At 39.3% G+C, this 72,089-nt stretch overlaps 2 protein-coding genes across 2 annotated transcripts; both read right to left on the reverse strand.

Moving 5' to 3' along the window:
- Nucleotides 1-1,488: 1,488 nt before the first annotated feature.
- On the reverse strand, nucleotides 1,489-2,430 carry LOC122728760 (olfactory receptor 6V1-like). Its single transcript, XM_043967543.1, has one exon. It carries the CDS (start codon nucleotides 2,428-2,430, stop codon nucleotides 1,489-1,491), a length of 942 nt encoding a protein of 313 aa, XP_043823478.1.
- Nucleotides 2,431-33,395: 30,965 nt separating this feature from the next.
- LOC122727756 (prolactin-inducible protein homolog) lies at nucleotides 33,396-41,666 on the reverse strand. Its single transcript, XM_043965531.1, has 4 exons — nucleotides 41,575-41,666; nucleotides 39,492-39,597; nucleotides 33,873-33,990; nucleotides 33,396-33,592 (listed from the first exon to the last, which is right to left on the reverse strand). Exons 1-4 carry the CDS (start codon nucleotides 41,664-41,666, stop codon nucleotides 33,462-33,464), a joined length of 447 nt encoding a protein of 148 aa, XP_043821466.1. The 3' UTR covers nucleotides 33,396-33,461.
- Between the last annotated feature and the right edge of the window lie 30,423 nt (nucleotides 41,667-72,089).

The raw sequence follows: 72,089 nt of genomic DNA on the forward strand, positions 1-72,089 counted from the left end.
ATAATCTTACCATGAACATATAAGACAACATCTTGGAAGATAGCCTTAGGGCTGCATTTTGTTCTTCCATGTGAAATGTTTTAAAACAAATCAATAAATAATAGACAGTAAGATCTTACATTTTCTACACATTTCAATTAACTGTGTGATCGTGAAGATTTTTGCTATAAAATCATTTCTAAAAAAAAATCTTTTCTTTGTTCAAATTTCCATCAAATATGACCTTAATATGCCTTTTATTATTTTTATTTTTTAGTGAGGCAGTTGGGGTTAAGTGACTTGCCCAAGGTCACACAGCTAGTAAGTGATAAGTGTCTGAGGCCGGATTTGAACTCAGGTACTCCTGACTCCAGGGCCAGTGCTCTATCCACTGAACCACCTAGCAGCCCCCTTAATATGCCTTTAGAGTATTCTCACAAAGATTTTATAGAAAACAGAAACAAGGCACGTGGGTTGGTATTTACTGTCTCTTACTCCCCTTTTCTCAACCTATGATTTTTAAAATTCTTTTATATCTCCCCCTCTTTAAGATATTTTGAAAAATTGTATGGATGCTTTAAAAATTATGTTGCTTTCTACATAGATTTTTTTTTCTGTGTGTACTTGACCTGGTGCTGGTACTGTCCTTGTTTTCTTCTTTGTTCTCATATAGAACATTAGTGTCTAAGGAATAGAGTACAAATGTGAATACATTGTCATTCATAGTAGATTAATGGATGAGTATAAAAAGCTGATATATCTGTTCATATATATATATATGTGTGTGTGTATATGCTTAATAGATGACTATTGAATGAAGGTAGAAAAGAGAGCTCTATTCTTGAGAACAAGGTTTCTAGGAATCATTTTTTCATTATCTCCCCAGCCCTGAGCCCACCTGACACAAACACACATTTAATGTGAGCTCCTCAAGGGCAGGGATTGGCTTTTGCCTTTCTTTGTATCTCTAACACTTAGCACAATGCTCATAGCTAACACTTAGTAAATGCTCGTTGATTGACACACTTAGGTATACAAACACCTGTAAGAGACATACACATACATAATACACACTAACAGTATATACAGTAACTCTGCTACAAGCACACATCTACTGTGTGTAAAAAGATATTAGGCATACCCCATGCACATAGACAGGTTGTCCTACCTCCAAATCAAGTGCTTTTCCCACTGTACCACATTGTACTTCCGTTTGCTGCCTGCCCTATCCTGTCCATTTACAGGGCACAATCAGGTCCTACAGGTAGCCTCAATAGCAGGTGAGAAGTATGATCTAGGGTAGTAGAGAGCTCATGGAAAGCACTGGAAGAGGAAAAGTAGAAGCCCACGATTTCATTTAGTGGTCCTGTCCCCCAGGCAGGTATATTGCCCTTCTATTATACTATGTAGAATAGTCCTTCCCTTTACAGTTACTTTTTAATGTTTTATGCCTCAAAATGCTTCTATCCCTTGCCTCAATCCACTTAACTTTGGCTCTTTCCCTTTAACTCATGCTGAATTCTTTAGGTCTTTTAGTCTTTGCACCTGTCCTCGGATAATAGTCTTCACTGTCTCATTGTGGAGAGTAAAAATAAAGGGATTGAGGACAGGGGTCAGGATAGAAGTGACTAAGACCACAAACTTGTTGAGTTCCACAGAATGTGCCTTCCCAGGTTGAACATAGACAAAGATTGTGCTGCTATAGCCAATAAAGACCAGAGTTAGGTGGGAGCCACATGTAGAGAACGCCTTTTGGCGGCCACTGGCAGAGGGAATACGTAACACGGTGGTCACGATATAGCCATAGGAGACAAGTGTTACCAGGAAGGAGCTGAGGACAAAAGCCAATGCCATCATAAAGTCCCAGAGCTCCAACAGGGATGTATTTGAGCAGGCTAGTTGCAGTAGTGGGGCATTGTCACAGAAGAAGTGGTTAATGATGTTGCCATGACAATAGGAGAGCTGCACCCGAGAAAGAACAGTGGGCACCATGGCCAGGAAGGGTGCTGCCCAGGCTGCCCCTGCCAGACGGACACATACTACCCAGCTCATAAGGGTGCCATAGCGAAGTGGGTGGCAAATAGCCATGAAACGGTCTAGGGCCATGTCTGCCAGGATCAGGAAGGTGGTAGAACCAAAAGAGAAGTAGAAATAGAATTGGACCATGCAGCCAGCAAAGGAAATCGTCTTGGTGGAGACACGGAGGTCTGAAAGCATCTTGGGCACTACAGTCATGGTGACTAAAGTCTCTAGTAGGGCAAAATTTCCTAGGAAGAAGTACATGGGTGTGTGTAGTTGGGCACTGGCCAAGACCATGGCAATAATTATTATGTTTCCTGTGAAGGCCAGAAGATAAAGTACCAAGAAGGGCCCATACAGTGCCACCTGCAGGTCCCCAAAGGCTGAAAAACCCCAAAGTATAAATTCAGATGGGTGACTCAGATTTGCCATATTCTTATGCCAGCATCACCTGGAAGGAAAGAGAAAAATGGAGGATTAAAAAGGGAGACAGAGAAAGAAAAAGACAGACAGGGAGAGAGACAGCAAGAGAAAGTGACAGAGGAAAAAAGAGAGGAAGAGGAAAGAGAGAGCAGACAGAGAAAAAGAGGCAGAGAAAGTGAAAAAGAGAGATGAAGAAAGAGAAAAAGAGAAGGAAGGAGAGAGAAGAGAGAGGCATAAAGAGATGAGACAGAGACAGAGTCAGCGATATAGCCAGAGAAACAGAGACAGAAAAAGAGAAACAGGGACATATAGAAAGAAAAAGAAACACAGAAATAGAGAAGTAGAGAAAGATAATGAGAAAAAAGAGAAACATGGGTAAAGAGAGGAGAGAAGACAGTAAGGGGAACACAGGGAGGTTTTCAAGTACACTGTGTGTTTGAATTAAGGTATTATTGTTAACCTGTTATGCTCCTGCAAGCACGTATCTCTGATATGTCTTTGTTTTTGTGTTGGGAAACTTATTCTTGCTTCTTCTCAGTCAACCCCCAAATTCACTACATTTGCTGAGTTAGGGGTAACTGGACCCACTGCCATCTGTTTCTAGAAGGTGAGGGCAGAAAGAACATTCAAGGTTATTTGGTCCAGCCTTTTCCTGGATTATAGGGAGGATTCCATCCAGCACAGGCCAGATAGTGCATGGGATTGTCATTCTTTGACGACTTCTGAGATACATATTATACCATATATTTTGGTAGCTCTAATCAATAGTACAACTACTCTGTCAGTGACACTAGGCTGCCTTGACAGAAGGTGAATGATAATAATTGAATTGAACTGAATCCTTGGAGACTGAGTTCCCTGCTGATCTAATTTATGATGAAGCAATTTCTTTCTGTCTTATATCAAAATTGAAAGTAATAGTAAGCTGTCTATTAAATTGAACTCAATTGAATTGTGCTGATGTCATCTGGGAAAACCTCAGTCTGAGCTTTTTGGTCTTTAAAACAATTATATAAGTGCTTGTGACATTGACAAGGGAATGTGTATGATGCTTAGAAAGTCATCAACAGTCTTGATAATGTAGGGACTTTTCTTGCTGACTGTAAGAATTCAACAAAGAAGCAAGTGTGCTAGCAAGAATGCATTTGATTGAGAAAAGACTACCAATGAAAGACTCTCTGACAGACCAAAAGACACACAGACATGCACAGACACAGACATGCACACACACGCAAACACATGCACATGCATGCATACATGCACAGATGCTTTAAAGAGACAGCAATGTGTAGTGGAAAGAGTAATAAAAGCCACAGGCATAATTCATAGCACACTCATCTCAGAAACAGAAAAGCTTGAGCTCGAATCTTGTTTCTGTCACTTACTAGATGTATGACTCTGAGCAAGTCATTTAACCTCTGTCTCCCTCAGTTTCCTCAACTATAAAATGAGAACGATAATAGCATCTATCTCCTAGGGTGTTGGGAGGATGAAACGAAATCCTATTTGCAAAGTGATTAAGTACAGTGCCTTGAACATAGTGGGTGCTTAATAAATGCTTGTTTCCTTCCTTGCTTCCTCTCCCAGGCCCAGTTTTCTCATCTGAAAATGAGATTATGGTGGTGCCTACCTTGTAGAGTTGTTATTGGAATCAAATGAGATAACACACGTTAAGAATTGTGCAAACCTTAAAGTGTTGTAGAAATACTAGTTATAGTTGTTATGAATATGGTGCCTTAAAGAGAGCAAGATACTCTATGTACTACATTTTTCTCTGATCCTCACAATAACCTTGATAAGTAGATACTAAAAGTATTATTCTCCCTACTTTACATAAGGAAATTGAGGCTTAGAAAGGTTTAGTAATTTGCCTCTGATGACAGGGCTAGTAATTGTCAGAAACAGGGCTTGAATCTTATTCTTCCTTACTCCCTTCAGAATGATAGTCACGAATCTGCATGAAAGTTCTGCCTCTGACAATTATTCTGTTACTTTGGGCTAGTCACTTTGCCATTTCAGCCTCTGTTTTCCTATCACTAAAATTAAGGTATTGAACTAGAATTTCTGCAAAGTTCCTTCTGGCCTCAGAAGTCTATAAGCATGAACCTCAGTTGTCATGAGGTTCAGATGAGATAATGTATGTGAAAATGCTTTGCTTTGTCAACCATAAGGTGCTATACAAATAGAAGATATTTTTAGGATTATCTGTCATATATAAGACAATTCCTGCTATAAGAAAAGAGGTTCCAGAGTCCTGGGATAAAACCCACCAGCTTGAAGACAAAGTCCTTAGGTTGAGTGGAATAATGAAAACTGAATTGATCTGTTTCATTTAACATTCTACAGAGGTAGACCCTTGACCTTGCCATTAAGTCCTACATGAAATTCCTATACAATATAGTCTTGGCTTCATGGGTAAATGAATTTAGGGGAAAAGACAAAGCTCCATTGAAGTAGATGGATTCCCCCAAGGCTTAGACCCCAAATGGTCCATAGACCTGGCCAGATCTCTTTCTATCCCTCAGCTGAGTGCCTTCTCTATGAGAAGCTTTTAGAAAAAATACTTACCTTTGATGCCACTGGGGTGACTCACTGTGGTTACCTGCCTTGGGTTGGGAGGTTCATTGCTCTGGGTCTACGCCTTCATCCTCAGCAGGGCAGGGATCAGAGAATGACTGCTTCTCACAGACCTAGGCAAACGGGAAGGAGTAGAATCCCCCATAGAGCTAAGAATCTGACTCCTTAGCCTGACTTCTGGTTAAAATGTTTCAAATCCTAACAGTGGATGCCATGAGGAAAGGGTCACTCCTTCTCCCATCAATCTCCAGGTAGCATTCATGGGCTACTGGAGAAGGGAATGCAGTCCTATAGGAGGAAAGATGTGGATGGCTCCTCCTGAGAGGGATTCATCTTCTCTTTGATTTCAGATTTTCTCTCTTCTTCTGGCCACAATTGCTCCTCCTTTACCCTGGAACGCTTTGTGTCTGGTTCTTTATCTTCTCAGTTGTGTTTGGGAACTCCTGAATACTTACCACTCATTAGCACAGAGTTGAATAGAACTATATTGACTTTCTAAATGACTTCTCTTTGGGGCTGGGAGGCAGAAGCTGGGGACCCCCTTGGGGTTTGGAGAAAGCTGTTTGCCTACCACCTAAACTAACAGAAAGGTCAAATGTTTAAAAGATTGACTTGGGAGTCAGGGAGGAGTGGGGAAAAAGCTAGCCTGCTCTAAGTCTCAGCATTGCCTGCTTCTTTAGGTACACTAGGGAAAGACCCCACTGGGGCTATGTTCTCAGTTGAGCATGATTGAGAGTGTGTAGGAACTGCTTTTCTCCTCTCCCCAAGTCCACTAGGCAGATGTACAATGGTGAGTAGAGGTTGGTACATCAGGTGGTAGTATATGTTTCTATATGCCTATGTAGCTATACATATGTGTTTATATTATGTATACCATAGGCAGGACAAGATGGTTTATCTCCTTTCATTCTCAGTTAAGCTAAATGGATATGCCTCAGGATGAATTTTAGCCTCCAAAGTGTTGGGCCATACTTTTGTACTTGTGTAGATTATCTTTTACGTGAACCCATCTTTCTTACTCACCATCCACCCAGCCCCATCCCTCTGGGGGGAAGAACAGAATGGAACTCCAGGATTTTAACTACAGGGGGATTCCCAGAATGACTTGATCTCAGGGGGTTAATTACTTGAACAACTTCTTAAGAGTTGTTAATAATTGTCACACAAAAGGACATGGAGGACAAAAGAGGCAATAGACCTATCTCTTTCTGCCCTTAATGGCTGGAGTTCTTGACAAGTTGATGCCATCTTTTCACGTACCCTCTCCTTAACCTATCCTCATGACTCTACCCAAACTACTCTTTCAAATGTGACCAATGACATCCTAATTTACAAATTTAATGACCCTTTTCCATTCTTATCCTTCTGGATCTCTCTGCAGTATTTGATACCGCTGAGCACATTGTCATAGTAGACACTATTCTCCTTTGCTTTTATAGCTATCAGCTCCTTCCTGGTTCTCCTTCTAGCTCTCTAACTTCACCTCTTTTTCCTAATTTGCCAAGTTTGTTAATAGTTTCTCCCTTTACAAAGTATAAAATTCTTTATTGCATGTCTTTTATATGCTGTTCATGTTTTATTTTATTATTATTTGTTCACGTTTCTCTGCAGATAAGAACTGTGAGCTGGTAGCTGAATTTGAAAAGTTAGGTACAGTGAAGTCCCATCTTATCACGAGATTAGGTTCTAAAGTCAGCCAATAAAAAGAATTCTCAAAATTACTCTTGAAAATGGCTCATTAAGTACAATAAAATGTCTTTTAAAATTGTAGCTAGAAAGGGGCTAGGTGTCTCTAAAAGGTGTCCACCTTAGATAAAGAATAGATGAATCTAGGTGGTTGCTATGAAAACAATTTCATATATTTTTCATAATCTGGCAAAGACATTAATCAAGAGACAGTGAATATGTGTGGCTGGGATAGTGAGGCAGTGGGAGGACTTTTATTCAAATAGATGACAAAAACTATGTTTATCTGGCAAGGACAAATTAAGAAAAATTTTCAATAAATTTGATGGACTGGTAAAAATGAAAGTACAGTTGAGGTACCGGTAAAGATAAAAATGTAAATGTAAAAATAAAAATGTAATATGTAGGAAAATATTTTTAAATCTATACTGACACAGCTCAATTGATGTTAGGATGAAATTCAGGTCCACAAGCACTATTATAAATATTGTTCCTCTTGCAATTTGGATTAATTGAATGCTTCACATTAAACCACTTGTATCAAGAATTATGAGTGATGGGTGGGTGAACTACATGTAGTTAATCAAATTGTTAAAAGATTAGTCAACATTGTAAAAACCAATCTATTAAAACAGGATTCTTTGCAAAATAGTATGAGGGAAGCAGACCATTAGACACATTTTATTGTGAATTATGCCATGTTTCTTGTGCCAAAACACTTTAAAGATGTTTTATTTAAAAGAAGTAATTCACATATTATTCAGTGATAATTCAATTTAAAAATTCATTTATGACAAAACATAAATTTGATGAATATTTTTTGAATTGAATAATCTAAATAAGTCACTACATGGTATTTACATTAATATTTTGATTCAGAAAGATAAAGTAACTGCATTTGTGAAAAAGAGCTATAGATAAATTCACCACATATATGTACATGTGTTTTGTATATATGTATACACACATGTACGCACATATACAAATACATATAAATATACACATATGCATAATATACATATATGCACATATATATTTATGGTAACCTATACACAGATGTGTCCTCCCAATTTAAAATGTAGCACCCTCTGAAGGAATAACTTAGTCCTTGTAGCTTGCAGGTCAATTTTCCATGAGGATAAATGCCTCTAAGGCTCAAGGTATTCTGTGGGTCTTTTCTCCTAAAACTGTAACTCATGAACCCCCACTGGCTTTCTTATCTTTAAGAGTCAGTCAGTAGACACAATTAGCTAAAAGCAAAAAAAAAAATATTGGTTAGTAAGGTCAGTAGCTATACAAAATTCTTCCAGTAACCCTGAGGAATAATTTCCCACATGTAGGGAATACCTGTGGCTGAAGTAGTCTTTTGAATTCTTGAATAGTTGACTCTTTTGTGGCTCCTGAGGGTCGCTGTTCTCAGAGTTACCTCCACTGGCTGTCTTCTTGAATCCATGGGTCTTCTGGGTGCAATGTCTTCTACTAGGAAAGTAACTCCAGTGATGATGCCATGATCAATGAGGGTTGAAGGTGGAGGGAGAAATTCCCTTTCTCCCACTTCCCTCTGATCAAGCTGTAAAAGAAAAGACAGAGCATGATCCTCTCTCAAGAACTGGGTTCTTTGGATCCAACCATTCTGGAGAGTAGTTTGGAACTATGCCCAAAGGGCTATAAAACTGTTCATGCCCTTTGATCCAGCAATACCAATACTAGGTTTATATCCCTGACATCCCCCAAAAGAGAAAAAGACCTATTTGTATAAAAATATTTATTGTAGTTCTTTTTGTGGTGGCTAAGAATTAGAAATCAAAGGAATGCCCATCGATTGGGGAATGGCTAAATAAGCTGTGAATATGGTTGTGATGAAGTATTATTGTGTTATAAGAAATGACAAACAGGACAATTTCAGAAAGGCCTAGAAATACTTATATGAACTGATGTATAGTGAAGTAAGCAGAACTAGGAGAATATTATGCACAGTGACAGCAATATTGTTTGATGAAGAACTGAGAATGACAACTATTTTCAGCAATACAATCTCAAAGGACTAATGATGAAGCATACTATTGTAACGACTGGAATGACACCACCTGCTGGAGACTTACTGTAGAAAAGTTCCGCCGTGAAAGGAAGGTCTTTGAGGGCAAGAACATGCGTCTTTTCTTTGGTGTCAGGAAGTGACGTTTGCTAGTGGGAGGAAGAAGGAGGAACCTGGCACTCTGTCTCACGCTCTTTCCTGAGGACGCTGGTGGAGAAGGGAGCTAGAAATGCGCTCTCCCTTTAATAGATAGGAATCTAGGCCTTTCTCTCTCTCTTTACCAAATTCTTATTCTCCTTAATAAATGCTTAAAAGTCTAACTCTTGCTAAAGCTTATAATTTATTGGCAACCACTCATTAGATATTTTAGACAGACTAGCTAGAATTTTAGCCCTTAACACTATCCACCTGCAAAGAAAGAACTGATATTGATTGAACACAGACTGAAGCATGGTATTTTCACTTTCATTTTTTTATTCAAGTTTTCTTATACAAAATGTCCAATATTGTAATGTTTTACATAATTGCACATGCATAACCTATATCTAATTGCTTACTACCTCAGGGAGGGGGTAGGGAGGGAAGGAGGGATAGAATTTGGAACTCAAAACTTTAAATAAAAATGTTCATTATTATTTTATAAAAGAACTGGGTTGTTTTTCTCATACATAACTCTCCTCTATGCCAGCAAAAAATTCTTCTGCTTTGATTGTCTCTCAACTCTTGCAAACTTTCAGCCTGCAACTGATTTTGGGAGAAGCTATTAACTCTCAAGGTATCTCATTCTACTTTTGATCAGCTCTGTTAGGGAGTTTTTCCCTAGCATTAAGCCTAAATTCTCCTCTTTGCAACTTCCACATTTGCTGCTTCTAGTTTTGCCCTCTGGGGCAAAAGAGAACAAGCCTAGTCTCATTTAATATTAATGTACATTTTAGATGTATTCGTGTGAGTCTAGAAAATTGCAATAAATTCTTAGTTTAATTTGAATAAAATATGAGTTAAGAAAATTATTTTTTAAAAATTGTTTCAGGTGGAGTGTTGCAAAGAAAAGTTGTGGAATAATTACCATGAGAGAATTGAAGACTTATCAGGATAAAAATGCAGAAGTCAAAGAAATGTACACTCTAATTTTGGGGTTAGGGTTGGGATGGGAGGATAGAACTGTGAAGACCTTGGTGAGGAATTTCCTCTATCAAAGCACATTAGCAATTTATACTTTGGGAACTGTCTGAAGTACTCAGAAGGTAACTTATGTGCTTGGAATTCCAGAGTCAGAGGTAAGACACAAATTGTTGATCTCTTCTGAAGCCATTTCTTCATCCTCTACTCAGTGCCTTCTTATGGTTACACTTATATAAAGAGCAACAGCAGCAATGACATCAAGAAAAGTTCACTGAAGACAGAAAGACCAGAAGAGACTATAGAAACAGACAAGATACTTTTTTGTAATTGTTGTTTAGTCGTTTCAGTCATGTCTGACTCTTTGTGACTCCATTTGGGGTTTTCTTTTCTTTTTGAGGCAACTGAAGTTCTGATTTTCCTAGGGTCACACAACTAGGCTGGATTTGAACTCAAGTCCTCCTGACTCCAAGACTGGTGCTCAATACACTGTGCCCCACTTAGCTGTCACCATTTGGGGTTTTCTTGGTAAAGATACTGGAGTGATTTGCCATTTCCTTTCTCCAGCTCATTTGACATATGAGGAACTGAGGCAAACAGGGTTGAGTGACTTGCCCAGGATCACACAGTTGTCTGAGACTAAATTTGAACTCAGGAAGATAAGGCTTTCTGACTCTAGGCCTGATACTCTATCCACTGTGCCACCTCGTTGCTTCAAGATACTTGTAACTAAAATGTTAAAGTTAATACAAAGTTTTAAAATAGGCTATCAATTAAGTTTTTGTGTATATTTCATATTTTTGTATTATGTGTTATGTTTTTATATTTTGTACTGCTTTATGTTTGTGTTTTAATTTTTATGATTTCTATATTAATAAAATAAGAAAAATAAAGTCAATTTGATAGGAAATCATTTAAAAGGAGCAACATACAAGAAGAATGGAGGGAAAAAAGGCACTTTGAGGGAGGGACAGAAGGCAGTATGTGCCAGCAAGCCAAGCAATTGCTGCTATGTTGACCATCATCTCCTCTCAGACACTAACGGGAATTCTAGGCCATGCTATCAGATGCCATCCTTTATTAAGTGCCTATGTGTCAGGCTTTGTGCTAAGCATTGGAGATACAATTAATAAAAAGAAACAGTCTTCACCTTCAAGAAGTCTACGATTGAATGTGGAAAGACAAGAGCAAGGGGAGAAGGCCAGTAGGTATCTGGCACAGGGGCATCTTGTTGCATGTAGTTGAAATCAGGAAGAGCAGCAAATGCAGAATGGAGTGAGCTGAGTCCTGTTACTGGCCTTTAAAGGAAGGCATTGGGAGGAATTTGGTATCCCACCCTCCAGGCCTCCAGTCAGAGGGGAGAGGATCCTGAGGGAGGTGGTGACAATCACAGTATGAGTTTGCAGTGGGTAGTGAGTTTAGAAGTGATGAACTTATCCTGGGAGGGGCATCTTGTGCCCTGAAGTTGAGATAGGCAGAGCAGTGTGAGATTTAAAATTGGATATAAGAGCATTAAACTCCCCTTTGGACTTTTCCCTTATATCTCTATCGCTATCGCTATCGCTATCGCTATCGCTATCGCTATCACTATCATCTCTCTCTCTCTCTCTCTCTCTCTCTCTCTCTCTCTCTCCCAGACCAGTAAGAAAAAGAAGCCTCTGAGCTTTAATCAGAGAGGGATTAGCTTTTATTGTTTAGACAACAAACAAGTGATACCAATTAGGGAAATAGGAAAGTAGAAATACAAATGAATAAACTTAGATCTAAGCTTAGTCTATATTCTTTTATAAAACTCACTGAATCCCAAGACTGCCTCTCAGACTGAGAGCCAGAGTCAAACGCGTGCTGCCACCAAGAACCAGAGCCGATCACCAGAACGCGCCGTCACCGCTAAACTCAGAAGCCAGAGTGTGTGAGCCAAGCAAGCGAGAAATTCCATTCTACTACTCAGGTTTTTTTTATTTTTATTTTTTTTAGTGAGGCAATTGGGGTTAAGTGACTTGCCCAGGGTCACACAGCTAGTAAGTGTTAAGTGTCTGAGGCCAGATTTGAACTCAGGTACTCCTGACTCCAGGGCCGGTGCTCTATCCACTGCTCCATCTAGCTGCCCTACTACTCAGTTTTAAGTTGGCATCCTGGAAGTTTGGTGTGCTTGACCACACTCTCCCAGTCAGCAGTAGGCTCATGGCTGTTTATCACAGTCTTCTCCACAAAAGGGTGGTCCTTCAAAAACCTTTTCAGTAGTATGCATTCAACACTTAAATTTCATTTAAAACTTCCATTTTTTTAAAACCACATTCGCCCCTTTGTTTCATTTGAAAAACGAATGAGTTTGCTTAATGAAACAGCCAAAAATAATATTCTATGCTATCTAATAATATGATAATATCAATATAGAAAAGGAGAGAGAAAAGTTTTGTCCAGAGGGGCAGTCCCTCATGAACGTGACACTTTAACATTGGTCTTGCAGAGGGAGGGCCTCTGCAGAGAGTACATGTTACAGATGGTATATAATAACAGAAGGAGATAGTAAAAAACTAACAAAACAAAACTGTTCATATAAAATCTCTGAGTTCTATTGTCTTCTTGAAGTGGTAAGATGTCATCAGGAGGAAGCTGGATTCTGGTCTGGAAAAACTGGGTTCTGGACATGCAAAGTGGAGATTAGAATGAACAGAATAATCAATGTTTTTAAAAGCACAAAACAAAATACTTAAGATACCAAGGAATTCAACTATGTTGAAATAGTTTATCTATCCATCTATCTATCTATCTATCTATCTATCTATCTATCTATCTATCTATCTATCTATCTATCTATCTTTCTCTCCATCTATCTATCAACAAATTCATGGAATCCAGCTTGCCTTAGAAAAAAGAATATGCTTATCAGATTTGCAGAAGACACAAAGTTTAGCAAACACAGTGGATGACAGAAACTGGTTATGAAAGAATCTCTAAAGGCAAGATAAATTCAATAGTAATAAATATAAAATCTTGCACATAGGTACAAAAAAATCAACTTCATGAGTGTAAGATGGGGTAAGCATAGATAGGCAATGGTTCTACTTAAAAAGATCTAGGAGTTTTGGTTGACTACAAACTCAGTATGAGCCAGCAGTGTGGTGTGGCAGCCAAGAAAAATTAATGAAGCCTTGGCCTACATTGGAAGAGGTGTAGCTTCCAAGAATAGGGAGATGATAATTTGTGCGGGTAAGTGTTTAACAGTTATTTTGGGGGGGAGGAAAATGCATATATGACAGACTTTTAAATTTGATCTGGATTATTAACATTTTCTCTATTGCTTTTTAAAGTTTAGACCAAAAAAACCCAACAACAACAAACAACCCCCCCACCGAAAACCCGACAATGTTAAGCCACGCTTCATAGCATTTTCTGATTTCCCAGGTGTAGATGTTCATACTAAACATTTAGCAATTGGCTTCCATAAGCAGGTTTTAGCTGGCTCCAGCACCCCTCTGACTGTCCTCTACCCTAATCAAACCTCATCTGGAGTATCGTGTTTGCTACTGTTTAAAAAGGCCACTGGTAAATTGGAGGGTCTCTAGAGAAGGGCAATTAGAATGGTGAGTGACCTTCCCTCTCCCCACCCTAGAGATGGCTACAAGTAGACACAAAAATGTATGTATGTATGTATATATATGTGTATATATGTATATATATGTATATGTATGTGTAAAAGCATTCTATACATACTTCTATTTATCACTCCTTTCTCTGGATACAGATAGCATCTTCCTTCATATTGGTCACATGTGATATCAAGGTTAGAGATGCCCAAGAGAGCATCTCGGGAAATAGGAAATGTCATACAATGTCCAGTTTCTGGATCTTTTTCTGTTGTGAGGTACCTCTGATTTATTACATTCTCACACTCTGCCTCCAAACCAGCCTGCCTTCCACTGGAATTTTTGAGGAGTTTAATAGAGTAGAAAGATGACCAGCTTTGGAGATAGAGACCTGGGGACTGGTTTGGCTGTTTACTACCTATTTGACTTTGAGCAAGTCACTTAACTGGTCTGGCCCTCAGTTTCCACATATGTAAAATGAAAGAGTCAGATTATATAACTTTTAGTGACATTTCTAGGTCTAAATCAATTATACTAAGACATCCAAACTGTATTTCATAGCATTAATTACTCAATGTGACAAAATGTGTGAGTTTACAAAACACTTTCTTCACAAAAATCCTATGAAATAAATAATATCATTATGCCCATTTCACAGATGAAGAAATTGATACTTAAAGAGCTTAAGTTTATGTGATTAGTGAGTCTGATATAGTCAGATCAAAGTCTGACTCTTAAGCCCAACACTCTTACTATGATATATTGTGTTGCCTCTCATTTGACAACCAATTGAGGGCAAGGGAGAGTGATGTGTCAAGAATGACTTAAAGGTGGAGAAATTGTATAAATGAAAGGGTAGTGTTGACCTCAACAGAAATAGGGACATTTTAGGGAAGATAACATTTAGGGAGAAAGGCAATAATTTCCAGTTTTGAATTTGAGATACTTATAGAACAGTTAGGTGGAGATATCCAGCAGGGAATTGGTGATGTGGAATTGGAGGCCCAGTTCATGATTAAGGCTAGAAATATTGATTTGGGAGTCACCTGCAGAGAGATAGTAATTAAACCTAAGGGAATTAATGAGATTCCCAAGAGAGAAAGTGAAAAGAAAAAGGAAATGAGAATCCTGGGGCAGAACCTTAGGGACCACCCTTGTTAAGGATGTCGGAAGACAGATTATGTTCCAGCCAAGAGACTGAGAATGAGTGGTCAGACAAATAGGAAGTGAATCATCATAGAATCATGAAAACCAAAGGGGAAGGGAGGATACAGGAAAAAAGGGATGATCAACAATCTCAAAAGCTGCAGAGAGGTCAAGAAGTATGATGACTTTAAAAAGACCATCAAGGTTAATAATTAAGAGATCCTTGTTGAGTTGGGAATTTGGTTAAGTGGTGCATTTAGAAGTCAGATTGAAAAATTTTAAAAGTGAGCAGTAGGCAAGGAAATCGAAGCAATGAATTTTAACATTATGAGAAAAGATTTATCTATAGTCTATAGTTCTTTTCCCTTTGACTCTATTTGCCACCCAAATCCAATCTACTCCCAGCTCAGGTCTCTCTGTTGACAAAATAAAACTTAGATCCTCTGTTTTTCAGAGCTAAAGCCCAGCAATCAAGCTATGCCCTGAGCTTGGCAGGATAATACTACTTTGCAATCATCCTCTGGATGATCTCACCTCAGGGCCAGTCACATAACTCACCAGGCATTCTATGATCAAAGACAAATACTGGCCAAACTCAGAAAGTCCTTCAGTGAATCAAACTTGTCACATGCTTGCTGCTCCCTCATTGTCAGAGCTATAGCTCACTGGACAGCCACTAGTATCAGTATTGAGATCTCCCTATACTGCCCCCCCCCACTAGAGGTGGGGCCCCTACACAAGTGTCTATACCTCCTCCTCCTTGCTTGCAAACCTTTTTCTTCACTCTGAAGATAAAACTTTATCTAATTCCTGACTCTCCTTTCTCTGGGCTGCTCTGTTTGGCTCCTGCCACACATAGGTTAGAGACCTGTTTTGATCTGGTTGACTCACTCCTTGGCTTTATATTCTCTTTTTATTTCCACTCTCTCCCTAGTAAGTGCTAGCTGATTTTTCATGAACTTCTCTGGTTACTGAGAAAACTATGGGCATATCTGGTTCTTTCTGTCCAGCTCAGGTATAGCCATTTTCTGAGCTTTATTATAGTAATTGTTCTTATTGTACTAGATGTTTATTTGTTCTAACCAAGCCACTATTAATGGCTGAGCTGTGGCAATTAGCATATTTAAAATATTCATTTCATATATAGTGAATGGAAAGCAACATTTTCCTACTATATACCAAAGAGTTTATCCAAGAAGGCTAATGGAAATATGAAGGGGGTAGATGAATCATATCCCAATTATCCATGGATCTGGGATTTCAGTGTAAGGTATGCTGTCCCTTTAAGACCCTTTTCATAGGGAGCAGTGTAGTAATGAAAAGGTCAACAGAATATTTCTGTTTCAAGGAAAAAGATTTGCATTCATTTTCAAAGGGTGTAAACTACTGCCATTGTCACAGTGGAATATTTTGATAACTAAAAGGAGTAGAACAAGAGCTTTGTTTTAATTTATTTTTTGATTGAATAGAATTTTATTTTCCAAAATATATGTAAAAACAGATTTTAACATCAATTTTTTTAAAAAAAGGCTAATATATGTACATGACAAAACACAGCTTTTGGAATTTTTGGACAGAAAATTACCTGTGGTATAAATATAAAGACTCAAAACTCCTTATGAACATTGTAGAGTGATATCTTGCTCATGTGAACACACTTTAGTATTTTAAGGAGCAGAGAAAGCTCTTTTATTTATTAAAAATGGAGAAAGAGTGGTATAAAGAAGCAGTTTCAAGGACAACAAAGATAAACTGGACTGTGTTGAGGTCTTCAGAGCCACAAAGCATTATGATATCTCAACTAATTTACATATGGATGATTTATGGCTACAGAAGGTAAGACTAAAACATTAGAATATATAAACATTTGGAGACAAAGGTATGATTCAGAACTCTAGTTTTGCCTTCCAGTGAAAGATGGGATGACACTGAGAGTTAGGAGGTTCTCATTTAAGCCATCTAGGAACCTCAGGAGAAGACTGGAAGGGAGTGGGAAGATTGAAAAGTTTCTCTTTTGGAGCCATGACAATTACAGGCATGTCTTGGAGATATTGCAGGTTTGGTTCCAGACAACTGCACTAAAGCAAATATTGCAATAAAGTGAGTCATGTATTTTTTTGGTCTCCCAGTGCATATAAAAGTTGTGTTTACACTATATTGTAGTCTATTAAGTATGCAATAGCATTGTCTAAAAATATACATACCTTAATTAAAAATACTTTATTGCTAAAAATTGCTAATCATCATCTGAGCCTTCATCGAGTCACAATCTCTTTGCTGGTGGAGGGTATTGCTTTGATGTTGATGGCTGCTGACTGATTGGGGTGGTGGTTGCTGAAAGCTGGGGTGGTTTTGGCAATTTCTTAAAATAAGACAACAATGAAATTTGCCACATTGATGACTCTTCTTTTCGCTTTAACACTTAGAGTTCACTGTAGGGTTATTAATTGGCTTAATTCCAATATTGTTGTGTCCCAGGGAATAGGGAGGCCCAAGGAGAGAGAGAGAGGGATGGAGGAATGGCCAGTTGGTGTAGTCAGAACACACATGTTCATCGATTATGTTCACCATCTTATATGGGCATGGTTTGTGGTACTCTAAAATAATTATAATAGTAACATCAAAGATCACTGATCACAGATCACCATAATAGATATAATAATAATTTAAAAGTTTGAAATATTGTGCGAATTACCAAACTGTGATTAGTAAACACACACTGGTGGAAAAACGATGCCATGCAGGGTTGCCACAAACCTTCAATTTGTAAAAAATGCAATATCTGTAAATTGCAATAAAGCAAAGTGTAACCGCCCCCCACACACATAAACAAACTGTACAAACAAACAAAAAAAAATCCCACCTTGGTATGCCTGTATTCTTACCTGACAGGAGTCAGCTGAGGGTTTCCTGATTGGTGGAGAGATAATTGACTTCATTAAGCAAGAGCTTCAGTACCACCTTCAGCACCACCTAGATTAGGAGAGAGGCAAAGCTTCTTATAAGGGCCTGTACTCTTTTGGTTCAAACCTGAGAAGGAAAAGCAGAGGACACTTTGCAGCTACTTCAGTGTCCTTAAGAGCTGGTTTAAAGATGAAACCTTAGGTGTGTTGCTGCGTACTCTGTTGTGATCGGATGATGCAGGAATTGGCTGGATTGGTCTGTATGGCCCAGAGAGAATCTAGTTTGGTAAACTTTGCTGTTGTCTACTTTAAAGCAGACTGATAATCACATTAAGAGCTAACACTTTCTAAATGTTCTTTTAAGTATGATGATAAATTGAAAGAGCTTATAAATGCTGTGTTCAGGTAAAGAAAAAGTAATAGTCAAGGAGGGAGCGGTGTAACTTGTAGATGTTTCTGAATGGGGAGGGTAAGGGAAATGAATAAGTATTTATAGAGTGCCTGTTGTGTGCCAGGCACTATGCTAAGTGCTTTTTACAAATATTACCTCATTTGATCCTCACAGTAACACTTAGGTAGGTGCTATTATTGTGTCCATTTTTACAGTTTAGGAAACTGAGGCTGAGAGAAGTTAAATAACTTGCCCAGGGTCACACAACTAGTAAGTGTCTAAGACTGGAGCAGAACTCAGGTCTTCCTGACTCCTGGTCTAGTGCTCTATCCAATATGCAGCCATCTCTTTTTGAGTAGTGAATGGTCTATAGCAGTTTCTTATTATGTAGATATTCCTGAATGGAATAATGGCATTGAAGTCAATAGTCAGAGTTATGAGTTACCCTGAATCCCTTCCTCATGTACTTCCATGCCAGGTTCCTATAAGTGTGTATCTACTCTTCACAAAAGATATTGAAGGCATTGGTGGGAGATTGTGATTCAGATTGTGAGGAAATGGGTCATGGTCTCTTCTCTATAAGGATATAACCATCACCATTCAAACCATTCAAATTACGCTCCTTTGGACCTATTTGAGGACAGAGGTCTCAGTCCCCCTTCCCTCCCCTCCAGCAAACAGATCACATGGGTCAAGTAGCCCTGAGCTGGTCTCAATGAGGTCCTCTTCTGGGCTGTGTCCATATAAGAGAAGAGTGAAGAAATGTCCCTCTGTCACCTCCCCCACTGGCTGAGAACCCAAAGAATAATTATGGAAATTAGGGTTAAGAATACTGCCCTTTGGAGTGAGCTCCGGGACTCATGACACAATCACTCCAAATAACATCCAAATAACGCCATAGGGAAATGCCTGGAGCAGCAAAACTCACAGAAGAAAGTGCTGAAATCATCTTCTAACCAACAAGGGTTTGAAAGGTCAGAAGGAGGGAGCTACTGTGTTAATACAGGAGTCGAGCCCAACCCCACAGTCACCCTGGCACAGATCCAGTCCCAGGAAGTCCTCACCAGAGAAGGAGACCCCCAGAGCCTCTGAATCAGCTGAAGCACCAGTATTGTCTGGAACTAAGCTCACAGTCTGGTGAGTGGGCTGAGCTCTGGGCAGGGGGGAGACTACAGGGGTCTATGCTGGTGCTAAGGCAGAACTTGGATTTTACACCCCTGCTGAGAACCAGGAGGTAGACTCGAGTAGCAGAAGCCCAGGTCGGGGAGGGGCTCAGGCTTATCAGAGCTAACAACCACAACACACAAAGCTGGTTAATTAGCAAATTGGTCTGGGGTCATCTAAGGACCATGGAACAGGCCAGGCACGTGAAGAACCTGATTCTCCTTAAATCATACCACCTAGGACTACTTAAGCTTGGGATACTGCAGCCTGGAAACAGTGCCCCACTTTAAGGAGCTAAAAGTCAAGTAAAAGAAAGGCCAGATGAGCAGACAGAGAAAGGTGAGGACCATAGAAAGTTTCTTCAGTAAAAAGGAAGACCGAGGTGCAACCTCAGAGGAAGATGTCAACATCAGGGCCCCTATATCTAAAGCTTCCAAGAAAAATATGAATTGGTCTCAGGCCATAGAGGTGCTCAAAAAGGACTTTGAAGATAAAGTTAGAGAGGTAGAGGAAAAAATGGAAAGAGAAATGAGGGTGATGCAGGAAAGACATGAGAAAAAAGTCAACAGCTTGAAAAGTCAAATTGGCCAAATGGAAAAGGAGGTACAAAAGCTCTCTGATGAAAATAATTGACTAAGAATTAGGATTGAACAAATGGAAGCCAGTGACTTTATGAGAAACCAAGACACAATAAAGCAAATCCCCAAATGAATAAAAAAAGAATAGAGGGCAATGTGAAATATCTTCTGGGAAAAACTGCTGACCTAGAAAATAGGTCCAGGAGAGATAATTTGAAAATTATTGGTCTACCTGAAAACCATGATCAAGGAAAGAGTTTAGACATCGTCTTCCAAGATATTCTGAGGGAAAATTGCCCTGAAATTCTAGAAGAAGAAGCTAAAATAGAAATTGAAAGAATCCACTGATTACCTCCAGAAAGAGATCCCAAAAGGAAAACTCCTAGGAATATTATAGCCCAATTCCAGAGCTCTCAGGTCAAGGAGAAAATATTGCAAGCTGCCAAAAAGAAAGAATTCAAGTACTGTGGAGCCTCAGTCAGGATAGCATAAGATCTAGCAGTTTCTACATTACAGGACCGGACGGCATGGGATATGATATTCCAGAGGGCAAAGAAAATGGGATTACAACCAAGAATCATCTACCCAGCAAAACTCAGCATTATCTTTCATGGAAAAAATGGGACTTTAATGAAAAAGAAGACCTGTAGATATTTGTGATGAAAAGACCTGAACTGAATGGCACATTTGACTTTCAAATACAAGACCCTAGAGAACCATAAAAAAATTGGATCTGGGGGACATACCTGGGGTTGTACAGTGGGCGACTGTCTTGTGCCTGAGGCTGGGTTTTGGCTGGGATCCCCCTGGGTCCAGGGGTCACTTAGCTAGGTGATAACATCTTTAGGGTTAAATTGAGGGGTGAAGGGAATTCACTGGAGGAGGGGGAAGGGCAGAGGTGAAATCCTACATGAAAGAAACAGGAAAAGGCTTATGGAGGGGGGGAAGAGATGGGAGAGGAGCAGGGCAGTAAATGAATTTTACACTCATCAGAAAAGGCTCAAAGACCTTAAAGTCATCAGAGCTGTCTCAAGGAGGGACTAAGAGACACACCCAACTGGGTGGAGTAATCTGTTTAATCTGGGCTGTAAATGAGCCCAACACTCTTCAGAATTGGCTCAAAGACCTCAATCTCATTAGAATTGGCTCAAAGAGGGAATAATGTACACACTCAATTGGGTGGAGTAATCTCTATAACCCTGCAGGAAAATAGGAGGGGAAGGGGATAAAGAGAGAGGGGCAAAAGAAGGAAGGGCAGAGTGGGGGAGGGAACAGACAGAAGCAAATCCCTTTTGAAGAGTGATAGGATGAAAGAAGATGGATAATAGAATAAATATCATGGGGAAGGGAATAGGATGGAAGGGAAACAGTTAACAACAGTAATCATGAAAAAGAGAAAAGGGGGAAAAATTGTACAAAAACTATTTACAGCAATTCTTGGTGGAGGCTAAGAATTGAGAATCAAGGGAATGTCCCTCAATTGAGGAATGATGGAAAAAGCTGTGCTATATGATTGTAGTGGAATGGTCTTGTGCTACAGGAAATGACAAACAGGATGATCCCTGAAAAAACCTGGAAAGACTAATGAACATCGATGTATAGTGAAGTGAGCAGAGCTGGGAGGACATTGTGTGTAGTGACAGCAGTATTGTTCAATGAGCAGTTGTGAATGACTTAACTACTCTCAGCAGTGCAATGATCCCAGACAATCCCAAGGAACTAATGAGGAAGCTTACTATGCACCCCTATAGAAAGAACTGATTAAAAGAACACTTGTGGATTGTACATATATAACCTGCTTGTGATCTTGTGGAGGGGATAAGAAAGGGAGGGAGGGGGGAGAAAAATTTGGAACTCTAAATCTTATGAAAATGAATGTTGAAAAGTACCCTTACATGTAACTGGAAAATAAAATAAAATGTTTGTTTCAAAAAAAAAAAAGAATACTGCCTTTTGGTTAGCTAGCTTTTGCGCATAGATTGTAATCCTTAAGTATTCGGCCAGTGATGAACAAGGGGAGGGTCCATTTTGAATTAGGTACTAGGGATTAAAATGGGACCTTCAACCCTATGCTTTGCACTTGCTTGCTGTAGGTCTTATTTGCAAGTGTCCATTCTCGCAAGAATGAAAATAAATGAGTCTTTGACATATCACTGCTGAGTTCCACAGAATTATTGAGCAGGTGTCATTTTCTTCTTAAGATTTACATATGTATTGTTATATATTTTGTTATTTATGCATTGACTTTAATGCATTTGTATATATGAGTATTATTTCTTTTGCTTTTTTATTTAGTAAATGATTATGTTTAATATTTTAAAGTGTCACTAGTATGAGTTACTTTTTTGTGTAAATGAGTGCTTACCTTGTGTGTTTCTGGTTGGGTAGGTAGAAAATACGTGAGATGGGGGCTCAAGAGCTGTAATAATGAATGGGGGGATGTATTTTCTCTCAAAAGAGTTATCCTTAGACCCCAGAGACAGTTGTAATGTAACTCCGTGTAGGTGGTATATTCCTGGAAATGTAGACTTGCTAGAGTTTTACTGTGAGACTAAGTTGTAGTGAACAAGCCAAACCAGAGAGAGAATGGGTATCACTCCACACCATAAGAGAGGTGTTTATTGATATATTCTATGATGTTGTTGTGGTTTCCATCAAAGTGTACCACACACTTCACAAAGTTGTCATGTCTCGTCATCAAAATGGGCATTCTCTCTAGTGATGCAGATTGCAATTACATCCATGCCTGCCACAGAGGAAAAGTTCAGAAAAAAGACCCTGTATATATAAAAGAGGCAACGTGGTATGGTGAGAAAAAAAAAAAAGATTGAACTAGGCATTAAGGAGATACTAGTTCTTGTAACACTTACTACTATGAGACCTTGGGCTCTTGACTTCTTTTTTGACCACCAGTTTTTAAATCTGTAAATGAGTGGATTAAATTAGATGATCCCTAAGGTCTCTGAAGAGGTAGCTACATGGATCAGTGGATAGAGCACTGGACCTGGAGTCAGGAAGACCTAGTTCAAATCTGATCTCAGACACTTACTAGCTGCATGATCTTGGGCATGTCACTTAATCTCTTTTTGCCTTAATCACTGGAGAAGGAAATAGCAAACTGCTCTGGTACCTTTGCCAAGAAAACCCCATGAATAGTAGATGTATGGGGTCATAAAGAGCTGGATAAGACTGACTAAACAAGGTCCCTAAAAGTTTCTAAGTAGTTCTTTGTCATAATCATTGTAACCATCAAATACTATTGAGTTCTCATTATCTTAGAAATGTCGAAGGTAAGCTTAATGGGCAGGTTCCCTGGTCTTTGTAGTTCTGCTTTTCTTTTTGGCTCCAGTGCCATCAATTTTGTTTGTTGAAATGCCACTTAGATTCCAAGGAGCTCAATGTGTGTGGGAGAACTTTGAATGAATTTTGAACTGGAGAAGAGCATGTCATGAGTTCCTGGTATTAACTGAAACTGGTCTGTTTGATGTACTTATCCCTTCAATTGATTTCCTGAGCTGGGCTTTGGCAATCTGAACCCAGAGGTATTGAACCATTTCCTTCCTTCTTAATCTCGAATCCTGTACCAGGCTTGGGGAAGCTCTTGATAAGTGGATGAAAATTTGCATGAATTCATGTACAGTGATGGAAGAACCAGGAAAACAACATGTACAATGATTATAATGATGTAAAGGAAAACAACGCCAAAACACAGGTGAACTCAGATGAAAGGCATTGACCAATTCTATTTTTAAAGGGCAAATGCTGAACCATGCATGCTTCTCTCATTTGAGGGATTATGTGTGCTGACTTTGCATATTCTGACAAATAAGTTCTTAGTTTTTTTTTTTAAATATATTTTTCTTTGAAACAAGGGAAGTGTGTGTGTGTGTGTGTGTGTTTTGGGGGGATACTAAGAACAAATGTGTGATATAAGAAACAAAGTTCATAAATTGTTGTTCAATCATTTCCACTCATGCCTGATTCTTTGTGGCCCCATTTGTGGTTTTCTTGGAAAAAATACTGGAGTGGTTTGCCATTTCCTTCTCCAGCTCATTTTACAGATGGAGAAACTGAGAAAACAGGGTGAGATGACTTTTCCAGGGTGACACAGCTAATAAGTGTCTGACATGAGATTTGAATTTAGGAAGAGGAGTCTTCCTGACTCCAGATTCAGCATTCCATCCACTGTGCCACCTAGCTCCCCAAGGACATCAATAAAGCAGCAACAGCAGCAGCAACAACAACAACAACAACAAAATGGTGGTCTTAAACATCTGATTTGATTTCTTTTCTCTCACTGACTACATGCTTATAACTTAATTCCCTTTCCTGTCATTCATTTTGAGTAGTAGTTCCTGCTTGGCTGTGTATCTTATAGATATAGTGAAAGCAATCCAGAACATATCATCCATTGGAATGCTAGTCTTTTCTTCTGAGGCAAGTTGGTGGCACAATGGATAGAGCTCAGTCTCTGGAGTCAGGAAGACCTGAATTCAAATCCACCCTCAGACATTTACTAACTTGTGATTTGGGGCAAGTCACTTACACTCTGTTTGCCTCAGTTACTTTAACTGCAAAACTGGAAAAAATAGCACTACCTACCTTGAAGGGTTGCTGTGAAGATCAAACAAAATAATGTTTGTAAAGTGCTTATTGTAAAGTACCTGGTACATAGCAGTTACTACATAAATATTTGTTCCTTTTCTCTTTTCCCCATTCCTTACAACTCCTGGAAGTAATTGGTCATGAATTGAAAAGGATATTTAAATGGTGGAATTTCAAGTAGTAGGTGACAGACATTTGGGGTGGGGCAAAAAGCCCATAATCCAAAGGGGAAGACAGCAAGCAAACAAATATGTACAAATATGTACAAACAAGTTATATACAGGATAAATAGGAAATAATTAAGAGAGGGAAGCCAATAGAATTTTAAAAAAAATGTTTGATAAAGACTTCTTGTAGAAGATGGGATTTTAGTTGGAACTTGAAAGAAGCCAGAGAAGCCTGGAGGTGGAGATGAGGAGAGAGCACAGCCTAGGCACAGGGGACAGCCAGAGAAAATGCCCAAAACTGAAAGAGGAAGAGTCTTGTTTGAGAAGCAGGAAGGAGGCTAGTGTCAGTGGATCCAAGAGTACATGGTGAAGATTAAGGTCTAAGAAGACTGGAAAGGTAAAAGGGGTCCAGATTATGAAGAGCTTTGAATAACAAGGAAGATTTTGTATATGATCCTGGAGGTAAGTGGAGTTTATTGAGTAAAGAAGTGACATAGTTGGACCTATGCTTTAGGAAAATTATTTTGGTGGATGAATAGAGGATGGATTGGGGTGGGAGAAAATAGGAGCTTGACAGTCATATTTTGGAAGGCTCTGAATATTAGATTAAGAAGTTGAAACTTCATCCTCTAGGGCAATAAGAAGGTATTGAAAGATTTGGGGCAGTCTTCCTTCAAAGCTCGACTCACATGTCACATCCTACAGGAAACCTCCCCCTGCCACTATGGTTCTCCCAACCCCATAAATCACTTTTCTAAATATTATATTTAATTTAATGTGGCTGTGTTGTTTTCTTCCAATGAAATGTAAATTCCTTTAGGACAAGACTGTTTCATCTTTGCTTTATACCCTCACTGCCCAGTACAGTGCTTAGTATGTAATAAATGCTTAATGTATGCTTATTGAATGACATAGATCACCTGTATCCAGGTCAGCACTTACAGTACACCTAGTTTTAAAAGGATAACAGAAATGTATGTTCCCAATATATCCCACAAAAAGCTCCTTCAGGACACCAGAGCCTTATACATAACTGGCTGAACTGAATTGATTAACTAAATTAAAGGACTGATGTTACCAGGAGGGAAATCTCTGCTGGGAGATTTAATTTATCAATATTTGACCCCATCATGTCTCACATTATTTATCAGTATTTTGGATAAACATGGAGATAAATGGCTTATCAAATTTGTAGATGACAGATGCTAGAGGGTATAGTTATATAACAATAGATGACAGAATCAAAATTAAAAAATAATACAACAAGCTAAAACAATGAGCCAAAGCCAATAAGATGAAATTTAGAAGAGGAAAATATAAAACCCAATATTTGGGTTAAAAAAAAAGTCAAGGATGGGGACACAGAGCTTGATAAGTAAAAACAACTAGGAGTTTTAGGGAACATCAAGAGCAATAGACTCAATAGTGTGAAAGCCAAGGAAGACCAATTTGATCTAATGCTAATAAATGGAGAATGTTCAGAATAAAGGGGCTGATAAATTTATTATATTCTGTTCTGAATAGGTTACATTGAGAATACTGTGTTCACTTTTGTGTATCATAATTTAGAGATTTAATTGCAAGTGGGAATGTATGAAGAGGGAGGTAATCATGATGGCAATGTGATTTAACACCCTGAAATGTAATGATCAGTTAAAGTCATTAAAAACATGTAGAATTTTTTGGGGGAGGAGGGGACTGTTGGGCATGAGAAATGTCTTATACTAACTGAAGGGCTGTCACATGGAAGAGAGATTGTATTTGTTTTTGTTTGACTCTAAAGAACCAAACTAGAAGCAGTATGTGGAAGTCATAAAGAGGAAGATTTTGGCTAAATAAAAAGCAAAAGTTCCAAATTATTAAAGATACTGAAAGTGGAGGGAGTGCCTTAAAATATCAGTTGAGTTCCTTCTCATCAAAGGTCTTCAAGGAGAGACTGTTACTTGTTAGATATGTCATAGAGAGGATTTTATTGCTCTGTGTAGCGTAAGACCACATGAACTGTTCTTGTATCATCATCACCTTGTTGAGTCATATTGGGTTTGCTGTCAACTAACCCCCACCAAGGTGCAGTTAGGTAATATAGAGGATAGAGTGCTGGGTCTGGTGTCAGGAAGAAATAACTTCCTGAGTTAATATTTGGCTTCAGACACTTAGTAGCTATGAGATCCTGGGCAAGTCACTTAACCCTGTTTCCTCATCTGTAAAATGAGCTAGAGAAGGAAATGGAAAATACTCTATTATCCTTGCCAGTAAAACTCCAAATGGGGTCACAAAGAATCAGATACAACTGAAAAAAATGACTGAATAACCCCCCCCCCACCAAAAATCTAGGTCTTTTATTCACAAGAATAACTATCTAGACACATCTTTTCCATCATGTACTCATGCAGTAGACTGATGTCCAGGACATTGCAAGACCAGTATGAAGTTTTGCTCAACAGCAAAAGAGGAGGTCATGGGAAGTATGGGGGGATGTTTTGAATATTGTACTGAGATACCTTGGAGGTGTTGAGCCCGTATTCCAAGAAGGTCAAAGACAAAAAGATCCTATATATACACTAAAATGGATAGTAGTACTTTTGGGGGTAACCCATGGATTAAGGAATGATTATATAATTTGTGGCATATAAATATAATTGGATATTATTTCAACAAAGGTGATAAAAAAATTTAGAGAATTGTGGGAAGGTGTTTAAACGGATACAGAGTGCACATAGCAGAACCAGGAGAAAAATATATGTAGTGACTACTGAATTCACCTGAGGAACTTCATAGAATGGTCAGACAACAATAGTCCTAATTGTTTTTTTAAGTGACATTATCAGAAGCAATAAGACCAATAGCAAATACAGGGTATAAACTAAAAGTCCCCTTGGATAGGCCTTCCTAGTTTCTCACAAAGATGATGTTTTCAATCCCAGGTCAGGGAACAATTATCCTTTCCAAGAGATTTCTTTTATCCCCCAAATTCTGGATGTGATGTCAACTTAGGGGTCTGATAGGCAGTTGTCAAAACAGGGTCTATGTGTCTTGGGACAACATAGCTTTATGCTCCATGGCCCTATATTTTCCTACTCATAAATTTTATGACCACATTTTCCTAGACTTCTCTTCTGTCCTGTTTTCCTGCTACTATATTACCCAGTTAAATTCTTATTGTGCTTGCAGTCCTTGGGGTGCTTTTTTCAATCTAGTTCTACGAATAGCAATTGGGATTCAGTGGAGATCACAGAAGCCTAGCTGAAGCCCACGATGATTTCAATAATGCAAATAGGAAAACACACACATGCATTAATTAGAAATGAGTTCAAATCAACTCAATGATCAATCTTATCCCCAGAAACTCAATAAGGAGGTGAGGGACTACAGGTGTGGAATGTTACATATGCTCTCAGATTGGGTCATTTTACTGGTCAGTTTTATTTAATTGTATTTCTTTGTGACAAAGGAAATCTCAGTGATGGTGAGGGGGCATATGTAAGGAAATTTCTGTGGTGTAAAAACCAAAAGACATCAACAAGTATATATACGTGTGTATATACATGCATGCACACATATATAAATTCTCTTTAATATCTCACTTGTGTTACATATTATGTTTTTGAAAAATTCTTAGTGGTTGTGACTGCTGCCTATATCTAGCATATTAAGTGTTTCCTGATAAATATTGATCATAGGGGCAGCTAGATGGCACAGTGGATAGAGCACCGGCCCTAGAGTCAGGAGGACCTGAGTTCAAATCCGGCCTCAGACACTTAGCACTTACTAGCTGTGTGACCCTGGGCAAGTCACTTAACCCCAATTGCCTCACTAAAAAAAAAAAAAATATTGATCATTAGTATTAAGGAAGTTAACACCAGATAACTGAAGAAAGTTTAAGAGGATGTTTAATTTCATTTTTTTAACAAAAGATAAGAAAAGGATCAATCAGAGAGCAATCTATTAAGCATCTGCTATGTGCCAAGTACTGCGCTCACCACTAGAAAGAAAAAAAAATGCCAAAAGCAGTTCTTGCTCTCAAGGAGCTTGCATTCTAAAGGAGGGGACCACAGATACATAAATACAGACAGATAAATACAGAGTAAATGGAAGGTGGCCTTTGAAGGGAAGACACTAGCAATTGCTGGGGTTAGGAAAAGACTCCTGCAGGACAGTGGCACTTGAGGTAAGTCAAAAAAGGAACCAGAGAAAATAAAGAGATGGAGATTGGGGCAGCTAGGTGGTATAGTAGATAAAGCACCAGCCCTGGATTCAGGAGTACCTGAGTTCAAATCCAGCCTCAGACACTTGACACTTACTAGCTGTGTGACCTGGGGCAAGTCACTTAACCCTCATTGCCGAGAGAGAGAGAGAGAGAGAGAGAGAGAGAGAGAGAGAGAGAGAGAGAGAGAGAGAGAGAGAGAGAGAGAGAGAGAGAGAGAGGGAGGGAGGGAGAGGGAGAGAGAGAGAGAGGGAGAGAGAGAGAGAGAGAGGGAGGGAGGAGGGGGAGAGAGAGGGAGGGAGAGGGAGAGAGAGGGAGGGAGAGGGAGAGAGAGGGAGGGAGAGGGAGATGAAGAGGGAGAGAGAGGGAGATGAAGAGGGAGTAATAAGGGAGAGCCAGTATAAAGGCCTAGAGATGAGCTGAAATGTCTTGTGGGAAGAACAGTAAGTAGTTGAATATGACTGTACTGACTTTTGTGTGTGGAGGGCGGGGCGGGTGTGTTAAGAGACTAGGAAGACAGGAAGGTGCTTCTATGTGAAGAACTTTAAAAGCTAGGCAAAGGAATTTATTTTTGACCCAAGAAGTAATAGGGAGTCATTTAAGTTTATATGTGAAATAATCACACCTGAGCCTTAGGAAAATCATTTTGGCAGCTGAGTGGAGGATAAACTGAAGTTGAGAATGAATCTAATCAGAAGTCTCTTGCAATTTGCTATTGTTATTTTGTGTCCGACTCTTTGTGAACCCATTTGAGTCTTGGCTAAGATCCTGGAGTGGTTTGCTGTTTCCTTCTCCAGCTCATTTTACAGATGAGAAAATGAGGCAAACAGAGTTAAGTGACTTGTCCAGGATCACACATCTACTAAGTGTCTTGAGGTCAGATTTGAACTCAGGAAGAGGAGTCTTGCTGACTCTAGGCCTAGAGTTCTATATCCATTGTACTACCCAACTGCCCCAGGTTATTGGAATAGTGGCAGAAAATAGTGATGTCTGTGCATTTACCATCCTCTAGTGGTAACTAAAAATATTACAGAGAGCCTCCCTGTTATTAAATTGTCCCAGTATTTCATCAGCAATCTACCAACTGGCAAACTGTAGCAGATGACAAAAGATATGATTCTAGAATATAAGAACAGTAGAAAGTGAAATAATATAAACAAAATATCCCTGATGATACTTATTCAGCTATAGCTGGGATACCTCCAGTTATATTGTCTAAAGGGATAACAGATTCCATTTTTGACCCACTATGAGTAGTTCTCTCTTATATTGAGCCCAAATCTATGTCCCTCCAATTTGTACCCACTGATCATGGTGTTGTCACCTGGAGCCACAAAAAATATCTTATTCATCTCCCCCATCTATAATAACCCTTCAAATATTTTGACAACTGTTATATCCCCCCAGAAGTCTTTTCTGTATGAGTGCATCAGTTGATAGTTTTTCTCTTTGTCAATGGCTTCTAATATCAAAGGGAAAGTTTCCTGTACTTGGTAGGAAAAGAATCTACTGAAGAAATAAGAACTTGAGGAATAATTTGTTTCAGGTTGGAAGCAAGATAGAAAGTAGCAGTGAAGAAAGGATGAAGAAGGCTTGGCCTTTAAGGTTCAACAAAGTGCATTTTTCTTTTAACCACTAGGTCACCATTGACCCAGATCCTATCAACTTACTCAGGGCCAAATGCTGTCCGTCACTTGTTGACCTCAGAAGTTATGTGTTCCATCCAACAACAGAGGGCATTCTGGGATATATTCACACTCTATATAGCTCTCAGAAAGGTCATACTTCTTACTACTTGCTAGGCCTCTTTTATGGACAATGATGCTAACCTTTTTGGTTTGGAGTGTGAGCATAAAGAGAATAAAAGCTCCTTAGGGACAGGGACTGTTTCATTTTAGCCTTTGTATCTCCCCAGAATCTAGCCTTATAGCTTGTATGCAGCAGGTATTTAATAAATGCTTGTTTAAAGTCATTCCCCAATTGAGAAATGGTCAAAGGATATGAACAGACAGTTTTCAGATGAAGAAATTAAAACTATCTATAGTCATATAAAAAAATGCTCTAAATCACTATTGATTAGAGAGATGCAAATTAAAACAACTCCGAGGGACTACCTCACACCTATTATATTGACTAATATGACAAAAAAAGGAAAATGATAAATATTGGAGAAGATGTGGGAAAATTGGATACAATAATACATTATTGGTGGAGTTGTGAACTGATCTAATCATTCTGGAGAGCAATTTGGAACTATGCTCCAAAGGGCTATAAAACTGTGTATACCCTTTGACCCAGTAACACCACTACTAAGTCTGTATCCCAAAGAGATCATAAAAAAGGAAAAGGACCCACATGTACAAAAATATTTATAGTAGCTCTTTTTGTGACAGCAAAGAATTGGAAATTGAGGGGATGCCCATCAATTGGGGAATGGCTAGAAAAGTTATGGTATGTGAGTTTAGTGGAGTACTATTGTGCTATAAGAAACGATAAGCAGATAGATTTCAGAAAAACCTGGAAAGACTTACATGAACTAATTTTGAGTGAAGTCAGCAGAACCAGGAGAATGTTGTACATGGTAACAGCAACATTATGTGATGATCAACTGTGAAAGACTTAGATTTTCTCAGAAATACAGTGATCTATGGTAATTCCAAAAGACTTGTGATGAAAAATGCTCTCCACATACAGAAAAAGAACTATGGAGTCAATGAAGATCAAAGTATATTATTTTCACTTTATTTGTGGTTGTATTTTTTTGTTTCCTGTGGTTTTCCTCTTTTGTTCTGATTCTTCTTTTATAACATGACTAATATGGAAATATGTATCATGTGATTGTGTACGTGTGTGTAGATAGATGATAAAGATGTATAGATATATTACATATATCTAATTGCTTGCTGTCTTGGGGAGGAGGAGGGAAGGGAGGGAGGGAAAAATTTGGAAGTCAAAATCTTAGAAAAATGAATGCTGAAAACAATCTTTACATGTCATTGAAAAATGAAATACTGCTAACACAAAATAAATAAGCAAAAACTTGCTTAGAAATCTAATAACTGCATCCCACACCCAAGCATACTTAATTAGGTCAAGTTGGGGTATTTCTGGGAGGAATGTTGAAGGATTAAGAATATCCTTAAGGTTGGGATGAGGTTTTTAGTCACCCTAACTGTGAAGAGAGTTAGTCCTACTTGGCTTTCACATAGAGAGGGAGTGGGGTGTGGGGAGCCACTTGGACCAAGTATCAATGAAAGGAGTGTTTGTTGCTAAAGCCTTTCTCCTTGTACCTATGCAGAGGCACTTACATTCCAAGCCAAGAGAGAGAGGCCTCTATACAAGAAAATCCCTGTTCTGCAATCTTATCCTCAGAGCTAAAAGTCTAGGAAGAAAGTTGCAACTTCTGGCTGAATTAGATGGGGAACATTTAGGCTCTCTCTTTTTTGTCAACAGCACCTTGGACATTTGGACTGAGAGAAGAAGCCAGCTGAGGATAGTACAAAAGAAAAAGGAGAAAGTAATAATAAAGAACAGCAGCTAACATTTGTATACTACTTTAAGGCTTACAAAGTGCTTTACAAATATTTCTTTTGATCATTACAATAATCCTGGGAGGTAAGTGTTATTATTATCCCGGCTTTACCACTGAGGAACCTGTTTTTCCCAGTGTCACACAGCTAGTAAGCATCTCAGGTCAGATTCGAAAGCAAGCCTTCCTGACTAGTGCTTTATCCACTGTGTCACCTAGAGAGCAGCAGTTTCACAATAGACTTTGTAGGACTAATAGAGTGGAATAGATTTGGGGAAAACAGATCTTGTGGGAGCAGTTTTTCTGAGAGCAATTCAGAGAAGATTCCTCCAGCCGAGACTATGTAACACTGAGAAATAATGTTTTAGACTCTTCCTTTTATTTTTTCCTTTCATATCATTTATAAATTTATTTTATTGGTGAAATAGATAGAGCACTGGACCCGGAATCAGGAAGATTAGTTCAAATCTGGCCTTAGACACTTAGTATTTGTATGACCCTGGGAAAATAACTTAATTTCTTTCTGCTTCAGTTTCCTCATCTATAAAGTTGGGATAATAATAACACCTACATACAGCTCAGGATTGTTGTGAAGATCAAATGAGACATTTGTAAAATGTTATATACACTTTAAAGTGCTATATAAATGCCAGCAATATTGTTATTGTTATTATTAATAATAATACTTTTGAGGAATTTAAAAAATCATTGTTATTTTGCAGCAACCTTTCCTCCTTGTCGATAGAACTCTTCTTTGTAACAACAGAAAAAAAGTCAAGCAAAACAATCTGATGTGTTGAGCATCTCCAACAATGTATCCCCCTTTCCAAACCCATAGTTCCCCACATCTCTAAGGAAATGAATGACATGCACATCATCATTATTCTCTAGAGGAAGCTGTATTTCATTTTTTTTAAGGCCCTGTGCCCTCTGTTTGCTTTTATGGCTAGGGACTCAGTTTAGGGGAATCTCATTTGCAAGTTAAGACACACGATTCTCATCTTGGTTCTATTAACTCACTAAGTGACTTTGGGTAAGTAATTTAATCTTTCTTGTGCCTTCATTTCTTCATTTGTCAAATATAAGAATGACCTCTGCAACCATTCCTTCATAAGACCTCCTATGCAAAAGTGCTTTGAAAGAAGAATAATCTAGAAAGTCACAATATCACAGGCATTTGCAAAGTGTAGGTATTCGAGGGGGAAAAAACTTAAATGGGACACAGGCAGGCAGAGAAATGCAATATGTTTATTCTACATTTGAAACTGGTCTCAGATGCTTAGGGCCAGAAGTAACAGGATGACTAAATGGTAGGGGGGAGAAGGAGAAAGCATAGGGCTTATAGCTCATTTGATTATTTTCAAGGTCTTCATATTAACATCATATCTTCTTTTGTTCCGGGGAGGAATTGAATTCTGGCCTTCAGGGCAAACATCATCCAGTTGGAAAACAGCTCTACATCCTACATTCACAGTCTCTGGAAGAGAGAGGGGGTAGTTCGATGTCCTTCCATAACCTCTCAGTCCTCGTGGGCAGATTCCTCCAACTCCATCCACAACATTGCTTCTATCCTCCAGACTCAGCCCCCGCCCACCGCTTTTCCCTTCTTTCATTTCAGCCCACCTCATACCATGCACAACTTCTCTTTCCTGCTGGTCATCTGTTGCCTTTGATCTTCTCGTTTTCATTCAGCACTTTTCCCATAGACACCCTCTCTATATCCCATCCATGACCAGCCCTGGTGGCCCTCTACTTACTGTTGCTTTGGATGGTCCAGTAGAAGGTCCTAGTTTCCTCAGGACAAGCACAATAAGTATAATTCAGATTCCCCAAAGGGAAGTCAATGGGTGGGTTGCTCAGGGTGTGGACTTTTACCTGGGGAGAGGGAAGTGGGAATAATGCATCAGGGTAAGCATTTAGCTCTTTGTAGGAAGGGTATGAGAGGCAGGGAAGAAGAAAGGAAGAGGCAGAGAAACAATGAAGAAACATAAATAATGAAGAAAATGATGTAGGGTTAGAGAATAGGGAAGACATCAATAAAGTGAGCCATATATCATTAGACTAGCATGTGTATAAATGAGCGAGGGAATGCATGCATGCATGCATACATGCATGCATGAATGAATAATGAATGAATGAACAAAAACATTTATTAAGTTCTTAATATGTACCAATTGTGCTAATCACAGGATATCCAAATATGGTATAATTTGAGGAGCTATTAAAAAAAACTTCTCATACTGGCTTTACCAGAGTTTGAAAGCTATTTCAGTTTTTTTTTTTTTTACTCATTTGAAAATTCATAGGATTTAGTGCTGGGGTTGGGGGATTTGAGACAAAAATCTAGTTCAATACTCTGATTTTTTAGATGAGGCAGCTGAAGCTTAATGAGGGAAAATGTTACTCAAGTAGTAAGCAGCACATGTAGGATTTGAAGCCATGTCTTCTGTCTTTAATCTTATTTTCTTCTTCTACAACTACACATCCCTACAACTCATTCCCATACTTTTCCTCCAATTTCAACTCTCAGAAACATTGCCTTCCTTTGAGGCTCAATTCAAGCCAAACCTCTTTCATAAAGCCTTCCCTGATCTCTTCAGTTCTTAGTACCTCCTTTATTTTCCTTGTACATTTATTTTCTGTACATTGTTGTACCCTTCAAAATAAAGTGTAAACTTTTTGAGGTTGGGGACTGTTGCACATTTTTGTCCTTGTATCTCCAACATCTGGTACAATTCCTGGACCTGGAATAAGGAAGACCTGAATTCAAATCTGACCTCAGATACTTATTAGCTTTGTTACCCTGGGTAAGTCACTTAACCTCTGACAACCCCAGTTTCTTCATTTGTACAAAGGAGATAATACTAGCACCTACTTCCTAGGATTTTTGTAGGGAGAGGGGCTGGTCCTGTGATTTCACTGGCATAGGGAACTTGGAGAAGAAGAAACCTCTTTTGCCCAGGGTATGTCTAGTATCTTCTCTGCAACTTATAATTTGTACTGATGTGACATGTCTATGGTCACACAATCAATAGGTATTAAAGGCAGGACTTGAACCCAAGTTTTCCTGTAATCAAGATCAGCCCTCTGTACATTACTTCATTCTTCCTTCCATACATACAGTAGGCACTTAGTAAATGTTTATTGTTGCTGGTGATAGTACTAGCCTGTGTTGTACAACAAAGGCAGGTAACTGTAAGGAGAGTTCCTGAAGTTTTCTGAGGCCACTTAGCCTTTCCATATTTTAACATATTAGCCCTTTGGGTTACTTAGTTACTGTTTTAATAGGAGATAGTGTAAGGAGACAAAGAAGTTTTGCACTGATCAGGATATAGCACAAAAGCCAAGTTTTGTTGTTACTCCTGCTGCTGATATACTTAATGTAATCAAGTCAGGAAAATGAGCCAAGAGAGTAGAGTCCAATGACTTTTCTTCCATGTTATGCTTTTTTGCCCTTCAAATAGTTTTACAGGCCAGGGAACTTTTAGTTTTTTTCTCAAAGTTCCTGAAATAATTTTGAGGGCACAGGATCTCCTACGTGGATTAAATGTATATTACAAAGAATTGTCTAACTCTAAATCAGATAGTTGTCTATGACACAGATTTCAAATCATTGCCAGGCACAAGAAGTTAAAAGAATAGATTTGATCGTAGTCTAAGTAACCTGAATGACTTTTGTCAACTGTTCTTAGCTAGGTGAGGTAGTTCATATCCTTGGCTATGAAATTGAGTTACTGGTTAATTGTCATGAAGAGGTTTTCTAGTCATTGGACTTTAGCAGAAGATGGCTCTGAAGAGATGAAATCCAGAAAATAGTATCAGAGAGAAGCTCAGTTACCATAAGTCTAACTAACAACAGGGAGCATTATCATCATCACAGGACATAAGAAACCCTATAGCATTGTAGGCATGAATTCCACTGGGCAGGCATGTACCATGGTCATGCCTGACCCTAAATGTGTGCCTTCCATGAATGTGCTCTGGTCACATGTGTTATCTAATTGGGCTCTCTCTCACTAGTGGTGTGGTAAGTTAAAGGACTGTCTATCCTCTGTGTGTGTGAGTGGGGGGTATCTTTTCCTGTTATTTTATTTACTATACTGTTTTATGTAATGTATTTGCTTGAACTACTGTGATGTCTGGCTGGCTTGTAATTATAAATATGCTAGTTGGGGATCATGAACTATGGGTTTGAGTGGGTGTTGACTCACAAAATTTCTAGAACCTAGGCTACTGTACTAGATAATGGAACTAAGTTGACAATTGTGCTCCAGTTATTTTATGAAAAACATTTTCAAAATATACCCTCTCAGGCTATGTATGTATGTATGCTCTTGTTTGTCCTTCATTTTCAAAGAGGACCAATGATATCATGGGGTAATGTTGAGATTCATGCTTGAGTTGACTTTAAGTGAGGCAGAGTTGTACAAAGTCGTCAACTTCACTCTCCCTTCCAGAGTCATCAAAGTCCAGTGGCAAGACAAAAATCAGGATGACTGATGATGGCCCAGGATGGAGCGGATATGTTTGGCATCTGTGATGTTTGACCAAGCCCTAAGCACCATGGAACAAATCATTCTCATCTGCCAATTCCACTGCGGGGGGGGGGGCATCTTCATATACTTGGGGTAGACATCCCTCTAACTCATGATCAAGACTAAGAAGATACAAACTAGAGTTTAAATGAGGGGCCTAAATCAGAACAGTATACAATGTTATAACTTTAGGATGTCCTGCTAAGTAGTCATTGGTTTCAGTATTAGAACTGTACAATAACAGCCTTCATCTTCCCTGAAATATTATAAGAATATAGAATTGAGTCCTAGGGTATCTTGGGGGTTCTTATCACTTTTCAATGACTTAGGAAGAAGGCCATTGGAGATATAACCTCCAGGGAGGTATGGTGTACCTTGATGATCTCATTGTCCTTAGAAATGCATTATAAAAACATCAGAAAAGACTGACTAAACTGTTAGGTTGTCTAGAATGTACTGGTCTGAAATTGTCCATTGACATGTGTCAATTCTTCAAAGCCTCCATCAAAAGACAGCTTCAGATTAGTATCTTCCAGCCAGCCTGACAGTGTAATCAGTGCGTCGTGTAGTGTCTGAACAAGGAGTAAGTTCAGATTCAAAGAAGATAGAGGTGTCAATAAGCCAGCAATGTCCAAAGGATTTTTGAGAAATACTTTTCTATGATTTGGTGGTCACTATCAAAAATAAGTGAGAAATTAACATTAACATTGTTAGTAGTGATCTCATTCATGAGGATGTGATTGAGAAGATATAGAAGCAGAAAGGCAATAAGGTTTATTCTGGCCTATCCCATGCCTGGAATACTCCGAGATCTTCACCTCCCCTTCTTGGGTTTCCTGACTTCTTTCAAGACTCAGCTGAAATCTCACCTTCTACAAGAAGTCTTTTCTGGTCCACCTTAATGCTAGTGACTTCCCTTGGTTGATTATCTCCAGTTTAACTTCCCTATAGCTTATTTGGACATAGTTGTTTTCACGACCCATCCTCCTTTGGACTGTGATGTCTTTGAGAGCAGGAATTGTTTTTTTGCCTTTCTAGGTATCCTCAGCACTTAGCACAGTGTTTGGAACATGGTGAACACTTAATAAATACTTGTTGACTGCCTGACTGATTGCTAAACACAGTGTGACCCTGGGCAAGTCACTTAACCCTCGTTGCCTCCCCTCCCCCCCTCCAAAAAAAAAAGGTGCTTCTGGCTTCATCCCATATCTGTTAATGTTTGGGACAGAGCTATTGTCCACTGACTTGTTCTCTGGAGACCAAAGAGATGGAAGAGAAAGAAAGAAAGAAAGAAAGAAAGAAAGAAAGAAAGAAAGAGGGAGGGAAGGAAGGAAGGAAGACAGACAAAAAAAGAATAGAACAGAAATAAATGTGTATCTCTGATAATAGATCATCTGAAAGAGGCCTTCTATTGAGCTGTGGCTTCATCTCTGAAAATTTGACATGATCACCATCATCATCACCAATATTTATTTAGCATTTTCAGGTTTGAAAAGCACTTTACATATGTTAATCCATTTTAAACTCACAACAACCCTAGGAGACCTATGCTATTATTATCTCCATTTTGCAGATAGGGAAATTGAAGCAAGAGAAGTTAAGTAACTTGCCCAGGATCACACAGCTAAATAGTCTGAGGTGGGATTCAAATTAACATCCTCTTGACTACAAGTCCTGCACTCTAATCGCTTTTTCAACTAGCTGAAACAAGTGATTCTCTGACTGCTGGATGTTAGAAGATCTCCCACAAAGGAATTGAGTTTTATTAAGAAATCTTCCTGTGCAGGGAACACACATCCTTTCTTGTAATTTTATTGGCTATGTTGCCTGATTAAATGCTTTTTATTTAAAATAAATTTTCTTCTTGAACAGCTGGCAAAAACAAGCACTTCTGTTGGGACTCATGCATTTTGGCTTTGATCTACTCTGTCTTCGACAGCTTTTCATGGTGCCCACACGGAAAAGGCACTATTCCAGATGCTAAATTTGAAAACACAGAAAAAAGATCCATGAGAGAATGGAATATTGGGCAGGTAATTGTTAAGGTGGGGGGTGAATGCATGGTAGTAGTAAACTCTGGGAGAAGAGAGATTGGCCACAAGGCACCCTGGCGTGGCAACTCTAGGTTGATCATTCTACGGGGACCCTTGAAGAGCAGCAAAAATGGCAAAAAAAAGTCCCCGAACCAGTGAGGACAGGCTTATAGAGATGAGTTACTTTTCATAATGGATGAAATGCATTATAGTTGAAAGGGGAAATTCACCAAAAGAGGAAGATTTAAAGTTCCAAACTTGACCAACTTGAGCTTTTTTTCCCCATAGGCTTTTCCCCAGGTGCCACTGTGTTTGGTAGTTGCTGTTGAGCCACCTAACCCTGGGGAGGAGACTTAATGCTATAGAGTAGGAGATACACTCCTCCAAGGGGACACATTTATCCATGAAGAACAATGAAAGTTTGAGCTCTTTCTTCCTCCCAATTTACATACTTCCCCACTCATCTACCTCTACCTACTGATTCTGGGGAAAAGGGAATGACTCTTTTCTTCATGTCCTATCCTCTCCTACTCTTAATAATGACTATAGGGGAGGGAATAGGCATAGAGGAGTTGAGTCCTAGAACAGCTCCCTCAATTCCCATATTGTCACTGCCCTGTTTTCTTTTCCCTAATTATTCTCCCCTCTTCTTTTCTTTCTTCTATAAGGGTTTGATTAAAGGAAGTTCACAATCAAAATAATGAGCTAACTCTCCTAATGAGTCTTTATACTCCCTTCTCCCTTCTTTTTTTCGCCTCCATATTTCCTCTACTCTCTTCCCTCTCATCAAAGTCTATCTCTCACTCACCGGAGCGCAATCTGTCCAATATGACTGAACGGAGCATGCCAATTCAATTTTCTCCCCTGGTTTTGCAGGTCCCGTTGGGACCACATTCACTTCAAGCAGCTTTTGTCTGGTAAGGAAAAGAGAGAAAGAAAGAATTCCCCTATCCTTCATTAGAGATAAAGAATCAAGTAGGTTGTTCTTTGAGAGTAGGGGTGACCTCAAGAGAAACAAGGGTGAGTCTCTTAGGAGAAATGTGTTCATGAGGTCTAGATATACATTTACTTCATCATATCTTTCATTTCCAAGGACTTTCTGTCTTTAAGCCTCACTCCCTGTCCCCCTCCCCCCAGAAAGGAAAGGGCAAGATATGACGTGCTATCAGTCTAAAGTGGTCATATTTCTGACTATCTCCTAAGGGGCCAGGTTAGGGATCAGCCCCTTTTTGTTCTTCATAGCCCCAAATCAAACTACCCAGACTGGTAAGAAAAAGTGAAATAATTAGCTGGAAGGGGCTTTAGGTGTTATCTAGTCAAACCTCTATTTCCTATACTAGGAAACGAGGGCCCAATGAGATGCAGTGACCTATGGGTCCAAGGGACCTCCTTAGCCCTGAAATTCCTTTAAATATCCATTTTCCTGATATAAAGCAACTTAGAAACAATGTGCTGGAAGAGGGGTGTGTGTGTGTGTGTGTGTGTGTGTGTGTGTGTGTGTGTTTTCAGGGAAAGGTGTGTACAACCTCAAATTCCAAAAAGAATTGAATATTTTTTGAACAATGCATCTCAAGCTGAATGTAGGTATGGTTATTTGAAAAACCTGGCATTTTGCAAGAGAATCTAAGACAGAGTCTACTGTCTAGGATTTCCTGAGGCATCAGTCCATTGACTATAAGGACTTGGTCCTAAAGATGAAGAGTACTCTCACCAAAATAAGATATTTGGTTCCTTTTCATAAAACAGAGCCAAAAACACAACTTAGAAGTCCTGTATTCTTAGCTCCCACCTGATAGCCTCCCCCTCTAATCTCCAATACTCTACTTTTCCCCTCACATGACTCATCTTCCTCTTAGAAACCAGAGATTTTCTCATTTCTGAAATATTTCAAGAATAAAGGCTCCGTTCTTCCCTAGAACCTGAACTTCCATGTTTTCCACTACTTTTCCCATAATATGAAACTGGACAAGGGCTAATCATTTGATTGAGGAACGGGACTCCTGTGTTCTATGCCCTTATCTGAATCTCTCCCCCAGCTTCATCTCAGAGATCCAGCATCCCAGGGAGTGTTTTCCTACCAAAATATCTATCTCCCGAAGGAAGGCTAGGATGAAGGAAGGAAGGTAGGACACAAGGTTTTTTTGTCCTTCTTTCTATCTGCTTCACAAACTTGCCCCAGATCAGAGCTCTAGCTTGGGTCTCTCAGTTTAGTGCACATGAAAGGAATACAGAATGGCTAAAAGTACGTTGTCTCCTCCCATTTTCGGGACCTATGTCAGTATGTCATTGGAAAAATTTGAGTCAGATCTCCCAGTATAGTAACTAGTATCTTGAGTACTTTCTTACCACAGTCTCCCTAGAACCATTTCTTCAACCCATAGTTTTGCTGTTTTCTCCTTCCAGTAGAGTTTTACAAAGGAGAAAATCAAAACACAGAAGAGGATTCAAGGTAGGTCAGGGGCCAGTTCTAAGTTCTGTGTGTTCTCTCTCTCTCTCTCTCTCTCTCTCTCTCTCTCTCTCTCTCTCTCTCTCTCTCTCTCTCTCTGTCTCTCTCTCTCTCTCTGTCTCTCTCTGTCTCTCTCTCTCTCTCTCTCTCTCTCTGTCTCTGTCTCTCTCTCTCTCTCTGTCTCTCTCTCTCTCTCTGTCTCTCTCTCTCTCTCTCTCTCTCTTTCTGCTCACCAGGGATTGCGGGAGAGTTCTTAGGGAACGAATAAGTCTTCCCCTATCAGAGGGGAAGAGAGATTTCTGGGTATAAAGTATGGCATTTTGTTATTGGAGGATGGCAATACAGGGTGGGGTAATATCTTGAGAGGGAAGTAGGATCCCTGCATTGCAAGATGAACCCTTTCTGGAAGACTAGAGGAAGAGTTCCTGGGGAAAAGATGGCTTACATGTCCGCAGCTTCACCCGTGGGCAGTAGTTGTAGGCAGAATCCCAGGAAGATGACAGCAGTGCTAGCACCCAGGGCCTGGAGACAGTACATCCTCAAGGACACAGATAGTGATATCTAAGAGATTTAGGGTACTAACCTAGGACCCTCTATTTATAGTTAGACAAGTAAGGTAGGGCAACTGTTGGGCAGACAACGAGCCAATCAGACTCCGCCTCGTGCTCTGACTCCTACTGATCTATACTTGTTGCCATTAGGTTTGTTTTTCTATACAAAAATGCCAGCATTTAAGCACATGTGAAGTGGCACTGCTCTGGAGGGGTGGAGTTGAGTGCTTTCTTTCTTATTTTACAGAATTGGAGAGTATTCAAGCCAAAGAAGATCTTGAGAAATAGGATGTTTCCTCACCGCTCACATAAGCAGGGCTCTCTCCTTGTTGACATCAAAGTTGAGAGAAAATGTGGGGAACAAATTGGGTACTAGATTGAAAGTCAGGAATCCCAGATACTAGTGTAGGTTCTGTAATTTCCTAGCTATGTGGTTCTTTAACTCTATTGGCCTCAGTTACTTCACCTTTAAAGTGAGAATTACCTATAAGGAGGCAGAGTTAGAAGGCAGATAGGAGAGCTGCCCAAATACCCTCAACAAAATAGTAATGTTATCATTTCCCTTCCCCCATTCCCACTCTATCTTCCTTCTTTCACCAAAAAAGTGAAAAAAAAACACAGAGAATTTATTTGAAAAAGGAAAGATATGCTACCTATAGCTATTGCCAATAGAGGCACACTCCTGCTATATACTAGAGTCCTTGAGATTCTAACACCCTGCCACCTCTTGCCCTACCCAACTTTGCCAACCCAAATAAGACCTTCTCTCACCTCTTCTCTTTCTTCTTGTCCAGGGTTGGGGTCCATGAGCTGCTAAGACAAGGTTTTCCCTTGTCTTGTTCCTCATGATCATGGATAGATCGTTGATCTAGAGCTGCAAAGGATTTCAGAGGTCATCTAGGCCAACCCTTTCCCCCCTTCTCCCCTATTTGTAGATGAGAAAACTGAAGCCTAAGGTCACACAGGTAGTAGAAAGCAGAGATGAGATCTGAAGCCAAGGACTTTGGCTCCAGAGTCAGGATTCTTCTCATTGTATTATTCTACCATTTCACATGTTGGCTTAGGCTTATCAGGTATAGAGTCACTAAAAATAGGTTTACTGTTACATCCTACTTATGGTGCAGATCCCACAGAGCCATTCAACCAATTTCACACTGATTATAGCCTGGAGAGTGCCTCTGAGAGGAAGTGAATCATTTTCCCAACCACATCTAACCAGCACCCCAGAGTCCTTGGCTCAGCACCCTCCTCAGAACCTGAACAAAGTCCAAGTAGAGTTCCTGCTGCTGCCAATTAGCACCGTATCATAACAGTGACATAACTAGAAAGTTTCTCAGGCTCCTTCTCCTTAATCCTTGGGCTTTAGAGAGGAGATTTCCCTTCCATCCTCCATTCCATGCACCTCACCAAAGGCCATTATATTTACTTCAGCTTATAAAAAGCAGTAGAGATTCCCTACTCTCTGGCCCTGGCAGAGATTTCATGCTTTCCAGTATGGAAAGTAAGTACCTGTGGGAGAAGAATGACATTGAATAAGTATAAGCACAACTAAACAAAGGAATGAAGTGCTAATTTTTAGAGCAGGAATAGGGATAAATAAAACAAAAAATTGAATGAAGGAAAACAAAAGCCTAGCAATTACAACCTTAAATATGAAAACTTCCAATGAAAGGGAGAATTTAGAATGGGTAAGAAAACAAAGCCCAATAATTTTTTTTGCATATAAGTATATCTTAAAAATAAAGACACAAAATAAAAATGGGGTGGTGTTATTTAGTCATCTTTGGTCATATCCAACCCTTTTGTTACCCTATTTAAGGTTTTCTTGGCAAAGTTACTGGAGTGGTTTGCCATTTCCTTCTCCAGTTCATTTGACAGATGAGGGAAATGACGCAAATAAGGTTAAGTGACTTGCCAAAGGTCAAACAGATAGTAAGTATCTAAGGCCAGATTCGAAGTCAGTTCTTCCATGACTCTAGGGAAGCAGCTGTATCCACTATGCCACTTAACTGCCCCAGGGGTGGGACAGGCTGGAACAAGACTTTATATATAGGTCAAGAGACTTTTCAAAAGTAGGAATTGCAATCATGACTCCAGACAAAGCAAAAATAAAAAATAAAAAATGTCAAGAGAAACAGGAAAGTTACATTGTTATTCAAAACATTATAGACAAAGAAATAATATCATCATCAAATATATTAACTAAGCAATATTGTATTTAAATTCATAAAAAAACTAATCAAATTGCAAAAAATACTGATAATAAAGTAATAAGTATATTTAAATGTTTCCCTTTCATAGTTGAATAAATCTGACAAACAAAGAGAAAAATATAGCAATAAGGAGACTTGGAAAAATTAGACTTCAAAGACATGGTTCTGTTGAATGAGCATATTAAAATATATTTTTGTAGTTGTTCAGTCATTTCAGTCATGCCTAACTTTGTGACCCCATTTGGCAAAGATACTGGAGTAGCCTGCAGTTTCCTTCTCTACCTCATTTCACAGTTGAGGAAACTGAAGCAAGCAGGGTTAAATGACTTGCCCAGAGTCACACATCTAGTAAGTGTCTGATGCCAGATCTGAACTTGGGAAGATGAGTCTTCCTGATTTCAGGACTGGCACTTTCCACTGCAACACCCACATGCCCATTAAAATGCATACATCATTCTTATTGTAACCCTTCCCATATAAGGGTTGCCATGCAGATACTTCAGTGGGAGCATCTTTTCCTTCACATTTTGCCTAGGCTTTCCCAAGTTTTGTGACCTGGGGAAAGAACTTCCTTCCATAGAGAAACCACATAGCTGAGAGGAAAAGAAGTTATGTGTAGAGATAGCATGTGCAAGAAGGTGAGGAGAGATGAGATCAGATGGGCCAGTAAGAACGGCCTGGAGAAAACTGCTCAACAGGAATTGGAAGCAGCTGAATGTTGGTCCTAGATTGTAATGTCAACTGTCAGGGTCAGTGATGGTCCTAGAAAGGGAGTGAGGTATAGTGGAAAGAGCAATGGCTTTGGAGTCAGAAGACCTGAATTGAATTCCTGCCTCTGACACTTACTACCTATGTGACCCCACCTGTGTGGGCTTCTATTTCCTCACCTATAAAATGATAGGGTTGGACAAGATGATTTCCAAGTTCTCTTCCAATTCCAGTTTCATGGTCCTATAAACTATAAGGAGAGATGGCAAGAATTAGTTAAAATCATGAGTGAATGCCCAGTCTTCAGAGGCAACAAGATACTGATGAAACATAACTCTCTCTTCTTGGTAGAGAGATAGGGGACTAAGAGATGGAAATGTAGTCTACTCTGTTATCATAGTTGATTGTGTTTAACCGTGTTTTGTTTAACTGTGATGGAAGAATAGGAGGGGTAATAGTGAGGTATGATTGATATAAAAACAAAGCATAACTAAAAAGTAAAATCTGATTGTACCGATGAAAGCAAAATAAATTATTAAGACGTCATAGATTTAGGAGTGACAGATATTAGAAGCCATTGAGTCCAATCTTCCCAATTTATAGATGAAGAAACTGAGTCACGGTGAAGTTAAATGACTTTCCCAGGCTTCCTCGGGTAGGAAGTATAAGAGGTGGGATGTAAACCCAAGTTTTTCTGGCTCTAAGCCCTGCGCCCTATGCACTATTTAACTCTGTCTCCATAATAGAAGTTTTATATAGTTAGAAGGAACTGCCATAATCAATCATGGATGCTATCCTTTGGCAGAGATATGGAATCTTTTGATTAAATATTTATTCATTCTTGGCCAGGAAGCTAAAGGACGTTATTGCATCTCCTTCAGATTTTTCTTGGGACACTGTCATTCATTATCCCTAAAAAATGGATGCACAAAGTTTGCAATGCTACAAAAGATTTAGGTCGAGTTTCTTCCCGAATTGCAATGTTTCACAACCAATATCTTTTGAACTCCAAAGTTCTCCAGGCAATGCTGTATATTTGCATATTTTGGAATATGCCAACATTGGAGGAGTCGCAATTTCAGGGGACCTAAAGAACCATATAGATACACATGGCAGGCCCACAAAGACTAGAATATATCCAATGATGATCTACAAGCAAGGTCAAGCATGTGAAGACTTCTCCAATGGAATGGGCAGATGAGAACAATTTGTTCCAATGGCCATGAAGATAGTTGGAGCGGGCACCTTGAGTGCTTAGAGCTTGGTCAGACATCAAAGATGCCAAGGTCATCCACTGCATCCTGGGTCATCGCTAGTCATCTTGACTCTTGTCTTGCAACTGGACTTCAATGACTCTGGAAGAGAGAATGAGACTGACCACTTGTGCAACTCTGCCTCATTTAAATCCAATTTACTTGCAAGTGAAGACATCATGCTGTGATGCCATTAGTTCTCTTAGAAAATGAAGGACAAACAATAAGAAGCAAGGAATGATATAAATTATGTCATAAAGAACTACATGATGGCCAGAATGATTAAAAACAGATAAATATCATATGTACTGTTACCCGGGAAACATAAGAAGGCCAAAAGGAAATTGAAGCTTCTGTGGAAGATCTAAAGAACATGGACAAAAATCACAGAGGAGAAGGCATGAATGGGTTGTAATCTGTGTTGACGAGCTCAGAGATTCATTGTAGAAGCTGTGCTTTCATTTATCAGCTGGATAAATTGGGCAATTTTTGTGCCTAATTCTCTGTTCTGAATGCTTCTATCCCTTGTAATAGATTGACCAATGATTGGATAGTGGACCGGCTGTAAGGATGGCATGAAGCAATGATTCAGAACATAGGAATTAGTTTAAAAAGACTGGTTTTAGGCTGGGCTGGTAATATTTCAGTTGGTAATCTGGAATTCAAATTTGTCATATTCTCAATGCAGGAAGAGAAATTCATTTTCTTCTTTATGCCTCTTGTTTAAAGCCCTAGTCCAAACTGAAATCTATGCAGGTAAGGTTTTATTAAACACTCAAGAAATTCAAAACATCTATCCATCCCTTACCTCCTTTAAAAACTTTATTCTTTGTTTTAATTGTTATTGTATTTATAATTGTTCTCTCTTTTTACATCATCTTCACTTCCAAATAGTTTCCCTCTTTCCCTGTCCTCAACAAAAGAGAGAAAAAAACATTTCCACAAATTTTTAAAAAATGACCAAATCTGACAGTTGAAGAAACTGAGTCACAGAGAGGTTTATTACTTTTCCTGGGTTACTAAACTAGTGAATGTAAGTGACAGGATTTCAATCCAAGTTTTTCTGACTCCAAATCCCGCGTACCATTCATGCACCGTTCCACATCCATAGTTTACCGACCCCCCATCTTTGAAAAAAAGAAAGATGAATTTTCTCATTTTTTCCTGGTGGGGTAGGAAAGTTTGTCATTATAATTACAAAGCATCTAGCATATTTTTCTATCCTTTCCATGGACATTGTTTTAGTCATTGTATGTATTTTTATCTCAGGTTCTGCCTACTTTGCTCTATATTAGTTAATATGTCTTGCCATGCTATTCTGAGCTCTCCATATTCACAGTTCTTCATGGCATATTAATATTCCATTACATCCATTTTCCATTATTTGTTTAGTCATTTTCTGATTAATAACTTCTGGAAGGAATAAAATATATTCACTTTCCTTTACAACTCTGCTGTAGTTACCTTCTCAAAGACCACCAATGCCTTTCTAACTTGCTGATCCCATAGTTTGTTCTTAGCTTTTGTTTCCCTTGACCAGAGTACAACATTAGACAATATTGATAACCCCCTCCATTTGAACATATTCTCTGCTCTTTAAAGGTCCTTGTCACTTTAGGCTTTATGCTGTAGGTTTTGTGTGCATCCCTGCATGTGTAGTTCTCAGTCCTCATCCTCCCTGACTCTTTGGAGTTTTTGAGACTGTTGAGCACCATTTCTGTTGGATACCTTTCCCTCCTTTTCTCTTATGAAATTGCTTTCTCCTAGTTTTTTTCCTATCTGCCTGATCGTTCCTTCATGGATTTCCTTTCATATCAAAAAAGTCATTGAATCATCATAAAGTTTTGCCAATTCTACCTCTATAATGTCTCTCACACCTATATCCTTCTCTCTTCTCATATAGCCATTACCATGCTTCAGGGTTCTCACTGGAACTAATGTAATAATTTCCTTATTGATCTCCATCTTTCAAATCTCACCACTCTTCAATCCTTACTCCACAAGTTGCAAATAATCTTCATAAATTTAAATTTCTGACTCTTTAAAGGTCACTTATTTGCTCAAAATTTGTTAGTGGCTCCCTTTTAACTACATGATAAAATGCAGACTTCTTATATTAGCATTTAAATCCCTCCAAAAAGACTCATCTTCCCAAATTCAAATCCAGCCTCAGGCACTTATTAGCTGTGTGACACTGAGCAAGTCACTTCACCTTGTTTGCCCTAGTTTTTCATCTGTAAAATGAGCTGGAGAAGGACATGGCAAACCACTCCAGTATCTTTGCAAAAAATAAAACAAACTCCAGATGAGGTCATAAAGCATCAGAAACAACTAAAACAACTGAACAACACCAAAAACAGTAGGAAGGCTCCCATTCTTCTTTCCAGTCTTACCTTATGTTACTCTCCTTTACCAAATCTACCATATTAGTGAAAATGGTCAATGAACCATTCCCTTAGCTTAATCTTCTCTTGCCAGACTTTGTTCAGTTTCACAAATAGTTTCTCCATGCCAGGAAAACATTATCTCATCATCTCTGCCTTTTGGAATCCTTGCCTTGTACCAAAACTCAACTCAAGTGACACCTCTTCTGGAGTCTTCCCTGACTCCTCAGTTGTTTTGGTGCTTTCTTTGACCTCAGTTCTCCTTGTAGTATTTCTCTATGTGCTATAGTTCCTGAGTATAATTAAGTTGCCTGAAGATGATACTCTTTCATTATTATCCTTGTATCCCCAGTGCTTAGCATATATAGAAATAAATAGAAGCCAACTTGTTGTTGCTTTTGGGAAGTTGATGGGAACATTTCATTTTTTTTTTTTTTTTGCAGGGCAATGTGGGTTAAGTGACTTGCCCAGGGTCACACAGCTAGTAAGTGCCAAGTGTCTGAGGCCGGATTTGAACTCAGGTCCTCCTGAATCCAGGGCCGGTGCTTTATCCACTGCGCCACCTAGCCACCCCCAACATTTCATATTTTTAAAGGAAATGACCATGTGAAATGAACTGATGTTTTACATCTTTGGATTCCATCCCCTCAGCCAACTCTTGCTGCCAGACTCTTTTGCATATATCTAGGGGTGGCAGATTACCCAACACAGAGCCATCTCCAGGAATGGCTGTCCATTCTCCTATTGTGAAAATCAGATGAATGGGCAGTGACTTGTGATAGCCAGTGGAGTAGGAGGTGTCAAACCCCCCCCCAAAGTTTAGATCTTCTGCATACTTCCCTAGAGCCAAATGGTCCCCTTTGATGACCTATTTCCTTAGAAAGTTGCCCTTAATGTTCTTTTTCACCTAATTTTATATTGAGGAATGAGAAAACATTAGCAGTTGGGGAATTCGGAATAGCGCTGAAGAGGAACGAGGAGAATGGTCATTTTCTCAATTGTATCCTCTTGTTCATTTGCTTTCTTACCTATTCTCTATAAGATAGTGGTAGAGAATGGATGTATGTCGGGGGGGGGAGAGAGAGAGAGAGAGAGATTGAGAGAAATTGACATTGAGCACAGACAGCAGAGAGATAGAGACACACACAGAAGCAGAAAGGCAGACATAGAAAAAGGCAGAGGTGTAAAGACAAAGTCAGAGAAAAAGAGATAGAGACAGAGAAACAAAGACATAGAGACAGAGTCAGAGAGAGAGGTTTGACTTTCCTTGACAGAATCACCATAGGATGTTTATCTGCTTCATTCTTCATTTTGTTTTACTCTGTTTTTAAACCCTGTCTTTTTGGGCTTTGGTGGATTATGAGTAAATGTGGTTGAGAGGGCCATGGTGACCTCATTTGGACTTTGGCAAAAAGAAAAGTCAGTGACAGAAATTTTCTCATATGTAAAATGAAGAGGTTAGGCTAAACAACTTCTATGTCCTCTTCCAGCCCCAAATCTATGGTACTCTATAGCTTTTGCCTGGCCCCTTAATTTCTGGTGTCAGGTACACATTAATGTCCTGTCATTCTGGTCCTGCAAAGTGCTTCACTCAGTGCCCATGGCCTCTGACAGACTAATAGAGGCACACATTAGCCACTTGCTGCCCCCAAAAGACTATTTTTCACTTTTGGTTTTTAACGTATTCTTTGTTTTTGTCCTTAGAGTTTTTAGGACCGCCCATTCATGAAGGCAAGTTTTGAATACTGTGAGAAAATTATTAATAATGGGGTGTTTGGGGGACTCAGAGACCCTCCCCCAACACACACACACACACACACACACACACACACACACACACACACACACACACACACACACAGGAACTCTGGCTGATTTTGCAGGACCAGCCCAGAGTCAGGAGAATTTCAAAGGAAATGTAGATTGACCTTCCTGACTCCCTAAATAAAGTTAGCTCACCTAGATCACCCTCAAGTCATGCCAGTCAATGGACTTGAATGTTACTGGCCAATTAGCTTGGATCAAGGTGCAGTGACTTACCTCTGCCTGTGAGAGGATAAAAACCCTCAAGAGGGGTCTCTTGCTCTCTTGGCATACTCTTCCCTCTCCCAAACTGCCCTCTGGCTCTTGCTCTCTATCCTAGGTATGTAGGGCTTCTGAACTTTCGGAGCCATGTGCTCTCTCTTTACTAATATTTAATATGCTTTAACAAATGCTTGTTTTGTTTTGTGTTGTTGGTGGGTCAGTGAGGGTTAAGTGACTTGCCCAAGGTCATACAGCTAGTAAGTGTCAAGTGTCTGAGGCTGGATTTGAATTCAGGTCCTCCTGACTCCAGGGCTAGTGCTTTATCCACTGTGCCACATGGATGCCTCCAGCTTTAATAAATGCTTAATGTTCCAAACTGGTGCTATAGCCTCTAATTTCTAAGTAACAATATATTAGAAACCTCAGCTAAATTCCCTAAAACTTGGAACAGAGATAGGCACCCCCATAAACGTTCAAATGACACAATACAAAGTGTTTCTCATTTTTATAGAACTTCCCTGGTTGCTTTGAAATGCCCTTTACATATTTTGGTGCCTATATCAACTGTGGTTTATGTGGGGTAAGGTTTTTTTTTTTTTTTGGCTTTCAGACCAAATTATTGCATAGTAATAGACAGAATTTTTAACTCCTTCCTATCTGCCAATCCACTGTAGTGGCATATTATTTCAGACCCATTTTCCTGTATTTTTGACAGACATCCATGGAATTTCTACTCACCCGAACCCTGGAAAGATTCCACTCTTCTTAAGAAATGAAAGAAGCAAATCTGTGTCTTTGAACTACTGCCTCATGAAGGAACTTTAACCCTAACTTCCAGTCTATGATCCTTCCTAATAAGAAGTCAGAGCTTCAGGTTGGGAAGGAAGACTTGGGAGTTCCAGCCCCAATACTAATTGGTTTTTGTCCTGGTAATTCACAGCTTGTCCCTTGGTTCCTTTCTTGTGCCATGAGACAGATGTCCAGCCTATGATTATGGTATAACTTATAATTCCAAATGCTTTTTTCAAAGGGGCTCATGTGTTATACTGTACTCCCAAACCCAAGAATGCCTTCATCAAACCCCTTATGGGGCCTCTTTCTATAATAGACCCATAAACTTGGACAGTAACTACATCTTAGGCTGGCTCTTCCTTGTTTATTTTTTTTTCATTTTTTTTAAGTGAGGCAATTGGGGTTAAGTGACTTGCCCAGGGTCACACAGCTAGTAAGTGTCAAGTGTCTGAGGCCGGATTTGAACTCAGGTCCTCCTGACTCCAGGGCCGGTGCTCTATCCACTGTGCCACCTAGATGCCCCTTCTTCCTTGTTTATTAAGGGGGCAAATGAGTATAAAGAGAAATTTGTGAATAGGACAGAGTGAGGAGATGGAAGAGAGGCAGAAAGAGAGTGGGGAAGTTTAAACTTTGGGCTAATTTTCTCTGGAGGGTCTTGAGTCTCAGGAGACTGATCTTCTTGAGGAGTCTTTAGGTCCAAAGACTCCAAAGACAAGAGTTGTGTTAGGTGGGAATATGTGCCAAGTGGCTATTGCATCTTAGGCCATGGACTCAGGAACCTTCCATGGAGTTACTCAGAATGGCCTATATTGAGCTTTCCCCCCTCATAATGAAGGAGCTTCTTTTTCTATAGATCAGAAATGGGAGTCAAGTCCATGAATGTTTGCTGGACTGGAAGATGAATTGTTCCTCTGACTCTTTCTTTCCCCCAGATCAGTGTATATATAAAAATGGGGGGAGGGGGGATTGGTACAACCAAAAGTATAGGTATGGAGAAAGGAAGTCAGAGTGGCCTTCTTCCCTCATTTTTAGGTCCCAGGTCAATGGGTCATTCGGGATGTATCTGAACACTTATTCACCACCCCAAATGCACACACACATGAATGGAGAGAGATTCCCTGAACTAAAGCAAGTCTTGAACTTAATTTAGATCTCTGGGGGAGGAGGGGTAGTGACTAGTGTCCCTATCACCTCTTCTACCCTTTCATCTGGTTTTAGAGAGAGACTGAGGAAGCCAATAACAGCACTAGGTAAGAATTTCTGACAAGAACAGGTAAAGATGGCAATAGTTAGGTTCCCTCCCCCCAAGGTAATTTGCCAATGATACCTTCCACACTCCCTTGCTCTTTGAGACTGGCCACCAGCTTTGTGTTTCTGCAGGAAAAGTCAACAATAGTAGTATGCTACACAACCACAGGGGGAGGAAGCATTGTCCTTCCTTATTTCTTATAATAAAGGAGTTCTTGAGCTAAATGGGACCATGACAGCCAAGATAATTATTTACCTATCTCCTTGCCCCAGTGTAGGATTACAGCCATAGTGGGCCAGAATGCTAGTCGAAATTGATAGATGTGAGTTAACTCTTCATTCTCCCACAACACCAGGCAGGACTCTCGGGAGCAAGGAAATTGTAATGCAAACCTGGGGAAGTTTGGGTTAACTTTGCCCCCACGTGGACTAATTGGGAGCCCAGCTTTGGGCCCTTTGGGCAAGAAGAATATAAAAGCTTTTAGACCTTTGGCATGGAGCTAATTAAACCCTAGGGAACCTCTTGCTTGTTCCTTTTATCTGTTTTTATCTTCCTGAACTGCTTTGGGAAATACTTTTTACATGAGAGCATGGGAATATGTTTTTTAGTAAAAGTTTTGCTCATTTGAACCCTTGGGCTCTGAGTGATCCCTTGTACCAGATAAGGAGCCAAAACCAGGACAAATGATCTTTTCCCTCCTAGTTCCAGCTATGATTATGAGTTAACTCAACATCATGGAGCAGCTTCTTTTGTCACTTTTCAGTTCTTAAAAGTCACAGCTAGTCATACTCCCACACAAGTGTCTTCCTTGTTGTCCTCCATCCTCTCCACTATCCCTCCCCTCCCATGGGACATGTTGGTAGAGTGAAGAAAAGTAGATTTTCCCTATACTTTGATATTTCAATTTCCAACCCTATTATGAAATCTGACTGTCTGATCCAAACTCTTTTCTATCTCATAGTTCACTAACAAAAGCAGGGATCCTTTATTTTAAAGGATCATAAGAGAGTAGACTTACTTTTTCCTAAGGAGATAATTTTTTGAAATAGTTTTTCAATTATCAAGCATTTATTTTTTTCTTCCATTTCCCCTTGCCCACTGGGGGGAGAATGAAGCAAGCAAGCAAGAGAAATACAGATTCTTTGTAGCATTTAAGCTTCAAATGTATGTTAGGCCTAGATATAAAAGTTCACATCATAAACAATTTAGAGAAACAAGGAACATGTTACCTTTTAGAACTATGGAAAGGGGATTAGTTCATGACCAAACAAGGGATAAACATGACTGCAAAAGACAAAATGGATGATTTTGATTAAAAACCTTTTACACAAACACAGCTAAAAGTAGAAGGGAAATTATTAACTGGGAAAAAAACCTTCATAGCAAGTTTCTCTGATAAAAATCTCATTTCCAATTTTCATTTCCATTTCATATGTAAGGAAATGGTTAAAATTTATAAGGATGTGTGCCATCCCCCACTTGTTAATTGGTCAAAGAACACAAACAGGTAGTTCTCAAGGAAAGAAACCCAAGTTATTTATAGCCATGTGGGAAAATGTTACAAATCACTAATAATTAGAGAAATTTTAATTAAAACAACTCTAATCCTCCCTTCCCCCACACACATCAGATTGTCAAAGCTGACAAAAAGAGAAAGTGACACATGTTGGAGGGTATGTGGTAAAATAGGCATGTTGACACACCATTAGAGCTATGAATTGTTCTAGCCAATCTGGAAAGCAATTTGGAATCATGCCCCAAACAATAATACACTGTGCATGCCCTTCCTCTCAGTTATATTATTATTGGAAAGAAGGCAAAACTGTTCTACTCTTTTCCTTTCTCTTCTCTCTACCAAGGAAAATTATCTTTGGATTGAAAAGAATAATACAAAAATTGTGAAGAGGCAGCTAATAAGTAATTAGTAAGAGAACACCCAGTTGCCTTTAATGAACTCAAGTCATCTGGCCTAGATGAATTACATCCTTACATTAACGAAGGAACTCATAAATGTCATTTCTGAGCTACTGTCAATGATATTTGAAAGGCTGTGGAGAACAGAAGAGGTACCATCCAGTGGCAGAGGACAAATGTTGCCTCAATTGAAAAAAAAAGAAAGATAATAAAATCTGAAACTTAGAAGCTTGTGAGAACCAAGATCCAAAACCAGGTCTCACTGACTTCAAATTTATCACTCATTCCAATACATTAGAATGTGAGCTCCTTAAGGGCAAGGCCTGTTTTTCCCTCCTTTCTTTGTTTCCTAGGGGCTGACTTAATAAATGCTTATTGATTACACCAAACTGCTAGTTCTACATTTTCCAATTTGTGGAGTGTCTTTGGTAGAGATATTGGAATTGAGTAGTTATTGTTGTTGTTGAGTCTTTTCAGTCACATGAAGGTTCTGGAAGGCAGGGACTATTTGGGTTTTATCTTTGTATCTCCAATCTGTTGTTGTTGTTCAGTCATTTCTCAGTCTTATTTGTGACTCCATTTAAAGTTTTCTTGGCAAAAGTATTGGAGTGGTTGGTCATTTCCTTCAATTCATTTTACAGGTGAGGAAATTGAAGCAAACATGGTTAAATGACTTGACCCAGGGTCAAATAGCTAGTGAGTGTCTGGGGCCAGATTTGAACTCAGAAAAATGAGTCTTCCTGACTCCAAACTCGGCACTTAGCATAATGTCAAAAGATCATAGATTCAGAATTTGAAGGGACCCTAGCTACCATCATGTCCAACTCCTTTATTTTTCAGATGAGGAAACTGAGGCACAAAACACTTAAGTTACTTGTCCAAGTAGCTAGTCAATGTATAATGTGGTAAGATTATTGGAATTTGGCTGTCTGATTGGATGCGCCACACCCGGCCTGCCCTGAAGTGATGTATGCTGCTGATGTCAGCAGGAGAAACCACTCTCCACAAGCAGTTTTGAAGGACGTCCCCTTTTGGGGGAGGAAGATTAAATGCTCGCTGAGGGGAGCTCGGTCTCTTCTGGAGTGACTTTCCTCCTGGTGGCATGAGCAGCAGCAGCCGCCAGATGAGTCCTTTGGGCCCTGGCTATAAGCTGTTTTTTTCCATTGAAGCTACAAGCCCCAGGTGGTGAGTTAACATAAAAGCCCTGCTTTCTTTTGAATTAGCTGAACTGGAAGAGAGTTTGGGGATTGTATAGACTTAGGTTAGAGTTAGGAGGATTATCCATATTTCTTTTTCCCTATTCCCTTATCTTTGATTTTTATTAATTTCTCCTTTACTGTTTATTTCATTCCCATTAATAAAACCTGATTCGTTTGTGGGAAAGAGGCTGTTAGGCTCCTTTCTTATTGGCATGGGAGAAATATCTAAAAAGGCAGTTCGGAGGGGAGGGAGCTTTGGGCCTAGAGGTCCCTCATTATTTCCAGGACCCCAATATTATGGTGAGCTACTCAATTAACTCTCCATATATTAAATTTGGCCCTCACAATCAGGTGTGACTTTAAGGAGAGTTTCCTGACTCCAAGTCTAATGATTAGTCCACTATGGCTTATGACCACAGCCACTGACCTTATTTTCTTTCCTTATTTATGTTCTTGTTACAAATATTTTTTAAACTCTTTTTACTTCTTTAACATCTTCCTGCTTATCTGGGCTGTGTCCATATAAGAACCAATCTTATGTGTCTGCAGCACACTCTTTTGGGGTTATCACTGCTCAGATTTCTCTTTTGCTGTACTCTATGTCTGGTCTCGGAACCAACCATGGACTTATTTGCAGACACCCAGGGAACATAGACGTGCCATACGACCTATTGACTGTATGTCCCAGATGTTCAGCCACACAAAACAAATAGAGAAGGGATCATACAGAAGCTCCATACCTTGGCAGCTGACTTGTTACACTGATTACTGGAACCTAGTCAGATCATTTGTTCCCATATTTTTCTATGTAATTCACTGTGTGTGTATATCACTGAAAACTGACCAGTCTGACCTCTGTATTGCTAATACTGTTCTCTGTGTTAAGTGCAAATGAAAACACACTCCTTTCTAACCCCAAAGGCAGGCAGAGCAGTGAGAACTCATCTCTGTTATAGACATGTGCATGGCCCTAGGTGTGTTGCTGTGCTCCACACCCAACCCCTGCAGATGGCCAGCAATAATTCCTATGCATTTGCATGGGAAGTAAAGAGTTACACTTATTCCAGACTACCCTGACAAACTGCATGGTGATTGTGGCCAAAGGCCTTCCTCCTCTCTTTAAATCATCTGCTCCAAGTCTTGTTATGGAGATAGAAGGTTAAGTAAAGAGTATAAATAGGAAGCTGATGCTACTCAATTCTCTTCATCAATTCAACAAACATTGTTGGGCCTCAAGTGTGGCCCACTGTCTCATGATGGCTGCTGCAGTCACTCTTCATTTTACTTTTTTGCCATCTTTTCACTAGCCACCAGCCACCAAGACAAGAGGCTATGTCCTGGGGTGGAAGCCCTTTGAAAGGTGTTTAAAAAAAAATTGGAAAAGCAATAGTAAAAATTAAAGCTTAAGGAATCATGTTAAACAAGAATTGCTTGAAAGTGAATTGACAGCGTTGGCATGCTCAGAACAGAAAGAACCCACCTGCTAACAGGTAATTTTGAAGTCTTTTTGCAGCCCTTTTCCATAAGTTACTTCTTCTGTGGGAGTGGAGTGGGGGTACTGTAGGGAAAAACAAGCTTTTTTATCAAAATGTTCTGTTTGACTGAATGACACTCTTCCACCCCCACTCCTTTCTCAACAATTCTGCTGCAGACTGAATAACAAAAGCTGAATCCTGCTTAGACTGAATACAGAACTACTTCTGCATATATCACTCTTTAGCTCTACTTGGCCCCCCCCAAAGTCACACCCAAAAGGACCCTAGGAACCTTCCAGACCACCTTTCTTATAGGAAGAAGCTTTCTCTCATTGGTCTATTCAATGTTATAGAAGGTTGTTGATTGGTTGCATACATTGCCCAGGCCTGAGAAAGCTATGTAAGCCAAATATGTATCATAGGAGATTGAAGCTGGAAGCTGCATGCAGTACTCCTTAGCGCTCTAATAAATTTCTTTTTCTTTCAGTGTGACTGCTTACGTTATTTGACCTCTAGTATATGGACTTGCTGGTGGGTGAGATTCTCTCTGGGGTCTCAAGGAACATAGGCTGGTAAATCTCTCAATAGAATTTTCCACCTTAATCTTCTCTAAGCATTTGGACTAAATTTGAGCTCATGCCCTGAAGTTAAATAGGTTTCATATTTTCCCACCCACTGCTAGCCACCTTCTTGAGTTTCATTGCTAAGGATCAGATTGGTCACTCTAGGTTGAATGGGAGATACACCATACTGTTTCTGATCATCTCTTTTATTTCTTCTGTGCCCAGGCTTCAAGAAGTCATTGATTCACCTATTAACCTGTGAGCAGATGCCCAGGGAACAGAGGCATGTTGCATGAGATGACTTCTCCCAGAGGATCCTCCACACAGAGCATACATGACAAGGAAAGAAAGATCATTGACAGTGAGCTTTGCCACTACTTTCTATAGCCTTTCCTGGAAGTTTGCTCTCACACAGCAATACAATAAAGAGTGTCTGGTTTTATGTCTGTACACCATTGCTGTTTGAAGTGCTGACAGCTCCTACTTTCTTCCCTCTAATTCAGGGAACTATGGAGCTGCCTTAGCTAATTTCTTGTGCTTTACCCCAACTGTTTCTTTGTTCTCATGCCTACTACTAGCAAGAGATGATCAGTTTATCTGTCCCAGTCTTTCACTGGGGTATTTCAGTGGACAAGAACAAGACTTGTGTGGAGTATTTAGTATTGTTCTTCCTTCATAAAAATCCCCATTAAGAAGAATCTGGTAAATCCAGGAGATGTTCCATAGTCCAGCAAAGGTTAGGACATGTTTTCAGATATTTGGCTGCAATTACACAAGTTGTGGACCCAGGAATGCTCAAACCAAGAAACAGGCATAAATTTGGGAAAAGACAAAAGTCCCCCCAAAACAGTGCATAGCAAAGAACAAAAGTAAACTTAGAAGGAAGCACAGAAAATCTGGATAACTTTAAAAACAATGTGTAGTATTTATTACATAGGCTTTCTGAAAAGGGTAAAACTGTCTGAAATGGTAATTTATTGTTTTATATTGAATACTCTCTCTTTGTGTTCTGCTGTGTAGATGGAAATGTCCTTTTTTTTTCTTTTCTCATTTTCCATTTAAGTTTAAAATGAATTGAAAAAGAAAATATCTCTTTGTGCCAAGCTATGGACCAGTGGCTGAAAGAAAGATGACATAATTAAATTCATTTGAGTGACAAGTCTCAGCATCTTTCTCATATAGGAATAGACAATGAAGATGAAAGCGATATGGGACAATGGAAATTAATTTCCTTGCCTGAGTGTGCAAAGAGTGGTGCTTGGTGATGGGATATCCACTTGTATTCCTTAGTTGTTGCTCATAGAGCTACAAAGTCTTTTAGGCTGTATTGTATGTACACAAGTGTATGCATGCATCCTTTTATGAATGTTGCTATATAGAGCAAGGTTCTATAGAGGTAAGGGGGTGGAGTTGTATGTAAGTGTTTGTCTATATTGGCCTAATATAATGTTTTGACAGTCTATGAGCCCTTTGGTCATGCTGTACATCCATGTGGTTATGCTATCTCCACTTGTTATTGTATATTTTATTGCTGTCTTTTGTTAGCAATATACAGAAAGGCTAATGATTTTTGTGGCCTTATTTTATATCTCATTATTTTTTTTGCCTGTAAAGCATTATTATTTTTTTTAGTAATAATAAATGTTTTTATTTATAATTTTGGGTTCCAATTTTTATCCCTCTTTCCCTCCCTCCCTCCTTTTCCCCTCCCTGAATCTCATTACTTTAACAAAGTTATTAATTGCTTCAATATTTAGTTGAATCTCTAAGGCTTTCCAGTTGAAAAATCATACCATCTAAAAATAGCAATCATTTTGTTTCTTCTTTGTCTATGCTTATTCCTCCAATTTCTTCATCTTGTCCTTTTGCAATCCTGTATCTCCCTCCCATATTGCCCGAGCATGTTCTTCATATACGTGTGTGTCCCTATGTTCCGAGTACACGTGAGCCCTATGCTCAGGATGTATTTAAGAGTTTAGTCCACTGTCCTGTCACATTTGAGAATGTTGACTCTGGATGCCTCAGGCACAGGTGCAATATCCTGTTAAGGGACCGTGCCAGGGAAAATTTGTAGTAAAATATTTATGACAGAGCCCCATTCTAATTGGTGCTTTTGGCAAAGAGTCAAGACATTAAAATTTTGGATAGAAAATTAACCATGTGTCTGCTGGGCCAGCAGTGTCCTGGAAAGGAGAAAGACAGTGTCATATCCAGTAGGAACAAGGTCTTTCCATAAATCTGAGAGAATCAGGGTTCCAGGGAAAGGAGAGCAATTGTTTTATAAAAATTATAGTCCTTAATGTAAGGATAATAGCAATTGTTGACATGGAACTTATGTGAATCCTGATAGCACAAACATAGGTCTTGGTATGGACACACCGAAGTTTTAAAAAGCATGCTGTGAAAAAGAGAGAAAAAAAAGAGGAATCAAAGTAGTCTTGCCAGGGGGCTTGGTATCTGTAAGATGTGCCCTTCAGCCCTTCAAAAATACAACATTGAAAAATAAGGTAGCAGGGCAGCTAGGTGGCGCAGTGGATAGAGCACCGGCCCTGGAGTCAGGAGTACCTGAGTTCAAATCCGGCCTCAGACACTTAACACTTACTAGCTGTGTGACCCTGGGCAAGTCACTTAACCCCAATTGCCTCACTAAAAAAAAAAAAAAAAAAATAAGGTAGCAATAGTGATACAGACCCAGGTGGTGTCCTTGGTCCTTTTGTGGATCTGATACAATCTGCACTCTTACAGATTTTAGAAAGACTTCACCTTTTGAAAGGGAGAATATTCCTGAGTCAAACAGTGGTGATTTCCCAATCCTGAAGATGAAATGTTCCTATGGTGATAGGTAAGATGTAATGATAATGTTTTTGGCTTTCCCAGATTTATCTTGGGGCCAAGATAGGAACATGAGTTCAGGACAAGACTGGACTCAACCTTTAATTCCTGATGGAGTTAGGAGGCAGGAGAGCAGGAGATGTGGCTTGTTGGGAATTTTGGAGAGTGGCTTACTTGGGAGCATTTGCTGATGACACATTTTCCTGATACTATTCCAAGTGAATTTTTCTTTTCCACCATACTGTGATGCCTCATAATTAATAGCAAAACTGGTAGGTCATTTCAGGGAGGAATTCAGAGTGAAGATGAGGGTTAAGCTAAAGGATATTTCGTAGAACCTGAGAACCTTGAGAAATAACAGGATTATATTGCTGGAACAGGCTGCTCTTCTTCTGTAGCAACATGTTATATTAGTATCTTATCATCCAGGAATATGGGGAAAAGACCTCAACTCTGAACCATGTCTTCCTGTTCTTCTGGCTGGTTATAATGAGGGACCTGGGCAAAAAGATCTTTATCTCAGAGTCTAATGGCTTTAGAAGGATGGTTTTTGGTCATTCCTGGCACCTCTCTCTCTTATTCTGGCTCCTTTCTTCCATCACTTTGATCATAGGCCTTTCCTTAAGAACCGAAGTGCTTGTTTATGAATGATAGAAAACCAAAGTCCAGGGTTACTCAATGACTTTTATTCAAAGATAATCACACAAGAGCCCAATGTATAAGAAACTGTATTTCTTAAACTAGCAGACCCTTCTTAGCCCATGCTATCTTTTACTGCAAAAGAGCACCCTTTATCCTTTCCCCCAGTCTTGATATGGATATCTTCATAGCTTTGGTTGGGAAGAGGGTTGAAGATTTTGGTGTTCAATCTGTAACTGTGATGCCTTGAGTATTCTCTGTTTGAGATAGAAGCCAGAAGTGGAAGATTTAGAATTATCATATATTTTTACTAATTTTGGTTGGGACATGTTAAGTACTAAGCTGTGGTAAACTGATATAGTTCACATTTTGGAAACTTTACATTCACTACTGGAATTTATCCTCACAACTCTGTGAGGTAGGTTGGGCAAATTTTGCCCCCATTTTATAATTAGCAATACTGAAGCTTATAAAAGTTATCTACTTAAAGAAGGTCACATAATCAATAATTGGCAGCACGAGCACTTGAATACAGGTCTTCTGATCCTAAATTTGCTGCCCTTTCCATTGTACATACTGCCTCCTCTTTTCTGTGTTTTAGGAAGGTGAAATACAAATTGTTTTCAAGTAGAGTGAGATATTATGGGAAGCAGCAAAGCCTCCTTTGGGAACAGGAACAATGAAACCTTGAAATGATTGAAAAATGAGAAGAGCCCAACATATTGGTATGAAGGTGAAGATTCAGTCATCCAAGATCAGAAGAAGATGAAGAATAGGTCTAACATAAGTTTATTGGATCCTAGGTGTAGAATTAGAAAACTCCTCAGCGATCATGGATTCCAACTGCTTCATTTTATATTTGAGAAAACTAAAGCCAAGAAAATTGAAGGGAAATGCTCAATATCCCACAAGAAAAAAATGCTAGCAACAGGATTAGAATCCAGGAACTCTGAATATATAGGGCAGGTGGGGCTTGTTAGCCTTGGCAGGCAACCCGCCTAGGGGAAGGAAACCCTGATTTTAAACCTCTGCTGCCTTGCGGCTATACCCGTATATGGGAAAGGCTTGGGAGTTAACCCTGAGGAAAAATCAGGAGTGGAGTCCCTTAGGCAGTTGGATGTTGGACATCACATCCCTCTGGCAACTCCTGCGGGTGGCACTGGTGCCAAACTGTATTGGCTCTGCCTCTCCTTTGGATCCACCAATGTCACGGAGAGGGAAAGCCTGCTGCATGGGCGACAGCTTGTTTTCCATATTGATCTGCCCAGGCCAGCACCCTGGAGAGGACACTTCGGCTACTCCTCATGGGGTAGATACAACACGGGATGTGGCAGTTACCGGTTATAAGTCACTCAGGAGCTGCTGCAGCTCCCATATGGGACTGCACAGCCACACTGTGGACTGTGGCTCTTTGAGGTGCTGATCCATGGTCGTCCACGACTGGTGGAGGCCTACTACTAATATATATATGTGTGTATGTGTGTGTATATGTATTATGTATATATATATATATACACATATATATAAGTGTATATATATATGTATGTGTGTATACATATGTATATAAGTGTATATATGTATGTGTGTATACATATGTATATAAGTGTGTGTATATATGTATGTGTGTATACATATGTATATAAGTGTATATATGTGTGTGTATATATATATGTATGTGTGTATACATATGTATATAAGTGTATATATATGTATGTGTGTATACATATGTATATAAGTGTATATATATGTATGTGTGTATACATATGTATATAAGTGTATATATATGCATGTGTGTGTATATATATGTATATAAGTATATATATATAATTTATAGATATCTTTCAGGTTTATAAAGTGCTTTATGAATATTAGCTCATTTGACTGTCACAATAAACCTGGGAGGTACAGTGCTATTGTTAGCCTCATTTCCCAGATGAGGAAATTGAGGCAGATAGAGGTTAAATGACTCATCTAGGTTCGATTAGCTATTAAGTATCAGAGGCAGTATTGGTATTCAGGTCTTTGTGACTCCAGGTCCACTACTTTTATCACTTTGCCACCTAGCTGAAGGGATCAAAGTGGTATTTGAAAATCTAAGGTAATAAATGATGATGTGAGATGCTGTGAGACCTTGCTACCCTCTGGCTAGGAAAACAAATAAATGAAGAATATTAAACTGGATTACTAGAAATGGTTCTGGTCATTACTGCAAAATTAAAATATGCTGAATCACTTGACACTAAGATTGTGTCAAGATTAATTATAATGTTCTATAACCTGAAGCCCTTTTGTTATCTGCAATAAACTTTGAATGTCCAGCAATCCATCACCACATGGTAAATGAAAACAAATTGGACATAAGATTCCATGAGGGAAGAATGGAATATCTTTATACACAGAGCTTAAACTTAGAGGAAGAAAAGTGTTTCTTTTCTCCCCGAAAGTGACAGATTTGACTTAGGGCTTTAAAGGGCAATGGACCTCTTTTTTGTAATAGGATCCTTCCCCAAATTAGGCTTATTCTTAATTATACCAGGGAAGGAGACCCCAGCCAAGGCTTACAAAGGCAGACTGGGCTAGTTGGAAGTCTCCTTCATAGGGCCATCCTTAATGACTCGGACTGACAAATTAGAATCAGCTTTTATTGAAAATGGTGGTGTAAGATATTTGAAGGTAGTCTAATTTCCCCAAAAGAAAAATAGCAACATCACAAAAGAATTTAAATTTAAAATTTACACACACACACACACACACACACACGTGAAAAAACAAACAAACAAATCTCTACTGCTTATTCTAAACAAATATAAAAAGGAAAAAAGACATATTCAGGGATGAGATATTGGGCTTGATTGGGGGTATGGGTAGAAATGACTGTAATAGGTTGTGTATTCAGATCATATTGTTTTAAGCATGCTTTTTAAAAGTAGAAAAGAATATTTGGTGGAAGAAGAAATTGAATTTCACAATTATAAGCTTAAATGAAAGTGAACTAAACTTATTTAAAAAAGACAAAAATTTTAGGATAAAGCAGAACCCAATAATTTGATGCATACAAGAAAATGTTGTTCAGTCATTTTCCAGTTTTGTCTGACTCTTCATGACCTCATTTGAAGGTTGGTGTTTGTTTTTTTGTTGTTTGGGTTTTTTTTTGTAGAGACGGTGGAATGGTTTGCTATTTCCTTCTCCAGTTTATTTTACAGATGAGAAAACTGAAATAAACAGGATTAAAGTGATTTGCCCACAGTCACACAGCTAGTAAGTTTCTGAGTTTACATTTGAACCCAGGAAGATAAATCTTCCTGACTTCAAGCCTGGTACTCTCTCCACTGTACTAAGCTATCCACCACAAGAAAACATAATTAATATATAAAGACATTAAGAGTAAAAATCTGGAGCTTGAATATAATTTATTATGATTCTGCCAAATCCAAAAATAGTATGGTATTTGTCAGAGAGGAACTTTTAATTTAACTTAGTCAGAAATCTCTTCACTAGATCCAGAGTTTCATGACCAAAGAAAGAATCTTTCATCAAGAGGAGTCAGTTCACCTGTTAACAAAAACCCTTTTTAATCAGGCAGGACTATAAACAACAACAAAAAGCTATGAAAACAGGATGAAATATGATAAATTGATAACAAAGGAAATATGGTAGAGACTTTAAGCAATAAAATCATCCCCACCCCATTCCCCCATATAGTTACAACGTCTCAGAGATTTATACACCAGTGGAGAAGGGAATAATTTTCCAGAAAATTCAAGCCAAAAAAAAAATCAGCTCGGGGCAGCTAGGTGGCGCAGTGGATAGAGCACCGGCCCTGGAGTCAGGAGTACCTGAGTTCAAATCCGGCCTTAGACACTTAACACTTACTAGCTGTGTGACCCTAGGCAAGTCACTTAACCCCAATTGCCTCACTAAAAAAAAAAAAAAAAAAATCAGCTCTCGTGTCCTTGCTGGAAATTTCTGTTTGAGTCCGTGTGCTTCTACCTCCCTGAGTTCCTTGTTCTGGTCCAAGGGTGCTGGTGCTTCCCGGCGCTGTCGCATATCCACTCCCCCACACCAAGGCTGTGAAGCTTGCTATTTGGATGCTAAATACTAGCAATTTCCCAATAACAAAAGTATACAAAGAAGGTTAGTGTCCCAGGCCAGCCCAAAGAAGCCATTTAATCCATGAAAGATGTACACATCTGCATCTATGCTATATCTCTCCAGTCAAATGAAATTTCTTTTCGTGCAAGGACTCTCTTCTTTCTTTGCATCTTCAGAACATGGCATAGGAGATGGAATTCACCAACGACTCCACATATGAAAAGCAGGGTAAACAAAGAATCTCTCTTGTTTCCAACTCCAGTACTGACCTCTGTCACAATTAAATGCCACACTGCTCAACCAGGTGGTACCATGGTTCTGAACAGCTGAACCCCCTTAACTGCAGCTACCTAGAGACCTACATTATTGTGTATGGGGGGGGGGAGTCTGCATAAAAATAAACCTCTCTGATTGGTTTGTCCGAGCCTCCAATCAGGTGAAGTTTGCAAAATGCATTTTTATAAGCAGGGTCTTCACTGGAGGTTCAAATGTGAGCTTATCTTCCATTCAATAAAAACTGGTTTTGCTACCACCTAGTGGTTCTCAGTGGTGTTCTCATGATCAGAAAACTGTCCTCCATCTATATCCTATAACAGGGCCGGCACAAAGGAAACAGTCGACCTTGTTGAATGAATTAACTTCTCAAGTACAGGCTAAGAAGACATGGTTAGAGGACAGATAGTTCCCTCCCTCCCACTCCTTTCTCACTGAAAGCAGCATGGAAATTTTAGGGGACTGAAATTTCAATATATAAGCAACATTTCATATGTAAGCAATGTGATTTGGCAGCCCTCCTCCAGAAAAAATGTGAGTACAGTCTTGGGCTACAAGCTTAGCTTCCATGGATAGGGAAGTCATAGATAGGGTAGCTAATTAGTAAAGGTGGATAAAATGTTGAACATGGACTTCTGGGTACTTTCAAGGACTTTAGGACTATTTATCACATTTAATTTTACTTCAACAATTAGGTATATATTTCTCCTTTATAATTAGTAGTACTTGTTTCTAATTTGCAACCTTGATTAGAGTTTGGTTCATAAAAAGAATGAAGAATTAAAGAAGGAAAACCATTTTTCTAAAATACCTGGACAAAACTTGGAAGAGAAGGGAAGGAGAAGGAAAGTGGACTAATGTGCTTGTGGGTTTGAGATAATGTTGGAGTGATATTACCTGAGTGGTGAAAGTTAGAGAAAAAAATGGAGGGCCCCCTCTGGGTACCACCCTGGAAGGGGAAGAAATGAAGTGATGAGATGTAGGAATAGATAATTCCTCAGGATGGCCACCAGGTGGTAGTATTGGCCCAAACCAGATTATCATCTTTACTTTTCTGACAATGGCAGTTAAATGTACTTTCCTAATAACTCTGTGAGGAGTGTAGTGAAACTTTTATCGCCTCCATTTTACAGGTGAGGATACTAAAGCACAGATGGGTTATGGGACTTGCCCAAGGTCATATAGCTAAACCAGACCTTCTGTCTACAGGTCGAGTGTTGTTTTTTTTGGGCATCACACCGAACATGGCCAACTTCTGACTGTAGATTGGTGCACTGCTCCTTTTCTGAATGGTATTCCTCCCTTTGGCTATCAGGTCTTTTTGTTGTATGTTCTTTCTATTGTAACATAATGCCTTACTGGTCCCTCCATGGGTTATGTTATATGTGCTTATACTGCATGGGCAAGTTAATTAATTTATAGGGGAACCCTGAGAGTGGGATTAAAAAGTACAGGCAGCCTATGATGAATTCAGCATGATAGTCTTGTTGCCAAGACAGATACTTGTGAGTAAATGACTTGCAACCAACTATAGTGAGCGTGTTGCTATGTGTTTGTTCATTAGAATTATGAGAACAGAGAGGGAGTGGATTTCACTGGTGGCTTCATAATTCCTGAAAGAAGAAACCCTCTGCCAATGCAGACCAGGGCATCCTATTCTTAGAGAATTGGGGGGGCCAAGCACCTAAATGTTAAGTGATTTGACCCAGTAGGTCAACTCAACTCTCCAAATATGATGTCACACCATCTTTTTTGGTGAGCATAGTACTTTTTAAACCTTAAAGCACTTTATAATTTTTTTATAAAGAAAGAATTATAAGTAATTACACGTTGTCTTCTAGCTTAGCATGACAGAGTATAAATTCATGTTTACCCTCATTCCCCAGTTTTTCCAGATGAAATGGAAGGATCTCAAGATAGCTAATGTTTCAGATGCCAGACTATAGATCAGACATTGTTATCAAATATTTGTGCTGATTGGCCATTTTATTGGTAGAGCTTCTAGTCTGACACCTACCCTGAGAGAATTGGCAGACAAATGGGGCTGTCATGTAGGAGTCACAAGCAAATTAAATTCCCTTCAAAGACAAAGAAAGGTCAACATTATTCAAGGTCAAAGTTCCAGGCTACAAGTGGGGTATGTAAATTTTTTAATGGGGATGATGCAGAATGTAGCATCCAAAATCTAAGAAAGAAAGCCAGTTAACTCCAGAATGAACTATATGAGTAAGCACTGCTAGAGGTAGTTTATGGCTCAAGGCTCAAAATGCCAGTTAGTTGTGTTTTGGTGGGGTGTAATGGTGGAAGTGAGAAATGGCTAGGAGGTAGTTGTCAAGAGAAAATAATAATTAAAGAATAAACCTTCCCTTTGGTACTTTTTTATTGGTATATCTGTGTCTATGGGTGAGAACAGGTTGATTGATTACTACACATGCCTCACATCTACCAGCAGTCTGGAAGGCCCTAGTGGCTAAGACACATATTTCAGGGTCACTAGGTTAAAATAGAATGTAAAACCAAGATATAAAGATGGATGTTCCCATTCATGTTTCTCTTGAGCGTTTAGTACCTTCCTTTGGAGAACCCCTACAACAATCCCTCCAACAAATCCTCTACAAATTATGATAAAGTGTGTTGAATACTTTTAGAAATTAGTGCTAAGCTGTTACCTAAGCTAACATGAAAAATGAGCTGTAAGAATTTGCTGTTCAGTTGTTCTTCAGTGGTGACTGTGACTCCATTTGGAGTTTTCTTGGCAAGGATACTAAAGTGGTTTGCCATTTCCTTCTCCAGCTCATTTTACACATAAGGAAACTGAGGCAAACTGGGTTAAGTGACTTGCCCAGGGTAACACAGGTAGTAAGTATCTGAGGCCAGGTTTAGACTCAGGAAGTATGTCTTCCTGAGTCCAGCCCCAGTACTCTATCCAATCTATCCACTGTACCACCTAGCTTTCTTAAATAAGGAAAATTTATACCAATGACCTCAGTTCATAATTACAATTTAATTTATATTACTGTGAGTACACACACACACACACACACACACACACACATATATGTACACTCAGTCATTCATCAATAATTAAGTACATACTATGTGAAAAGCACTGTGCTAATTACTAGGCTCTTATATTTATTTGTTTATTTGGTTTTTGTACCTTTTTTGAGTTAATACCTGAAAGATTACTGTGTAAGGAACTCCCAAGTATAGAAATCCCCTCTAAAAAGTGGAGATTTTTAGTTAATTCCATTGCTTAAAATCTGAAATGCCTGGGGACACCGGGAGGTTAGTCACAAAGGTAGAACGTGTCAGTAGCTTGAGTTAAATTCAGGTCCCCTTTGCCTCCAAGTCTAACCCTCTACCCACCCTGTGGCAATAATTCCTAATAAATGTCTAATTACTAATCACAAGTTCTAAGACGTTGTACTAGGTCTGGAGATATCAAGACAAAAATGAAAAATAGCCCCTGAATTCAAATAGCTTAATGGAAAATATAACATCTAAGCAGATAAATAAAAAGCAAGCAGGTTAGTTTGGCTGAAACCCAGAGAAAAGGAAGAAGAATAAGGTAAGATAAGTCTATAAAGGAGACAAGGTAAGCTGAGAAATTTGTATTTTATCTTAAAAACAGTAGAGAGCCAATGAAAATACTTGAGGGGGGAATAACATAGTAAATCAATCTATAAGCATTTAATAAGCACCTACAATGTTCCAGGCACTGTACTAGGAATTTGAGATACAAAACCAGAATGAAATTGTTCTTGACTTCAAGAAGCGTGATTCCAAATTGGGAAGGTAGGAATTCTAAGACTCATTCCAAGAGATGATGAGAAATGGCATTTGAGGTGAGGAGGGACTACACTTCTAACACGGGGGCCAGCCTATGAAAAGGCATGGAGATATGAAGTTATGCCAGGTGTGAGAACAGCAAGAAGACCAATCTCACCAGCCCAAAGAGCAAATGAAGGGGAGTGATACATGATACCTAGAAAAGCCACTTTATGAAGGACTTTAAATAGCCCACAGAAAAGTTTGTGCAGTTGTCCTTTCCACATTGTAACTTTCCCCCAATACAGTTTTGATATATTGTGGGTTGGCATAAGAAATTAAATGGGAATTTGGGGGAGTTTTGTGGAAGCTTCGGAAGACACACAAAAAGCCAGGAACTGACATAGAACCTATGACTAAATACTGAACCCAAATTTTACGTTACTGTAAACACCCCATCAGAGAAAAAGAAAAAAATCAAACTTCTCTGGTATGAAGGGAGGGCCAAAAAATTTATGCAGATTTTCCAGATTGTGGGGGCACTGTGCCCCTAACCCTCACAATGTGGAAAGGATAACTGTATTTGATCATAGACCCAATGAGGAGGTACTGGAGATTACTGAGTAGGGGCAATGAAATGGTCAGAACAGTGTTTTAGGAATGTCGTTCTGGCAAAAGTCTGGAGAATGGCTTGGAAAGGACAAGAGAGAGAATGAAATCTGGAAGACCGATCAGGAGTGGTCTTCTCTACTGCTGCTACTACAGTAGTCCAAGGAGAGATGATGAGGTTCTGGATTAGGGTGGTGGGGGCTGTGAGAATGGAGAAAAGATGATGGATGCAAGAGGTTGTGTGGAAGTAGAATCAACCAGACTCCAAAGATTCTAGTGAATTGACTAACTTCCTTCACTGCTTTCTTGCTCTTTGAAGAATTTATTCTTTATGAAAGCACAAAGGAGGGTTTGAATGTAGTATGAACTGAGTCCCTGAATAATGAAAGGAGGATCAGAACCAGGTAAATTTAGAAGAATTTTGAGCCTTGTTTTGAAGTTAAATGACAAGATTGGAAATGGAGGAATGAGGGAGTGAAGAGGTTATTCCACGTGGGAGGAAATTAATGAATAAAGCCATGTAAGTAGAATGTATGGATCATGTTGTGGGAATGATAAAAAGAGTAGCAAAGGCCTTCATAGGCTTCTTAGACTGGAAAAAAAGAAAAATTGGGCTAGAGGAGTAAGTATGGAGTGCAGAGGGCTGGGGTGGGGGGTGTTTACAATGATAACTGCTATCGGGGCTTGAATGTCAAGATAAGAAATTTTCATTTAATGTGAGACAACATAGTGTAATTTTCAGGCTTATGTACTGGAGGATATCATAGGGGTTGAGCAGGGTAGCTGTTTTGAAGTCTGAGTCTTGAACCATGACCCATCTATGAGTCATGGATGCTAGCTCTGCACTCCAGAGGGATAGGTCAGGGAGGGAGAGGGTAAAAGTTTGAATGGGATTAGAGGAAGAGTGATTATTTTAGGAGGAAGGACTGAGTAAAGTTTTATTAAATCTCAAAAGGATATAATTGCTCTCCACTTACTTCTTTAGTTTCTTACCAATTTCAGGAGGAGATGGAGTAATTGGGCCCCTGGGAGATAGAACAGAGAAACTATATGGAGGCTAAGGAAATGATGGTCTGAACCTCTATAATTTCAGCTCCTGCTGCTTCCTTACATCTTGAATTCTTGTATCAATTATCCAATTGCCCACTTCTGTGGAACTCGGGCTGAAGTGGAGCACTGATTATCACTCAAGAATGTCTGACTTCAAAAATATCTACTTCGGGACAGCTAGGTGGCACAGTGGATAGAGCACCAGCCCTGGATTCAGGAGGACCTGAGTTCAAATCCAGCTTTAGACGCTTGACACTTACTAGCTGTGTGACCCTGGGCAAGTCACTTAACCCCAATTGCCTCACCAAAAAAAAAAAATTCTACTTCTGTTTGTCCTGTATATATCCTTGTTTTCCTTGAGATAAAATTTTTTTCTTTTCTTTTTTTTTTTTGGTTGTTGGGCAATGAGGGTTAAGTAATTTGCCCAGGGTTACATAGCTAGTAAGTATCAGGCATCTGAGGCCAGATTTGAACTCAGGTCCTCCTGAATCCAGGGCTGGTGCTTTATCCACTGCACCACCTGGCTGCTCCACTATACCTTCTTAAAGATAAAGTTGAAACTAGTGGGGCAGTTGAAAGCATGAGGATGCTGTATTTGCAATCAGAGGACTGGGGGTCAAATCCAAGCTCTCCTACTTACTAGTGTTATGTTTTGGGGAAACTTACTCAGCTTCTGAATTTCATCTGTACAATGGTATAGGAAGTGTACTAGATAACCTCTAAGATCTTTTTCTGCTTTAAATCTATTATTCTGTGATCCTCCCATTTACCATTCTGGGACCCAAACCAACTTCTGCTATTCTGATCTCTAGCCAGTTAAAGCCGTCATTCACCACAACACCGCCTTTTCCTACATTTTTAAACATCTGAGCATGTTTCTACTCTTTTGCTATCACAAATAGTGTCACTATGAATATTTTATTATATGGTCTACCAGTGCCGTCTCTGGGTTGAGTGGTACAAATAGTCTAGTAGTTTTTCTCACATTGTTCCAGATTATATTACAGAATGGATGGACCAATTTATAGCCCCAACAACAGCATGTAGTATACACTGTGGAGACCAATTTTTAATTGGGGAGTGTTAGCTAAGCGGCTCGCCGCAACATTGGGGCAAGGAAGGAGACTCGCAGCCTCCCGCAAAACAGAGCAGGATTTATTTAACAAGAACAAACTTAAAAAAAAACAAAAAAAACCAAATCACAAACAGGATCAGTAGGATCAAGGGAAAGGAAATAAAATGGGGAAAGGGAAATTATACAACCTGAACAACACAACCACCCAGGAATCAGCTGAGAACACACAGCAGCATCCTGTTGTCTTCCTGCTTCCAGCTAGAATGGCTAATCTCCTCCCTCCTTCCCAGCAG

Source organism: Dromiciops gliroides, chromosome 5 (assembly GCF_019393635.1).
Source record: "Dromiciops gliroides isolate mDroGli1 chromosome 5, mDroGli1.pri, whole genome shotgun sequence".
NCBI classification, from domain to species: Eukaryota; Metazoa; Chordata; class Mammalia; order Microbiotheria; family Microbiotheriidae; genus Dromiciops; species Dromiciops gliroides.

Coding starts and splice junctions, on each gene's coding strand:
- LOC122728760 (XM_043967543.1), bottom strand. CDS start 2,430: ATGGCAAATCTGAGTCACCCATCTGAATTTATACTTTGGGGTTTTTCA.
- LOC122727756 (XM_043965531.1), bottom strand. CDS start 41,666: ATGTACTGTCTCCAGGCCCTGGGTGCTAGCACTGCTGTCATCTTCCTG. Junction 39,598..41,574: donor ACGGGTGAAGCTGCGGACAT/GTAAGCCATCTT, acceptor TTTCCTTACCAG/ACAAAAGCTGCTTGAAGTGA. Junction 33,991..39,491: donor ATTGGACAGATTGCGCTCCG/GTGAGTGAGAGA, acceptor CCCTCTCCCCAG/GTAAAAGTCCACACCCTGAG.